At 38.2% G+C, this 62,755-nt stretch overlaps 3 protein-coding genes across 3 annotated transcripts; 1 reads left to right on the top strand and 2 right to left on the bottom strand.

The window, feature by feature from the left end:
• Nucleotides 1–5,887: 5,887 nt before the first annotated feature.
• LOC131998390 (uncharacterized) lies at nt 5,888–8,403 on the bottom strand. The gene is made up of 2 exons (XM_059370676.1): nt 8,011–8,403; nt 5,888–5,943 (listed from the first exon to the last, which is right to left on the bottom strand). The coding sequence occupies exons 1-2, from the start codon at nt 8,315–8,317 to the stop codon at nt 5,912–5,914; spliced, it is 339 nt and encodes a 112-aa protein (XP_059226659.1). The 5' UTR covers nt 8,318–8,403; the 3' UTR covers nt 5,888–5,911.
• A 7,571-nt stretch (nt 8,404–15,974) lies between these two features.
• Nucleotides 15,975–46,236, top strand: LOC131998389 (uncharacterized). The gene is made up of 4 exons (XM_059370675.1): nt 15,975–15,998; nt 16,112–16,435; nt 30,737–30,821; nt 46,148–46,236. The coding sequence occupies exons 1-4, from the start codon at nt 15,975–15,977 to the stop codon at nt 46,234–46,236; spliced, it is 522 nt and encodes a 173-aa protein (XP_059226658.1).
• A 5,880-nt stretch (nt 46,237–52,116) lies between these two features.
• Nucleotides 52,117–52,808, bottom strand: LOC106093023 (uncharacterized). Its single transcript, XM_059370673.1, has 3 exons — nt 52,734–52,808; nt 52,344–52,658; nt 52,117–52,278 (listed from the first exon to the last, which is right to left on the bottom strand). The coding sequence occupies exons 1-3, from the start codon at nt 52,806–52,808 to the stop codon at nt 52,117–52,119; spliced, it is 552 nt and encodes a 183-aa protein (XP_059226656.1).
• Between the last annotated feature and the right edge of the window lie 9,947 nt (nt 52,809–62,755).

The following is a 62,755-nucleotide window of genomic DNA, read 5'->3' as shown; positions in this document are numbered from 1 at the left end:
ATAAGCAGGTTAAGTTCAAAGATGGGCTATATCGGACTATATCTTGATATAAAGGGTGATTTTTTTGAGGTTAGGATTTTCATGCATTAGTATTTGACAGATCACGTGGGATTTCAGACATGGTGTCAAAGAGAAAGATGCTCAGTATGCTTTGACATTTCATCATGAATAGACTTACTAACGAGCAACGCTTGCAAATCATTGAATTTTATTACCAAAATCAGTGTTCGGTTCGAAATGTGTTCATTCACTGTTCAGCGATGAGGCTCATTTCTGGTTGAATGGCTACGTAAATAAGCAAAATTGCCGCATTTGGAGTGAAGAGCAACCAGAAGCCGTTCAAGAACTGCCCATGCATCCCGAAAAATGCACTGTTTGGTGTGGTTTGTACGCTGGTGGAATCATTGGACCGTATTTTTTCAAAGATGCTGTTGGACGCAACGTTACGGTGAATGAACACATTTCGAACCGAACACTGATTTTGGTAATAAAATTCAGTGATTTGCAAGCGTTGCTCGTTAGTAAGTCTATTCATGATGAAATGTCAAAGCATACTGAGCATCTTTCCCTTTGACACCATGTCTGAAATCCCACGTGATCTGTCAAATACTAATGCATGAAAATCCTAACCTCAAAAAAATCACCCTTTAGCTCCCATATTGACCGATCCGCCAATTTAGGGTCTTAGACCAATTAAAGCCACATTTAATATCCGATTTTGTCGAAATTAAGGACAGTGAGTTGTGTTAGGCCCTTCGACATTCTTCGTTAATTTGGCCCGGATCGATCCAGATTTGGAAATAGCTGCCATATATAGACCGATCCTCCGATTTAGGGTCTTAAGCCCATAAAAGCCACATTTGTTATCCGATTTTGCTAAACTTAGGAACAGTGAGTTGTCTTAGGTCCTTCAACATATTTCTTCAATTTGGCCTTAATCGGGCCAGGTTTGGATATAGCTGTCATATAGACCGATCCCTCGACTTAAGGTTTTGGGCCCACTAAAGGCGCATTTATTGTCCGATGTCGTCGAAATTTGGGACAGTGAGTTAAGTTAAGACCCTTGACATACTTCTGCAATATGGCATAGATCGGTCCAGATTTGGATATAGCTGCCATATAGACCGATCTCTCGGTTTAAGGTTTTGGGGCCATAAAAGGCGCATTTATTGTCCGATTTCGCCGAAATTTGGGACAGTGAGTTGTGTTAGGCCCTTCGACACCCTTCTTCAATTTGGCTTAGATCGGTTCAGATTTGGATATAGCTGCCATATAGACCGATCTCTCCATGTAATGTTTGGACCCATAAAAGGCGCATTTATTGTCCGATGTTGTCCGATGTTACCGAAATTTTTTCAAGGAACATTTTTTAAAAAATAAAAATCTTTTTTAATTCCTAAGCCACAATGTATTTACAACAACAACAAAAATATGCTTTAAATATTTTATAACCATTTAACGAAGAATGGTGGATTTAATTACATTTAGTAAAAATAGCACCTGCTTATCGCGATAAATTTATTTTTATACCCTCCACCATAAGATGGGGGGTATACAAATTTCGTCATTCTGTTTGTAACTACTCGAAATATTCGTCTGAGACCCCATAAAGTATATATATTCTTGATCGTCGTGAAATTTTATGTCGATCTAGCCATGTCCGTCCGTCTGTCCGTCCGTCCGTCCGTCCGTCTGTCTGTCGAAAGCACGCTAACTTCCGAAGGAGTAAAGCTAGCCGCTTGAAATTTTGCACAAATACTTCTTATTAGTGTAGGTCGGTTGGTATTGTAAATGGGCCATATCGGTCCATGTTTTGATATAGCTGCCATATAAACCGATCTTGGGTCTTGATTTCTTGAGCCTCTAGAGTGCGCAATTCTTATCCGATTGGGATGAAATTTTGCACGACGTGTTTTGTTATGATATCCAACAACTGTGCCAAGTATGGTTCAAATCGGTTTATAACCTGATATAGCTGCCATATAAACCGATCTTGGGTCTTGACTTCTTGAGCCTCTAGAGTGCGCAATTCTTATCCGATTGGAATGAAATTTTGCACGACGTGTTTTGTTATGACATCCAACAACTGTGCCAAGTATGGTTCAAATCGGTCCATAACCTGATATAGCTGCCATATAAACCGATCTTGGTTCTTGACTTCTTGAGCCTCTAGAGTGCGCAACTCTTATCCGATTGGAATGAAATTTTGCACGACGTGTTTTGTTACGACATCCAACAACTGTGCCAAGTATGGTTCAAATCGGTCCATTACCTGATATAGCTGTCATATAAACCGATCTTGGATCTTGACTTCTTGAGCCTCTAGAGGGCGCAATTCTTATCCAATTTGAATGAATTTTGGCACGTAGTATTTTGTTATGATATCCAACAACTGTGCCAAATATGGTTCAAATCGGTTCATAACCTGATATAGCTGCCATATAAACCGATCTGGGATCTTGACTTCTTGAGCCTCTAGAGGTCGCAATTATTATCCGATTTGCCTGAAATTTTGTAGGACGGATTCTCTCATGACCATTAACATACGTGTTTATTATGGTCTGAATCGGTTTATAGCCTGATATAGTTCCCATATAAATCGATCTCTCTATTTAACTTCTTGAGCCCACAAAGGGCGCAATTCTTATTCGAATTGGCTGACATTTTACACAGGTCTCCAACATATAATTTAATTGTGGTGCAAACCGGACCATATCTTGATATCGCTCTAATAGCAGAGCAAATCTTTTCTTATATCCTTTTTATACCCTCCACCATAAGATGGGGGGTATACTAATTTCGTCATTCTGTTTGTAACTACCCGAAATATTCGTCTGAGACCCCAAAAAGTATATATATTCTTGATCGTCGCGACATTTTATGTCGATCTAGCCATGTCCGTCCGTCCGTCTGTCTGTCGAAAGCACGCTAACTTCCGAAGGAGTAAAGCTAGCCGCTTGAAATTTTGCACAAATACTTCTTATTAGTGTAGGTCGGTTGATATTGTAAATGGGCCATATCGGTCCATGTTTTGATATAGCTGCCATATAAACCGATCTTGGGTCTTGAATTCTTGAGCCTCTAGCGTGCGCAATTCTTATCCTATCAGAATGAAATTTTGCACGACGTGTTTTGTTATGATATCCAACAACTGTGCGAAGTATGGTTCAAATCGGTCCATAACCGGATATAGCTGCCATATAAACCGATCTTGGGTCTTGACCTCTTGAGCCTCTAGAGTGCGCAATTCTTATCCGATTGAAATGAAATTTTGCACAACGTGTTTTGTTATTATATCCAACAAGTGTGATAAGTATGGTTCAAATCGGTTGATAACATGATATAGCTACCATATAAACCGATCTTGGGTCTTGACTTCTTGAGCCTCTAGAGGTCGCAATTCTTATCCGATTGGAATGAAATTTTGAACGACGTGTTTTGTTATGATACCCAACAACTGTGCTAAGTATGGTTTAAATCGGTTCATAACCTGATATAGCTGCCATATAAACCGATCTTGGGTCTTGACTTCTTGAGCCTCTAGAGGGCACAATTCTTATCCGATTTGAATAAGTTTTTGCACGAAGTATTTCGTCATGATATCCCACAACTGCGTCAAGTATGGTTGAAATCGGTCCAGAACCTGATATAGCTGTCATATAAATAGATCTGGGGATTTGACTTCTTGAGCTTCTAGAGAGCGCAATTCCTATCCGATTTGGTTGAAATTTCGCAAGACGTTTCTATTGTTACTTTCAACAACTATGTCAAACAAAGTACAAGTCGGTTCATAACCTGATATAGCTGCCATATAAACCGATCTGGAATATTGACTTCATGAGCCTGTAGAGGTCGCAATTATTATCCGATTTGCCTAACATTTTGTACGACGGATCCTCTCATGACCATCAACAAACGTGTTTATTATGTTCTGAATCGGTCTTTAGTCCGATACAGATCCCATATAAATCGTTCTCTCTATTTTACTTCGTGAGCCCCAATGGACGCAATTCTTATACGAATTGGCTGAAATTTTACACAGGTCTCCAACACATAGTTTAATTGTGGTCAGAACCGGACCATATCTTGATATCGTTTTAATAGCAGAGCAACTCTTTTCTTATATCCTTTTTAGCCTAAGAAGAGATGCCGGGAAAAGAACTCGACAATTGCGATCGATGGTGGAGGGTATATAAGATTCGGCCCGGCCGAACTTAGCACGCTTTTACTTGTTTAAATATAGAGTCAAATGCAACAAAACACTTTTTTTTTTTTTTTTTTTTTTTTTTAAAGTATTCTTTATTTGCAATCTATTTACAAAGAAATAATAAGCAAAGTTTTATGAATTTATAACAATGACAGAAATATTAAGTTCTATTGAACTTAAAACAAAGATATATTATTCTTTTAACAGAATAAACTCATTTTAGTTTATAATAATATGATAGTTTACATCATTAACTTAAGATATGAGAATAACAAAAATTTAATTATTTTCTAAATGGGAGATCAAGAATATGCAGTCTTTTAAGTCTTTTAGTTTCATCGCTATCATCTAAAAGTGTTATAGCTAATACATTTGGATGGTTGCTGAGTCTACTTAGGTAATTTGTACTGTATTTTCTGATTTCTTCATGTACTGTTGGAATATTAAGATCCTTATGTATATTTAAATTAGTCATAAACCAGGGTGCGTTAACAAGTGATCTAAGTGTTTTTGATTGATATTTCTGCAAGATTTCAATATTTGAATTACTTGCTGTTCCCCAAAGCTGTATTCCAAAGGTCCAGATTGGCTTTAAAATCGTTTTGTAGATCAAAATCTTGTTTTCTAAACTGAGTTTTGAATTCGGTCCAAGCAACCAATATAGTCTTTTAGTTTTTATATTCAACTGTTTCCTTTTGGCTTTTATATGTGTTTGCCAATTTAGGCGTCTATCTATATGTATGCCTAAATACTTGACGCTGTTCGCAGTGGGTATAGCAACACCATTTAGCAGTAGATTAGGACAATCTCCCATCCTTAGGCTATAAGTTACATGAGTAGATTTTTCGGCATTAACTTTTATGTTCCATTTTGTCAACCAATTTTGGATTTCGTAAAGTTCCCTTTGCACTATGTCCGAAGCTTCTGTACGCGATTTACTCGATGCTAAAATAGCAGTGTCATCGGCGTATGTGGCAATTGTTACATGATTGCTAGATGGCATATCAGATGTAAATATTGTGTATAATATTGGCCCCAACACGCTACCTTGTGCTACACCAGACCTTATTGCACCAAAGACGGAATCTTCGTCGTTAATGTTAACATAAAATTTCCTCTCTTGGAGGTATGATTTTAGAAGTAAGTAAAATGGGGCCGGGAGCAATTGTTTCAGCTTATATAAAAGGCCATCATGCCATACACGATCAAATGCCTGTTTTACATCTAAGAAAACTGCAGAGCAATATTCTTTGTTTTCTAGAGTTTCTCTTACTTTTTTAATGATCCTGTGGCATTGTTCAGGAGTGCCATGACTTTGTCGAAATCCGAATTGATGTTCCGGTAGTATTCTAACTGATTCAACTATCGGTTGGAGCCTTGTTTGAAATAACTTTTCAAATAGCTTCGACAGTATAGGCAACAAGCTTATAGGTCGGTATGAGCTTACCTCGTTTTCGGGTTTGTTGGGCTTCAAAATCATTATTATTTTTGCGTATTTCCATTGGGTAGGGAAATATGATAGTCGCAATATTGCATTAAATAATATAGTTATGTAAATTATAGCTCTTTTAGGGAGAGATTTTAATGTTTTTCCATCAATATTGTCGTATCCAGGTGACTTTTTGCGGTTAAGCTTCTTTATCTCATTCTCGACTTCTTTAGAACGAAAAGGCTTTATTGGTTTGTACATCTGGCATGCAATATCTAGATACTCGGTGATTGCATCACTGTCAGAACTGGAACAAAAAGAGAAGGGCGTAAAAGTTTCTTCCAAAAAATGTTTAAATGCTTCCGCTTTACTCTTATCCGTTCTACACCAGGTTCCAGACCAATTTTTGATTGGTACGTTCCTCTTTTGTGGTCTTTTAAGGTATTTTGTGGCTACCCACAAATTATGGTCATTGTCACCAGCTGGGTGCAGCTTGCTTAAATAATTTCCCACGGATTCATTCTTTGCATCCTTAATACACCGGTTCAGGTTTCTAACAGAACGATTAAATGTAGTTTTATGGAAAGGTATTCTAGACTTCTGCCATCTTCTTCTCAAACGCCTTTTTTGTCTTATGAGATTTCTTATTTCAGTGGAAATTTTCAGATTAGAAACAAAAGTTGTATGCTCAGGTGTAGCCCTGAATGCAGCCTCGTGTATTAGCCTATTAAATGATTCTATTGACTGGTCTATTTCTTCACCATTCCTTATTTGGGTATTAAGATATAAGTTGGTTTCAATCCATGATTGAAACACCTCGATATCCGAGCTGTTGGTTAACAATTTCGAGTTTTTACTCCTCAATGAAGGTAACGTTTTATAGTTGGCAATGAGTGGGCTGTGATCCGAACTTAGGTCATCAGAACTTTTAATATCAAAAGATGTGCCAGAAATGCCATTATAAACGACAAAGTCGAGTAGATCCGGGGTCTTTCTCGGATCGCTTGGCCAGTATGTTGGGGCTCCAGTTGACAAAGTTGAATAGTTGTTCTTAACAACACACTTATACAGTTCCTTGCCCTTAGGATTAGTCAAACGAGAACCCCACCACGGGTGTTTGGCATTGTAATCTCCTCCGACTATAAATCTGTTGCCCAACTTTCTAAAAAACTTTTCAAAATCTTCGCATTTCAAGCTGAACCGTGGAGGAAAATATATGGCGTATATTTCCACGTCGATGTTGTTGCATTTAATTTTTACACCTGCAGCCTGAAGAAATTTTTCGTGAAGTGGTTCAGAAATTTCGTATTTAATACTACTCCGAATCAAAATGGCAGCACCTCCATGGGCCTTGTCATCTGGGTGATTAGAGCCTATTAGGTCATATCCACGCACTCGAAAAAAGGATCTACTCGTTAAATGAGTTTCAGAAATTAAAAAAATGTCAACATGGTTTAGTTTCAGAAATAATTCGATTTCGTTTAAATGATTGGTAACGCCGTTGGCGTTCCATATGGATATGATTAGATCTAATTGCATAATTTATTCATGATCATTGACATCATGTTGATGAGGGTATTTGTCAACTCAATTTGTTTGTTAAGCATGGCTTCAATCTTTTGCAATAGATTATTTGGACTTGGTTCCACCCCTCTGGTTACCTCTGAGTAGGACATATTTGGCAAATTATTTTGGTTTCGAAAATCATATTGATGGCTGCGAGCGTCAAAGTTTGGTTGCGAACTCCCTTTTTTATTCACTGCATTCGTTTTTTTTTCTCAGCATATTTTGATATACGAGACATCCCTTATAGTTGGCTGTATGGGTTTGTAAACAGTTTACACACCTTGGGGGAACTTCATGAGTTTTAGTACATTCAGTTGTTGAATGACCTAACCCACATTTCACACATCTGAAAGACTTTTTGCAATAAGACTTAGTGTGGCCGAATTCCTGGCAGCGAAAACATTGCACTATGTCGTCAAAATGCTTTGGGGGTTCAATCTGAATTATCGCATTATCAAATGATTTTAAATTATAAATCTCATGGTTATTTGGACTGGGATCCAAATCTACAAAAAACATTGGTAGCGGTAATTTCGTTTGACGGCTGATAATGTTCCTGACACTGCGCACCTGGTGTCCTAAAGAAAGCAACATAGCTTTGATATCAGAGGTCGAAGTTGAATGATGTAGACCCTTGATTACAACTTTATAAGCCCTTTCATTTTTAAGTTGGTACGTATGGAATGCTTTTTTAGAACTTTCCAAAAATTTATAATTTTTCGATACGAATCTACGTTTTTTGTAATTAGTCTAACTTGACCGTCTCTTAGTGATTTAAAAGAAAAATTATTGCTACTTATAATCTTACTTATACTAGCAACCATTTTTGCTATATCTGCCACATCAGGAATAAAGATTGGAGGCGGCTTCGGTTCCTCAGGCTGGGTAGTAGCATTATCATCGTCATCATCATTGTCAGGTTCCATATTATTTGCAAGACTTACAAAACGGTTGGTTGATGTTGAAGGCACATCATCAGCATTAAAACGTTTGGCATGTTGCTTTACTGAAGTTGGAGACCCTGTATGTTTTCGTTTTGATGTTACACGTTGCCAGTCATCGTCTTCATCATCAATGCTGCTGTTGTTGTTGTTCTGTACATCACTCGTCGACATACTGAGTGCAAGCAGTGCACTCAGCACGCAGACTTGTTTTGTCTATGTAGCGATGGGTGTGTATTGTTTATATGCAGATTGGGTGCACTTGCACTTAGTGTATATTTGTCACAGGTGAATATTTTGGGTGTCACACACGTTGTTGGTACGAATTTAATTCAAAAACAAAAGAAAGTTGTCTAGCGCAGAATACGTGTTGTGTCTATCACTGACAAAACATGAATGCAACAAAACACTAAAATGGATTCCAGAAATCTCACTCCTAAAAATTTTGACAAACAAGCAAATTTCCCCCAAAACATGACTTTATATCACGAGATAAATTGTTCTTACCTAGTTTTAGTCATCCACTTTGCGCCAATTCCAATTTCATTAGGATACTTCTTTCCAAGCTCGAGCTGGAATTTTTCTAAGACAGCTGCATTCTTAAGTATTTTTCTACCTTTTCGTATTTAATGGGTTAACGGCATTTTCTTTAAAGACCAAGTCAGCCATATTTACATTTTATAATAATTATTTCAAATGAAACCATTTATTTTTCTCCTTAGAATTTTAGAATACAGTATTTAGGGCAATTGATACGGTGCTCATAGGGAGTAAGGATCGAAATCTATCAGTCAATAGCAAGCAGCATTAATTCTAGTAGAAATTTATTTACAGTTCTGTAGGCTTTGACCGTAGAGTTGGACACAGTGAAATATTTTTGAAATAAATTTAAAAATTTACATTGTAAATTATTGATTTTCTTCCAAAAAAAATTTTTTTTTGCTATGAAAAGATTACAATTAAAGGAACATAACTCACCTTTAGTAGGGAAATGTGTTAAAATATTGTGAGTCGGCAGAGTTTTGTCTATGAGAACAAGTTTTATATTACACTTGCGGTCGCTAGGTCATTTGACATCAATTATTTATTTCATCTTCTAAGCAAAAATTAGTGGGCACAAAGCGATAAAAGTTTCTAACTGCAATAACGTGGAAATCTCTTCGTATTTCTAGTTCTATAACTTTTTCTTATTTTATCTCCAATAAATTGGGAAAACTTTAGGACTTATAAAGCTACGATGCAAAATATATATTATTGTATTAAATTATGCAAATTATATATTATTATCATATTATAGCCATAAATATCAATAGTTGGATGCAATTTAAACTGTGCGTTCCTTCAAAGTCGGATTTGCGATCGACTTTAATACAGTTCGAAGAAGAAGAAGGTGGATTAATGAAAGTGATCTCACGCGAACAGCTGAAAACAGCCAGCCAGTTTAACGGTATTAAAATGACAGTTCTGTGTTCACGCAAACTAGGTCAAGTTTCATTGGCTGTGTCGAGAACAATGCCAATTTTGAAATGACATCTTGATGACGAGATGTCGGAATTCACCATATGATTTGTGGTTGACGAAAATGAGACCACCTTTAATTGTTACGCCATGGGAGAATAAATAAGTCGTATCCTTTTAAGCAAAACGTAGATGGCTCGTAAAAATTTGTCAAAATTTATTTTTTTTTTAAATAATTAACATTTATTGTTCCTTAATTTTTAAATTTATTTGCGTAAAATTTTATGGAAATAAAAGTCATTTAAAACCAACTGACTGACACAAACAATAGCATGTGGAAATCATAAAGCTAAATAGTTTGAGATCTAATTAAAATGAGAAAAGAAAAAATTTCATCTAAATACTGAATCTGATTTGCCAAAACTATCACTGTAAAACAAAATCCTGGCTACGTCCCTTAGCTGCCATATAGACCGATCTCTCGATTTATGGTTCTGGCTTCATAAAAGGAGCATTTATTGTCCGATGTCGCCGAAATTTGCGATAGTGACTTATGTTAGGCTTTTCGACATCCGTGTACTATATGGTTCAGATCGGTCTATATTTGGATATATTGTAGCTACCAAAAAGTCCAATATATTTTCTACAAAATTGATAATTACACCACTCAATGTCCGAATTTGGTCCAAATCGGACCATATTTCGATATAACTGCTATGGGGCATACATTTTTAGTTTTTCACCGGATTATGATGAAAGTTGTTTATATATTGGGTTGGCAAAAAGTAATTGCGGATTTTTTAAAAGAAAGCAAATGCATTTTTAATAAAACTAAGAATGAACTTTAATCAAATATACTTTTTTTCTAAAGCAAGCTAAAATTAACAGCTGATAACTGACAGAAGAAAGAATGCAATTACAGAGTCACACGCTGTGAAAAAATTTGTCAACGCCGACTATATGAAAAATCCGCAATTACTTTTTGGGCAACCCGATATTTACCCGAGGTGGTGGGTATCTAAAGTTCGGCCCGGCCGAACTTAACGCTTTTTAACTTGTTTCTAATTGAAAGGATGAAACTTTTTTGCTCAGGGCTGGTTTACACTAAATAATCTTTTCTAAAAACAACATATTTATAAATTTTTTCTGATGACAAAATCTTAATGAAAATTTTTCAAAGACAACATAATAATGAAAATTTTCTAAACACAAAGCTTAAATATATTTTTTCTGAACACAGAATGAAATTAAATTTTATCTAAAGACAAAACTGCAATGATATTATTACTAAAGACAAAATTTTAATGAAACTTCAGTGAAAATATCTTGAAAGGCTAAATTTTACCTATTTTACCTCTAAACAATTTTTCATAAAACAAAATTAAACAAGTAAAAGCGTGCTAAGTTCGGCCGGGCCGAATCTTATATACCCTCCACCATGGATCGCATTTGTCGAGTTGTTTTCCCGGCATCTCTTCTTAGGCTAAAAACGATATAAGAAAAGAGTTGCTCTGCTATTAAAACGATATCAAGATATGGTCCGGTTCGGACCACAATTAAATTATATGTTGGAGACCTGTGTAAAATTTCAGCCAATTCGTATAAGAATTGCGCCCATTGGGGCTCACGAAGTAAAATAGAGAGAACGATTTATATGGGATCTGTATCGGGCTATAGACCGATTCAGAACATAATAAACACGTTTGTTGATGGTCATGAGGGGATCCGTCGTACAAAATTTCAGGCATATCGGATAATAATTGCTACCTCTAGGGGTCAAGAAGTCAAGATCCCAGATCGGTTTATATGACAGCTATATCAGGTTATGAACCGATTTGAACCTTATTTGACACAGTTGTTGAAAGTAAAAATAAAATACGTCATGCAAAATTTCAGCCAAATCGGATAGGAATTGCGCCCTCTAGAAGCTCAAGAAGTCAAATCCCTAGATCTGTTTTTATGACAGCTATATCAGGTTATGGACCGATTTCAACCATACTTGGCACAGTTGTTGGATATCATGACGAAATACTTCGTGCAAAAACTCATTCAAATCGGATAAGAATTGCGCCCTTTAGAGGCTCAAGAAGTCAAGACCCATGATCGGATTATACGGCAGCTATATCAGGTTATGGACCGACTTAAACCATACTTAGCACAGTTGTTGGATATCATAACAAAACAGGTCGTGCAAAATTTCATTCTGATAGGATAAGAATTGCGCACTCTAGAGGCTCAAGAATTCAAGACCCCGTCTGTGTGTTGAAATCACGCTACATTCTTTAAAAATAGAGATATTGAGCTGAAATTTTGCACAGATTCTTTTTTTGTCCATAATCAGGTTAAGTTCGAAGATGGGCTATATCGGACTATATCTTGATATAGCCGCCATATAGACCGATCGGCCGATTTAGGGTCTTAGGTCTATAAAAGCCACATTTATTATCCGATTTTGTTGAAATATAAGACAGTGAGTTGTGTTAGGCCCTTCGACATCCTTCGTCAATTTGACACAGATCGGTCCAGATTTGATGCGTTGAGATTGCGTTGTGTTAGACTGTTCGACATATTTCTGCAACTTAGCTCTAATCGGTGCAGATTTGGTTATAGCTGCCATGTAGACCGATCTCTCGATTCAAAGTCTTGGCCCCATAAAATGCGCATTTATAATCCGATGTCACTGAAATTTGACACAGTGACTTATGTTAGGCTTTTTGACATCTGTGTCGTATATGTTTCAGATAGGTTTATTTTTAGATATAGCTACTAAAAAGACCTATATTTTGTTATACACAATTGAACAATGACTTGTACTTATTAGTATTTGGTCCAAATCGGAACATATTTCGATATAACTGCTATGGGACATAAGGTACATGGAAGGTGGTTTACATATATACCCGAGGTGGTGGGTATCCAAAGTTCGGCCAGGCCGAACTTAACGCCTTTTTACTTGTTTTCGATTCCCTTCCACTGTGAAACGCCTCAGTCATGACAGGTCACTGTCTGATCGAAAAACATGATGACAGACAGAAGGTAGCCAGTAACGACTTTTTTCGAAGCTGTAAGGAAGCTGTGTGCGTGTCTCGCACTGGCAGTCGGAAGGAGTTCCACTTTAGGTTCTCATTTTTCTTGAGAACTTGTCTGATTTAGCGGATGTGAATATTTGCAAATTGTTAGGCTTTCTATGGTTGGTTGAACGGTAGGAATTAGAAGGCATCTTCCTTCTTCTGTTCCTTGGGTATCAAAATAGATGAAAACGTCTAAGTGAGTCTCATGATTGACTGCCACTTAAACCTAACCTTACACAATTTGGCGTGAGGTGTTTTATTTGATATCCGAATTTTTGCAATATTTCTTAGAACCTGTCCAAATCTCGATATTGCTCCCATATATCTTTCATCCGCCTTGGCCTTTTAAAGCTGTAGAAGCCATCTTTTTGGTCCGATCTTAACAAAATTTGGCGTGAGGTGTTTTATTTGATATCCAAATATGTGTACGACATTTCATAACAAGTAAGAAGGCGTTAAGTTCGGCCGGGCCGAACTTTAGATACCCACCACCTCGGTTATATATGTAAACCACATTTCATCAAAATTCGCTGAAAATTTTGTACCTTATATCCCATATCAGTTATATCCAAATATGTTCCGATTTGGACCAAATACTAATAACTAGCTATATCTAAAAAAACCGATCTCAACTATATACGACACGGATGTCGCATAGACTAACTTAAGTCACTGTGCAAATTTCAGTGAAATCGGATTATAGATGTGCCTTTTATGGGGCCAAGACTTTAAATCGAGATATCGGTCTACATGGCAGCTATATCCAAATCTGGACCGATTTGGGCCAAGTTGCATAAAAATTTGAAGAGCTTGGCACAAAGCACTATCCCAAATTTCGGCGAAATCGGACAATAAATGCCTTTTTTTAAGGGCCCAAAACCTTAAATCGAGAGATCGGTCTATATGGCAGCTATATTCAAATCTTGACCGATCTGGGCAAAATTGAAGAAGGACGTCGAAGAGTCTAACCAAACTCACTGTCTCAAATTTCAGCGACATCGGACAATAAATGCGTCTTTTATGGCCCCAAAACTTAAAACCTAGATATCGGTCTATATGGCAGCTATATCCAAATCTAAACCGATCTGTGCGATATTGTAGAAGTATGTCTAGGGGCATAACTTAACTCACTGTCCCAAATTTCGGCGACATCGGACAATAAATTAGCATTTTATGGGCACAAAACCCTAAATCAAGAAATCGGTCTAAATGGCAGCTATATCTAAATCTGGACCGATCTAAGCCAAATTGAAAAAAGATGTCGAAGGGCCTAGACCGATCTGTGCGATATTGCAGAAGTATGTCAAGGGGCATAACTTAACTCACTGTCCCAAATTTCGGCGACATCGGACAATAAATGAGCATTTTATGGGCACAAAACCCTAAATCAAGAAATCGGTCTATATGGCAGCTATATCTAAATCTGGACCGATCTGAGCCAAATTGAAGAAAGATGTCGAAGGGCATAACACAACTCACTGTCCCTAATTTCGGCGAAATCGGATAATTAATGTGGCTTTTTTGGGCCTTAGACCCTAAATCGGAGGATCGGTCTATATGGCAGCTATATCCAAATCTGAACCGATCTGGGCCAAATTGACGAAGGATGTCGAAGGGCCTAACACAACTCACTGCCCCAAATTTCAGGAAAATCGGATAATAAATGTGGCTTTTATGGGCCTAAGACCCTAAATCGGCGGATCGGTCTATATGGGGGCTATATCAAGATATAATCCGATATAGCCCATCTTCGAACTTAACCTGCTTATGGACAAAAAAAGAATCTATGCAAAATTTCAGCTCAAAATCTCTATTTTTAAAGACTATAGCGTGATTTCAACAGACAGACGGACGGACATGTCTAGATCGTCTTAGAGTTTTACGCTGATCAAGAATATATATACTTTATAGGGTCGGAAATGGATATTTCGATATGTTGCAAATGACAAAATGAATATACCCCCATCCTTCGGTGGTGGGTATAAAAATCGGTTCAGATCAAGTTGTAGTTCCGTATATATCGCGCATCCGAAATGGTTTTTTAAGGCTGTAGAGGCCATTATTTTAGTCCGATATTTAGTAGCTCCCATATACATATGTCTTTCATTTGGTGTGGCCGTTTAAAGCTGTAGTAGCCACAATTTAGGTCCTATCTTAAAAAAAATTTGCAAGGTTCTATCCACTATTTCAATAGCTATGCACAATTAATATTTGAGGTGGAATCGTCTCAACTCATTCAAGCATATGAACCGTGCACATATTTTCTAGTTACAGTAGGTATACTGGAAAACTTTTCTAGCAACGACATAAAAAATTTTGTTGCTCGATATTCAGATGAATTTCTTGATAAAATTTCTATGATTGTCCTATATAATCAAGATGGCGATGATATGAAAGTTTGCAAATTTTAAAATATGTCAATATAATTAGCCTTAATGAGAAACATTTTCTGTCTACCCTTGCCACTTCTTTGAATGGAAACAATATTAAATTTTAATGAGGTTGCTCACATTAAAATCGCTTTATAATTACCATTCATATAGAACAAATCAAAATTAACACACAACCATAGAGCAATATAATAACATTGATATACAAAAATAAATTATTAGAAGTTTTGCATATATCCATTGGATGGGTAAAAGTGTTAGTTTGCGAAATATTGTAAATCAAAAAGAAATTTAAAATGACAAAAAATTTTGCAAAATTTTTGTTATTTGTAATGTATTTAAATCAGTTTAAATATATTTTTGCAGCACGACCAAAGGTATGTTTTGTTAATGAAAAGAACCTTTCCTTTTTCAGAATCTAAAATGGTTTCGATTTTTTGAAATGCATTCTACTATTTCCAATATAAATACCCACCACCAGAGGATGGGGGATTGCAAATGAGCCATATCGGTTCAAATTTATTTATATTTGCTATATAAAGCAATCTACCGATTTCATTTTGAGGGCCTTTAAAAGCCCCAATTATTGTCCGATTGAGCTGAACTGTTCTGTTATGACTTCCAAAAATCGTTCTAAATGTGGTTTGAATCGGTCTATAACTTTGATATATATAAAACGATCTGACAATTTGAATTCTTGAGCCTCTAGGAGCCATAATTGTTGTACGATTGAACTAAAATTTGGCACGTAGTTTTCTGATACGACTCTTAACAATCGAGCCAAGTATAGTCCGAATCGGTCTATAACCTCATATAGCTTCCATAAAAACCGAACTAACAACTTGATTTCTTGAGCCCCTAGAAGACCCAATTGTTGTCCGATTGAGCCGAAATTTCGCACATAGTTTCGTTATGACTCCCAGCAATCCGTATCAAGTATGTTCTAAATGGGTTTGTAATTAAAAATTTTTGCAGAATCCATGGTGGTGGGTTCCCAAGATTTGGCCCGGCCGAACTTAGCACGTTTTTAATTGTTTTCTTTACTACAGTCCAGAATTCTACTTTTCCAATCGGCCGAAACCGCTGTCAATGAAGAATATGCCAGCAAATATGACTTTAATATATCCTCAGATCATAGTTCATTTAATTGTGAAATGGTTTTCATCCAGGACATAATTGATTCGTATTGCATGAAACTGGTTATTGATTTCAAGTCACCCAAGATGAATAACTTTCGCAGCTTATTTAACTATGACGTCAATATTTGCGAAATTTTGGGCGTGAAAGGAAATCCAGGGCTAAATCTATTGTCAACTTGGATGCAAAATACTTACAAGCATAACACTATGCCAAGTTCATGTCCAATTCGGCAGGTAAGTTAAACAAAACTCACATAGACTAAACCAGTAAGGAAAGGCAAAAGTCGGGTGGTGCGCTCTTTAAAATACCCTACACATACCCAATAAGTACAAAGTGGCAGGTATATCTAGTTCTGAACCAATTTTGATGGACCTCGGCGTATGTTTTCGGATGGGTTATTAAACATCCATTGTGCTCTTCTCTCAAATACCATTTATTTAAACTCATTTTGCAATTGGTCTGAGGAGAGTTTACAGGATGAGGCGTCCCCCAAACACATGGCCCCAAGATTGGTTATCAAATTCGTTTTCTAATCTCAAATATCTTTCATTTGAGCCACATATTGGCATGGTCGAAAAATGTTTACACTAAGGGGGTGTTTTGGAGAATGGGTGATGCCCAAAATACAGAGTCCTACATTTGGGTACCAAATTCGTATTCTTATCCCACATACTTTTATTTGAGCACCATAATGTGATGGTCAGTCAAATATTGCTGTTGGGTAATTTGGTAAAGGGGTAGACCTGCAGAAAATTGGTCCTGAAAGTGGGTATCAATTCTTGCTCTACCCCCCAATTCCTTTCATTTAAGCCCCACAATGACATGATCGGTAAATATGCCCGATTTAGGGGTGTTTTTGGGAGTGGGGTGGTCCCCCAAACACTAAGCCCGGAAAATATATCAGCAACGTGCTCTATTCTCATATATTTGAACCCTATATTGCCATTGAATATCAAATTCGTTTTCAAATTTCAAATATGACTCACTTAAACCCCTTATGGAAAAAGCCAGCAAATATGTCCGCTTTGGGGTATGGGCCCTAAAAACTATGAAAATCGAGCTCCACTGTTTTGACAACCCAAATTGTCTTGGTGAGCAAATACGTCCTACTTGAGGTTTGTTATGGTGGTGGGACGTCCCCTAGACAGTTGGTCCCGAATGTTGATGTCAGATTCATGGTCTACTCCCAAATACCCTTCATTTGAGCTCTATTTTTCCATAGTCGGCAACTGCCACTCAGTGACTTGGCTTTGAAAATATATATCAGATTCGTTTTCTACTCTAAAATACCTCTTATTTGAACCTCATATTGCAATATCAGCAAATACTTCCTATTTGGATGGTGTAATGAGGGTGGGGTGGCCCCATAGACACTTTTCCTGAACATTGATATCAGATTTGTGCTTTACTTTTAAAGACCTTTCATTTGAGTCCCATATTGCTATGGTCGTAACTTTGACTTCTTTGGGGTATGTTTTCGGGGATGGTCGGTCCCCCAAACACTTGGTCCCACATCTGGATATCAGATTTGTTTTCTAAACTCAAATACCTTTTATTTAAGCCCCATATTGCCATGGTCAGTAAATATGTCCTGTTTGGGGGGTGTTTTGGAGAAAATTTGTTCCAAATTTGGACAACAGATTCGTATTTTACTCGCAAATACCTTTCATTTGAGTCCCATATTGCCATGGTATATAAATATGACCGATTTAGGGGTGTTTTAGGGATTAGGGTGGTACCCCAAACACTTGGTCCGACAATTGGATATCAGATACGTTTTCTAATCTGCAGTACCTTTCATTTGAGTCCCATATTGGCGTGATTGGTGTATTGGTTGATTAATTGGATTTGGGGTGTAATTTGATTACCAAATTTATGTTTGTGGGTGTAACATATAAATGCACTAAGTTATAATACACTGTACCACAGTGGAGGCGTAGCGCACAAAAACTCATCATAATACAATAAACAAGTAAAAAGGCATTAAGTTCGGCCGGGCCGAACTTTGGATACCCACCACCTCGGGTATATATGTAAGCCGCCTTTCATCAAAATTCGGTGAAAAAATTCATAACTTATGTCCCATATCAGTTATATTAAAATATGTTCCGATTTGGACCAAATACTATAATAAGTATAGTAGTTATATCTAAAAATAAACCGATCTGAACCATATACGACACGGATGTCGAAAAGCCTAACAGAAGACTTTGTAAAATTTCTGTGATATCGGATTATAAATGCGAATTTTATGGGGCCAAGACTTTAAATCGCGATATCGGTCTACATGACAGCTATATCCAAATCTAAACCGATTTGGGCCAAGTTGCATAAAAACGTCGAAGAGCCTAACTTAAAGCACTGTCCCAAATTTAAGCGAAATCGGACAATAAATGCCTCTTTTATGGGCCCAAAACCTTAAATCGAGAGATCGGTCTATATGGCTGCTATATTCAAATCTAGACCGATCTGGTCAAAATTGAAGAAGGACGTCAAAGAGCCTAACTAAACTCACTGTCTCAAATTTCAGCGACATCGGACAATAAATGCGTCTTTTATGGCCCCAAAACCTAAAACCTTGATATCGATCTATATCGATATTGCAAAAGAATGTCTAGGGGCTTAATTTAACTCACTGTCTCGAATTTCAACGACATCGGAGCATTTTATGGGCCCAAAACCATAAATCAGGAAATCGGTCTATATGGCAGCTATATCCAAATCTGAACCGATCTGGGCCAAGTTAAAGACAGATGTCGAAGGGTCTAAGACAACTCACTGTCCCAAACTTCAGCAAAATCGGATAATAAATGTGGCTTTTGTGGGCCTAAGACCCGAAATCCGAGGATCGGTCTATATGGCAGCTATATCCAAATCTGAACCGATCTAGGCAAAATTAACGAAGGAAGTCGAAGGGCCTAACACAACTCCCTGTCCCAAATTTCAGCAAAATCGGATAATATATGTGGCTTTTATGGGCTTAAGACCCTAAATCGGAGGATCGGTCTATATGGCAGCTATATCCAAATCTAAACCGATCTGGGCCAAATTGACGAAGGAGGTCGATGGGCCTAACACAACTCACTGTCTCGAATTTCATCAAAATCGGATAATAAATATGGCTTTTGTGGGCCTAAGACCCGAAATCGGAGGATCGGTCTATATGGCAGCTATATCCAAATCTGCACCGATCTAGGCAAAATTAACGAAGGAAGTCGAAGGGCCTAACACAACTCACTGTCCCAAATTTCAGCAAAATCGTATAATATATGTGGCTTTTGTGGGTTTAAGACCCTAAATCGGAGGATCGGTCTAAATGGCAGCTATATCCAAATCTGAACCGATATGATCCAAATTAACGAAGGATGTCGATGGGCCTAACACAATTCACTGTCCCGAATTTCATCAAAATCGGATAATAAATTTGGCTTTTGTGTGCCTAAGACCCGAAATCGGAGGATCGGTCTATATGGCAGCTATATCCAAATCTGAACCGATCTAGGCAAAATTAACGAAGGAAGTCAAAGGGCCTAACACAACTCCCTGTCCCAAATTTCAGCAAAATCGGATAATATATGTGGCTTTTATGGGCTTAAGACCCTAAATCGGAGGATCGGTCTATATGACAGCTATATCCAAATCTGTACCGATCTGGTCCAAATCAACGAAGGATGTCGAAGGGCCTAACACAACTCACTGTCCCAAATTTCAGCATAATAGGATAATAAATTTGGCTTTTATGGGCCTAAGACCCTAAATCGGCGGATCGGTCTATATGGGGGCTATATCAAGATATAGTCCGATATAACCCATCTTCGAACTTAACCTGCTTATGGACAAAAAAAAGAATCTGTGCAAAATTTCAGCTCAATATCTCTATTTTTAAAGACTGTAGCGTGATTTCAACAGACAGGCTGACAGACGGACAGACGGACGGACACGTCTAGATCGTCTTAGATTTTTACGCTGATCAAGAATATATATACTTTATAGGGTCGGGAATGGATATTTCGATGTGTTGCAAACGGAATGACAAAATGAATATACCCCCATCCTTCGGTGGTGGGTATAAAAATGCATCATATATGGACCCATAACAGCTTTATCCAAATATAGTCCGATCTCCACCGTATTCAAGAAGGCAATGAAAATGTCTAACTCATTTCATTGTATTAATGAACAGGTTTTTCGAGAAACCTAACACTACTCGCTATACCAAATTTCAGCGAAATTGGTCATTAAATGCGACTATTGTGAACACAAATGCAAAAATGTTAAATTACCCCATGAACATTCCATTAAGGAACAGGGGCAAACTTCTCACATATCAATTAGTGCAGTCCGATAAAAGTGTAAGCTCAATGATAAGGGGCCTCCTCTTTATAGCCGAGTCCGAACGGCGTGATAGTCTTGCCAGGATTCGAACCCAGGCATTCAGCGCCATAAGCGGACATGCTAACCTCTGCGCTACGGTTGCCTTCTATTGACCTATTGTGAACACAAAACCTTACATTAAGAGATAGGTTTATATGGCAGCTATATCGAAATATAGACCGATCTCAGACCATGCCCAGTACGAATGTCTTACGCAACTTATTGTGCCTAATTCCAGCAAAATCGGTTCATAAATGCACCTTTTATGGATCCAAAAACCTAAATCGAAAGATCGGTACATATGGCAGCTATATCCAAATCTGAAGCTATCTGGGCCATATAGGAGCCTTAAATCACACGCTATTCCAAATTTTAACGAAATCGGACAGTAAATGCGCCTAATTAGGGCCCAATATCTTAAATCAAGAGATCGGTCTATTTGGCAGCTATATCCAAATCCGAACCAATCTGGGCGGTATTGAACAATCATGTCGAGAGGCTTCACACAACCCATTGTCCCACACATTCTTCGGTGGTAGACTGACCATTTCAATGTAGTCTAATTATTATACCCACTACCATAGGAAAAGGGGTTTATTAATTAATTCATTCCGTTTGCAACACATAGAAATATGCAATATCGTAAAATTCTAAGCGATTTAACGATGTCCGTGAGTCTGTCCGTCCATCCGTCTGTTGAAATCACTCTATAGCCTTCAAAAATTAGGATATTGCGCTGAAATTGGGCATAGATACGTTTTTTGCTGCACGCAGGTTAAGTTCTGGAACGGCAAAATTGGACTATATGTGGATATAGCTACCATATAGACCGATCTGCCGATAAAGGGTCTAAAGCCCATAAAAGCTTTATTTATTACCCGATTTCGCTGATTTTTAAAAGAGTGAGTTATTTTAGGCCTCCCTACATTCGGCCTAAATAGGGTTCATATTGGACCATACTTCGATATAGCTGCCATAGACCTATCTGCCGATTAAAGGTCTGAAGCCCACAAAAGCTGCAACTCTTATCCGATTTGGCTGACCCAAATATGGTTTAGATCGGACTATATTGAAATATAGCTGCCATATAGACCGATCTTCAGATTAAGGGTTTAAAGCCCATAAAGCTATATTTATTTACCGATTTCGTTGAAGTTTTAAATAGTGCGATGTTTTAAGCCACCCGACAACCGATCCAAATATGATCCAGAGCAGACTATATAGATACAGCTGCCATATAGACCGATGTTGCAATTTAGGGTCTTAATCCCATAAAAAGCCAATCGGCTGATTTCCTGAAACTGTTGCTTGTATAAGAGTTCTCGGGATCTGTATAAAAATATGATCCAGATTTGTATATAACTAGGGATATGGTAGCGGAGTTTTCATTAGCTCGAGAAATCAAGACCCAAGATCGTATGGTAACACAATATATCAACACATGGTCGGTCCATGTTTGGCCCATTAACAATCCCAACCCACCTACATTAGTAGAAAGTATTTGTGCAAAATTTCGAGTGCCTAGCTTTACTTCTTCGAAAGTTGGCGTGCTTTCGACAGACAGACAGATAGATAGACGGACGGACATGGCTAAATTGTCTCAGAATATTAAGCCCTTCTAGGAAATATATACCTTGTTTGGTCTCAGATCAATATTTCCGTGCGTTACAAATGGAATGACTAAATTAGTATATATCCACCACCCTATGGTGAATGGTATGACAACTAACAAGTAAAAGTGTGCTAAGTTCGGCGTGGCCGTATCTTATATACCCTCCACCATGGAGCGCATTTGTCAGTTCTTTTCCCGGCATCACTTCTTAGGCAAAAAATGATATAAGAAAAGATTTGTTCTGCTATTAGAGCGATATCAAGATATGATCCGGTTTAGACCACAATTAAATTATATGTTGGATACCTGTGTAAAATGTCAGCCAATTCGAATAAGAATTGCGCCCTTTGGGGGCTCAACAAGTAAAATAGAGAGATCGATTTATATGGGAGCTGTATCGGGCTATAGACCGATCCAGACCATAATAAACACGTATGTTGATGGTCATGAGAGGATCCGTCGTACAAAATTTCAGGGAAATCGGATACGAATTGCGCTCTCTAGAGGCTCAAGAAGTCAAGACCCAAGATCGGTTTATATGGCAGCCACATCAGGTTATGGACCGACTTGAACCATACTTGGCACAGTTGTTGGATATCATAACAAAATACGTGGTGCAAAATTTCATTCTAATCGGATAAGAATTGCGCACTCTAGAGGCTCAAGAAGTCAAGACTCAAGATCGGTTTATATGGCAGCTATATCAGGTTATGGACCGATTTGAACCATACTTGGCACAGTTATTGGATATCATAACAAAACACGTCGTGCAAAATTTTATCCCAATCGGATAAGAATTGCGCACTCTAGAGGCTCAAGAAGTCAAGACCCAAGATCTGTTTATATGGCAGCTATATCAAAACATGGACCGATATGGCCCATTTACAATACCAACCGACCTACACTAATAAGAAGTATTTGTGCAAAATTTCAGGCGGCTAGCATTACTCCTTCGGAAGTTAGCGTGCTTTCGACAGACAGACGGACGGACGGACGACAGACGGACGGACATGGCTAGATCGACATAAAATGTCGCGACGATCAAGAATATATATACTTTATGGGGTCTCGAGTAGTTACAAACAGAATGACGAAATTAGTATACCCCCCATCCTATGGTGGAGGGTATAAAAACTGGCTAAGTTCGGGCGTGCGGAACTTTGGATACTCACCATCATAGATAACTTAACCATCCTATTTTATAACAACTACACTAACATATCCATAGTAATACGCAAATGAGGGCTGGTCTGGATCATATTTGATTCAGGTCCCGAGAAGTCTTATGCAATTCACAGTTTCAGCAAAATTGGGCAACAAATCCGGTTTTATGAGATTAAGACCCTAAATTGCATGATTGGTCTATATGTCAGCTATTTGTAAAAAAAGTCTGATGTGGACCATACATTGGTCGGGCGACGGGAGGCTTAATATAAGTCACTGTGTCAAATTGTAGCGAAATCGGGTTATAAATGCAGCATTTATGGACTTAAGTCGCTTAGTCGGCAGATCGGTCTATATGGCAGCTATATCTGAATAAAGACCGATCTGAACCATATTTGAGTCGAACATCGGGAGGCTTTAATCAACTCACTATTTTAAACTTCATCGTTATCCGATAATAATTGCTACATTTATGGTCTTAAGACTCAAATCGGCAGATCGGTCTATATGGCAGCTATATCTTAATATCGTATGGTCTGAACCATATTTGGGTCGGATGTTGTGAGTCTTAATACAACTGACTGTTTCAAATTTCAACGAAATCGGATAATAAATGTAGATTTTACAGGTTTCAGACCCATAATAAAGTCCGATTTTTATCATATTCGAGTCGGATGTCGGGTGGCCAAAAAACAACTCACTGATTTAAATTCCAGCGAAATCGGGCTATAAATTCAGCTTTTATGGGTTTCAGACCTTAACTCGGCAGATCTGTCGATATGGCAGCCATATCCAAATATGGTCCGATTTTGCCGTTCAAGAACTTACCCTGCGTGCAGAAAAAAACGTATCTGTGCCAAATTTCAGCTTAATATCTCAATTTTGGGAGGCTGTAGAGTGATTGCAACAGACGATTGGACAGGCGGACGGACAGACAGGCGGACAGACACACGGAGATTGTCAGAACGCCTTACAATTTTACGACATTTTAAGTCGATCTAGCCATGTCCGTCTGCATGCCGACGGCACGCAAACTTTCGAAAGAGTAAAGCTAGACGCCTGAAATTTTGCACAAATATATGTTATTAGTGTAGGTGACTTAAGATGATATATGGGCCAAATCGGTCCATGTTTTGATATAGCTGCCTTATAAACTGATCTTGGGTCTTGACTTCTTGAGCATCTAGAGGTCGCAATTCTTTTCCGATTTGGCACAAAGTGTTTTGTTATGACTTCCAACAACTGTGCTAGGCAAGGTTTAAATCGGCCCATAACCTGATATAGCTGCCATATAAACCGTTCTTGGATAATGACTTCTTAAGCCTCTAGAGGGCGCAATTCTCGTCCGATTTTGCTAAAATTTTGTACGGCTTCTACCATGACCTTCAACATGCGTATTCAATATGGCCTTAATCGATCAATAGACTGATACAGCTTCCTTATAAACCGATCTCCCGATTATGCTTATTGAATGGACTTAAATATTACCCAATGTCTTCTTCTATGGTCTTCAACATTCAATTCACTTATGATCCGAATCGGACTATAACTTGATATATCTCCAATAGCATAGCAATTCTTATGCATTATTTCTTGTTTGCCTATAAAGATATACCGCGCAAAGAACTCGACGAATGCGATGCATGGTAGAAGGTATATAAGATTCGGCCCGGCCGAACTTAGCACGCTCTTACTTGATATACAATATATACGAGTATCTTTTTAATGTTTTGCCGCTTTTTTCAAAACATTCAAAAAATGTTGTCTTCCTCTTCTTCTGTTCAAACTCAGTTTGCTTGAATGAACATTCTACACCGTAGACTTGGTACGGTGTAAGAAATGCAGCCTATTTGCACTTTCTGTAAGCAACAACATACAAACGAACTCTGCAGTCGGTGGTGGAGTCATATATTTTTGGACAAACCAATATAAAATTTCGATTTCAATGGGACATGTGGGAAAAATGCTACACTTTTTTGCACAATCGAGATCACCATAAATGAATATACCCTATGGGGGTGGGTATCATAAAAGTTGTCAAGGAAATAATGATGTTACATATTTTAGAAAAAAATGCAATTTATTATTTTTATACCCTCCACCATAGGATGGGGGTATACTATTTTCGTCATTCTGTTTGTAACTACTCGAAATATTCGTCTGAGACCCCATAAAGTATATATATTCTTGATTGTCGCGACATTTTATGTCGATCTAGCCATGTCCGTCCGTCCGTCTGTCCGTCCGTCCGTCCGTCTGTCTGTCGAAAGCACGCTAACTTCCGAAGGAATAAAGCTAGCCGCTTGAAATTTTGCGCAAATACTTTTTATTAGTGTAGGTCGGTTGGAATTGTAAATGGGCAATATCGGTCCATGTTTTGATATAGCTGCCGATCTTGGGTCTTAACTTCTTGAGCCTTTAGAGTGCGCAATTCTCATCCGATTTGACTGAAATTTTGCACATAGTGTTTTAGTATCACTTCTAACAACTGTGTTAAGTATGGTTCAAATCGGTCCATAACCTGGTATAGCTGTCATATAAACCGATTTTGGATCTTGACTTCTTGAACCTCTAGAGGGCGCAATTCTCATCCAATTTGACTGAAATTTTGCACATAGTGTTCTAGTATCACTTCTAACAACTGTGTTAAGTATGATTGAAATCGGTCCATAACCTGATATAGCTGCCATATAAACCGATCTTGGGTCTTGACTTCTTGAGCCTCTAGTGTGCGCAATTCTTATCCGATTGGAATGAAATTTTGCACGACGTGTTTTGCTACGATATCCAATTACTGTGCCAAGTTTGGTTTATATCGTTCCATAACCTGATATAGCTGCCATATAAAACGATTTTGGGTCTTGACTTCTTGAGCCTGATATAGCTGCCATATAAACCGATCTGGGATCTTGACTTCTTGAGCCTCTAGAGGTCGTAATTCTTACCCGATTGGAATGAAATTTTGTACGACGGATGCTCTCATGACCATCAATATACGTGTTTATTATGGTCTGAATCGGTCTATAGCCCGATACAGCTCCCATATAAATCGATCTCTCTATTTTACTTCTTGAGCCCCCAAAGGCCGCACTTCTTATTCGAATTGGGTGACATTTTACACAGGTTTAAAATTTTGCCTTATGAAGCGAACTACTTCTGGTAGGAATGAGCAATGATCAAGTATAGTCCAACTCGGTCCATAACTTGATATTGATTCCATTTAAAATTATTTCGGATATTGACTTCTTGAGCCACTAGAGAGCTCAATTATTAACCGATTTGGCTGAAATTTTGTATTAAGAATTTTGTTTTAGCTTTCAACAACTGTGCAAAGCGTGGTCTAAATCCATTCATAACCTGGTATAGCTCCCATATAACAACAATTGTTTCATGTGTGGTTCAAAAGGGTTTATTACCTGATACAGTTCCCATATAAACCAAAATTGGATCTTGACTTAGTAAGCCGTTAAAGGGGGCAATTATTACCCGATTTGGCTGAAATTTTGCATATAGTGTTTTGTTATGACTTCCAAATCGGTCCAAATCGCTTCATTTCCTGATATAACTCCCATATAACCGATATACCGATTATAATTCTTGATCCTCTAGAGGGCGCAATTATTATCCTATTTGGCTAAAATTTTGCGCAAAGACTTCCATTTAGATCTCCAAGTGCGAAACCCAATCGGTTTACAACTTGGTAAAGCTCCAATGGCGTAGTATTTCTTATCCATTTTCCTTTGTTTGCCTGTAAAGAGATATCGGAAAAGGAACTTGACAAATGCGATCCATGGTGAAGGTTTTATAAGATTTTACTTGTTTTCTGATATGTAGGTACACATGCCTGTTATATATGTTGGTAATACCAGCCGCATTGGATTGTCAGAATGGGGATGTATTCATTTTGTGTTTTCGTTTGCAATACATCGAAATATCCATTCCAGACTCTATGAAGTATATATATTCTTAATCGTCGTAATAAACTAAGACGATCTAGCCATGTCCATCCGTTTGTCCGCCTGTCTGTGCGTCCGTCCGTATGTCCGCCTGTCTGTTGAAATCAGGCCACAGTCTTTAAAAATAGAGATATTGAGCTGATATTGAAGTTGGAAGATGGGCTTTATCGGACTATATCTTGATATAGCCCCCATATTGACCCATCTGCCGATTTAAGGGGTTAGGCCTATAAAATCCATATTTATTATCCGATTTTGCTGAAATTTGAGACAGTGGGTTGTATGAGGCCACTTGACATCCTTCTTCAATTTTACCCAGATCGGTCCATATTTGCCATACAGACTGATCTCTCGATTTAAATTCTTGAGCCAATAAAAGGAGCATTTATTGTCCGAAGTCAAAGAAATATTGATCATTGAATTATCCTTCGATATCCTTCTTGAAGGTGGCCTAGATCGGTCTATATTTAAATACAACTGCCATATAGACCGATCTTTCGATTAAAATCGTTGAGGCCATAAAAGGCGCATTTATAATCCGATTTCTCTTAAACTTAGCACAGAGACCTATGTAAGGCTCTTCGACGTCCATGGCCTATAGGGTTCCGATTAGTCTATATTTGGATATAGCTGCCATATAGACCGATCTCCCGATATAAAGTCTTGAGCACATAACAGACGCATTTATTATCAGGTTTCGCTTAAATTTGGCACAAGAACCTATGTTAGGATTTTCGACGTGCGTATCCTACATGGTTCCGATTGGTTTATGCTTGGATATAGCTGCCATATATACCAATCTGCCAATTGTCCGGGTCCATAAACGCAGCGTTAATTACCCCTTTTCGCTGGAATTTGGCACAGTGAGCTATCTTTGGCCCTTCGACATCCTCGTTTAGTATGGCCCCAATGAATCTGTATTTGGATATAGCTGCCACAAAGACCAATCTCCCTATTTAAAGCCTTTAGCCCATAAAAGGCACATTTGTTATACGATTGCGCAGAAATTTGTCATAGTAATGGCACAAGAACCTTTGTTGGGCCATACATGACATACGTGTCATGTATGATTTCGATCGGTCTATATTTGGATGTATCTACCATAAACACCAATTATCTATTTTACTAACTTGATCAGTGAATTGTATTTTTTATACCACTCCGTGCAGAGTTTGGTCCAAATGGGACTATACATAGATATTGCTTCTATGGGTTCATACATGATGCATTTTTCACCGAATTATGATGAAAGGTGACAAGCTAACATATATACCCGATGTGAGGGGTATCCAAAGTTAAGCCCGCTCGAACTTAATGCCTTTTTATTTGTTTTTTTTATACCATACCAGAATGGGGGTATACTAATCTAGTCATTTCGTTTGTAGCACCTCGAAATATTCGGCTAAAACCCCATAAAGTATATATTGGGTTGCCAATATATGAAAAATCCGCAATTACTTTTTGGGCAACCCAATATATTCTTGATCGTCTCGTCTTTCTGAGTCAATTTAGCCATGTCCGTCCGTCTGACGAAATCACGATAGAGGTCGAATGCGTAAAGCTAGCCGCTTGAGAATTTGCACAGATAATTAATACCAATGTAGATCGTTGGGGATTTAATATAAACCCATCCCATATAAACCGATCTCTCGATTTGACACCTTGAGCCCCTGGAAGCCTCAATTTTTTCCGATTTGACTGCAATTTTGCACGTAGTGTTCCATTATGACCTTCAACAACTGCGCCGAGTACGGTCCAAATTGGTTTATAACCTGATATAGTTCCCTTATAAACCGATCTAACGATTAGACTTCCTGAGCCCGTTATGACTTCCGACAAGTTTGTTAAGTACGGTTAAAATCGGTCAGTAACCTGATATAGCTCCCATATAAAAAGATCTTGAGCCCTTACAAGCCGGAAATTTTTTCCAATTTGGCTGAATATTGCATGAATTGTTTTGTTATGATATCCAACAACTGTGCCAAGTATGGATAAGAATTGCGCTCTCTAGAGGCCCAAGAAGTCAAGACCCAAGATCGGTTTATATGGCGGCTACATCAGGTTATGGACCGATTTGACCCATACTTGGCACAGTTGTTGGATATCACAACAAAACACGTGGTGCAAAATTTCATTCTAATCGGATAAGAATTGCGCACTCTAGAGCCTCAAGAAGTCAAGGCCCAAGATCGGTTTATATGACAGCTATACCAGGTAATGGTCCGAATTGAACCATACTTAGCACAGCTGTTAGAAGTGATACTAAAACACTATGTGCAAAATTTCAGTCTTGTCGGATGAGAATTGCGCCCTCTAGAGGCTCAAGAAGTCAAGACACAATATCGGTTTATATAGCAGCTATATCAGGTTATATACCGATTTGAACCATTCTTGGCACAGTTGTTGGATATCATAACAAAACACGTAGTGCAAAATCATTCAAATCGGATAAGAATTGCGCACTCAAGAGGCTCAAGAAGTCAAGACCCAAGATCCGTTTATATGGCAGGTATATCAGGTTATGAACCGATGTGAACAATACTTGGCACAGTTGTTGGATATCGTAACAAAACACTTCGTGCAAAATTTCATTCCAATCGGATAAGAATTGCGCCTTCTAGAGGCTCAAGAAGTCAAGACCCAAGATCGGTTTATATGGCAGTTATATAAGGTTATATCCCGATTTGAACCATACTTGGCACAGTTGTTGGATATAATAACGAAACACGTCGTGCAAAATTTCATTCCAATCGGATAAGAGTTGCGCACTCTAGAGGCTCAGGAAGTCAAGACCCAAGATCGGTTTATATGGCAGCTATATCAGGCTATGGACCGATTTGAACCATACTTGGCACAGTTGTTGGATATCATAACAAAACACGTCGTGCAAAATTTTATCCCAATCGGATAAGAATTGCGCAATCTAGAGGCTCAAGAAGTCAAGACCCAAGATCGGTTTATATGGCAGCTATATCAAAACATGGACCGATATGGCCCATTAACAATACCAACCGACCTACGCTAATAAGAAGTATTTGTGCAAAATTTCAAGCGGCTAGCTTTACTCCTTCGGAAGTTAGCGTGCTTTCGACAGACAGACGGTCGGACGGACAGACGAACGGACGGACGGACGGACGGACAGACGGACGGACATGGCTAGATCGACATAAAATTTCACGACGATCAAGAATATATATACTTTATAGGGTCTCAGACGAATATTTTGAGTAGTTACAATCAGAATGACGAAATTAGTATACCCCCCATCTTATGGTGGAGGGTATAAAAATTATGACCTACAACTTAATTTATTTGTATAAAATTTTATCAGAACCCATGGTGGTGGGTTCCCAAAATTCGGCCCGACCTAACTTAGCACGCTTTTATTGTTTATGACTCATTCAATTGTCGACATTTTTTTCTTTTAGGGCTCCTATGGCTTGCAAGATTTCAAAGTGGATAAAAACAGCATTCCAGCTTTTGCCATGAATGGCATGTATCGCATAAAAGTTGGTAATTTCATAAAAGGCTCTACTGAAAATACCAATCTGTTAAATTTAACTTTAATTGTTGAAGTAAATGAAAAAAAACTTAAGTTTGCTTGAGATAAAAAGAAATTAAAATCAAAGTTGTCTAAATCGTCAATGGATTGTGTTCTGAAGTTAAAGTTTGTAAAAATTTTTATAATTCATAAGAAAAAAATGTTTTTGATTCAAATGCAAATTGTTTTAATTTTATGTATGAGTTCAAATAAGTTCATCTTTTATGTTGATCGGCTTCTGATTAGTCTTTCTCAATGTATTTGATATAATGGGCAACTAGTAACATCTGATACGCGATTAATTTTTTTCACGTTACACAGTGGGTTAGAATCGAAAAAAACTATAAAAGAATCGTCCGTTTGAGAAGGTATAGGAAGTATTATTCAAATTTTGTACGGTTACAGCTTAAGTGTTAACGAGATTATATGAAAATATCCAAGGCATTTATGGCCCAAGAGCCTTCTGACATGCCCCTCGGTTGGTTTGTTTACTTCGACATTTAGAAAATTTCTTCAGAGTGTCAAATCTTCAATTGTGATCCGATTTCGAATATGAATTTTTGTCTCGCTTTTTTATATCCCACAAAAGTTCCATGAAAATGCACCATTTACGAACTAAACAAAGGCAGTTATATCCAATTATGGTGTAATCTGAACCATAGTCGTCACAGATGTAAAGGTGTCTACCACAACTCAATTCTCTCATTGCTCAAAAAGTTTAATCGGAATATCAGCCAATAAGAGATATGACATTATCTGAATATAGCACGATCTAGACCATACCCGGCATGGATTTCGAGGTGTCTAACGCATATATGTAAAGTCGGTTAAAAATGCGCCTTTTATAGGCCCAACATATTAAACAAGGAGATCAGTTGATATGACAGCTATATCCAAATCGCAATCACAATATGGTACCGATCGGTTGCGCATGTTGAGAGAAAATACATACCAGTCGCATTTCCCAAGTTCAGCGAAATTGAACAGCATACGTGCTTGTTATGGGCTTAAAACCAAATACCGGAGTTAATACAACTCAATATTCCAAATTTTATAGAAATCGGTAAAAAATTGTGCCCGTTATTTGCTCAAGAGCCTAAGTGGCAGCTAAAGCTGTATAAAGTCCGATCGAGAACATATTTTACAGAAATGTTTAAAAAGTTAATACAACACGTTGAACCAAATTTCAGCATAATAGGAAACAAGTAAAAAGGCGTTAAGTTCGGCCGGGCCGAACTTTGGATACCCACCACCTCGGGTATATATGTAAACCACCTTTCATCAAAATTCGGTAAAAATTTTATACCTTATACTCATATACCTCATACCGATCTGAACTATATACGACACGGATGTCGAAAAGCCGAACATAAGTCACTGTGTCAAATTTTAGTGAAATCGGATTATAAATGCGCCTTTTATGGGGCCACGACTTTAAATCGAAATATCGGTCTACATGGCAGCTATATCCTAATCTGGACCGATTTGAGCCAAGTTGCATAAACATGTCGAAGAGCCTAACACTAAGCACTGTCCCAAATTTCGGCGAAATCGGACAATAAATGCCTCTTTTATGGGCCCTAAACCTTAAATCCAGAGATCGGTCTATATGGCAGCTATATTCAAATCTGGACCGATCTGGGCAAAATTAAAGAAGGACGTCAAAGAACTTAACCATACTCACTGTCTCAAATTTCAGCGACATCGGACAATAAATGCGTCTTTTATGGCCCCAAAACCTAAAACCAAGATATCGGTCTATATGGCAGCTATATCAAAATCTGGACCGATCTGTGCGATATTGCAGAATAAATGAGCATTTTATGGCCCCAAAACCTAAAACCTAGATATCGGTCTATATGACAGCTATATCCAAATCTGGACCGATCTAGGCCAAATTGGCGAAGGATGTCGAAGGGCCTAACACAACTCACTGTCCCGAATTTCAGCAAAATCGGATAATAAATGTGGCTTTTATGGGCCTAAGACCCTAAATCGGAAGATCGGTCTATATGGCAGCTATATCCAAATCTGGACCGATCTAGGCCAAATTGGCGAAGGATATCGAAGGGCCTAACACAACTCACTGTCCCGAATTTCAGCAAAATCGGATAATAAATGTGGCTTTTATGGGCCTAAGACCCTAAATCGGCGGCTCGGTCTATATGGGGGCTATATCAAGATATAGTCCGATATAGCCCATCTTCGAACTTAACCTGCTTATGAACAAAAAAAGAATCTGTGCAAAGTTTCAGCTCAATATCTCTATTTTTAAAGACTGTAGCGTGATTTCAACAGACAGACGGACAGACGGACAAACGGACGGACATGTCTAGATCGTCTTAGATTTTTACGCTGATCAAGAATATATATACTTTATAGGGTCGGAAATGGATATTTCGATGTGTTGCAAACGGAATGACAAAATGAATATACCCCCATCCTTCGGTGGTGGGTATAAAAATAGACGTCTATGGAAGATCGGTCTATATGGCAACTATATTCAAACATCACCCTATTTATTCAAGTTACAGGAAATTCGCGACATAAATACGGCTGTTATGGGCTTTAGACCCCTAATCCGCAGATCGTTCCAAGTTTCGACTAAATAGGACAATTACTGTGCCTGTTATGGACTAACAATCCTATTTCGGCAAATCGGTCTAAATGGCAGCTATATCCAAATATGATCCGTTCATGAACTGAACCTATGTACGGATGAAGTTGAAATTGATATAACATGTCAACTCAATGATTCAACGATATCCGAGTGTGTGTTAGTCCGCCTGGCCGTCTGTTACACACGAACATCCATAAGTCTTAGAATTTTATGGCAATCTATTATATATACGTACGTATACGTACGTACGTACGTACGTATCTTCTTTATATAAAACAAGTAAAAGCGTGCTAAGTTCGGCCGGGCCGAATCTTATATACCCTCCACCATGGATCGCATTTGTCGAGTTCTTTTCCCGGCATCTCTTCTTAGGCAAAAAAGGATATAAAAAAAGAGTTTCTCTGATATTAAAACGATATCAAGATATGGTCCGGTTCGAACCACAATTAAATTATATGTTGGAGACCTGTGTAAAATTTCAGCCAATTCGTATAAGAATTGCGCCCATTGGGGCTCACGAAGTAAAATAGAGAGAACGATTTATATGGGATCTGTATCGGGCTATAGACCGATTCAGACCATAATAAACACGTTTGTTGATGGTCATGAGAGGATCCGTCGTACAAAATTTCAGGCATATCGGATAATAATTGCGACCTCTAGGGGTCAAGAAGTCAAGATCCCAGATCGGTTTATATGGCAGCTATATCAGGTTATGAACCGATTTGAACCTTATTTGACACAGTTGTTGAAAATAAAAATAAAATACGTCATGCAAAATTTCAGCCAAATCGGATAGGAATTGCGCCCTCTAGAAGCTCAAGAAGTCAAATCCCCAGATGTGTTTATATGACAGCTATATCAGGTTATGAACCGATTTCAACCATACTTGGCACAGTTGTTGGATATCATAACGAAATACTTCGTGCAAAAATTTATTCAAATCAGATAAGAATTGTGCCCTCTAGAGGCTCAAGAAGTCAAGACCCAAGATCGGTTTATATGGGAGCTATATCAGGTTATGGACCGATTTAAACCATACTTGGCACAGTTGTTGGGTTTCATAACAAAACACGTCGTGCCAATTTTCATTCCGATCGGATAAGAATTGCGCACGCTAGAGGCTCAAGAAGTCAAGACCCAAGATCGGTTTATATGGCAGCTATATCAGGTTATAAACCGATTTGAACTATACTTGGCGCAGTTGTTGGATATCATAACAAAACACGTCGTGCAAAAATTTCATTCTGATCGGATAAGAATTGCGCACTCTAAAGGCTCAAGAAGTCAAGACCCAAGATCGGTTTATATGGCAGCTATATCAAAACATGGACCGATAAGACCCATTTACAATACCAACCGACCTACACTAATAAGAAGTATTTGTGCAAAATTTCAAGCGGCTAGCTTTACTCCTTCGGAAGTTAGCGTGCTTTCGACAGACAGACGGACGGACGGACAGACGGACGGACATGGCTAGATCGACATAAAATGTCACGACGATCAAGAATATATATACTTTATGGGGTCTCAGACGAATATTTCGAGTAGTTACAAACAGAATGACGAAATTAGTATACCCCCCATCTTATGGTGGAGGGTATAAAAACCAGTAAACCAGTCTACCTAACACATTAAATAAATAGAACCTATGTATAAATCTTGTCAGAATTTAATTTAGTATATTTAGTGAAATGAAAACCCAGGATACAATGCAAGGACTTACGGAGACACCGGAACCTTTGAATAATGACGTTGATCGAAGGTTTATAATTACGGAATTTATGGGGAAAGAATCCTTGAGGAGCTTCAAACCATTAAGTCACCCGGAACTGATGGAATATTTCCGCCGTTACTATAAAAGGAGGCCGACTATCTGGCGCCTCATCTGGCCACTATTTTTGCAGCGTGCCTAGGACTTGAATATACTCCGAAAGCATGGCAGGATGCAAGGCTTGCTATTTATACCCAAGCCTGGCAAGCATGTTATGCGACACCAATGGCCTACATACCCATAAGCCTTACATCCTTTCTACTCAAAACCATGGAATGTATGGACACCATGATAAAGAGTGGGACATCCAGCGATCTGCTCAGAAACAAACAGCATGCCTATGTCAAGGGAAGGTCGGTGGAGCCTGCCTGCACGAGGTTGTGCATTAAATAGAAGAATCCTTCGCGGTATGCATTGACATCGAGGGGGCTTATAACAATGTGCGGACCGACACACTGATCCAATCCTTAGACCAGTACCTACCTCACCCACTCCCTTAACTCGGACTGCGTCGACCCGAAAGGCTTCGGGTTAACCAAGTTTATTGACGGCAGTCCTCTGGCCTTCACCGCAAAATCGTCTGACCTTTCATTTCCTCTCACACCGTTATGGCCCGGCACCCAAACGATGCGGATTTTCCTATCCGCATCATAGGTATCCGATCGGAAACCTCTTCCCTTCCTTTCAGGTTTCCTACCGTCGCCTCGATTATACCGCGATGGTATGAGCTCCTCCTATGGCAAGACAACATTTTCTATGAACCTGTTGTATTGTCCAAATGTTGCACTTTTTCGCCATAGCAGTCTACCAAACTACTGAGGCGTATGTAATTATTGGTCTAATCACTCTCCTGCAGAGCCAGTGGACTATCTTCGGATTCAGTCCCCATTTCGAGCCTACGGCCCGTCTACATAGTGCCCAACATCTGAGAGTCTTCTCAGTCGCTCCTGAATAGACTGAAATATTACACAATGACTTATACAATGCTCAGCATAAAATTCATTTATGGTCCGAATCGGACTATAACTTGATATATCTCCAATAACATAACAGTTCTTATTCATTGTTTGCCTAAAAGGAGATACCGCGCAAAAAAGTCGACAAAAGCTATCCATGCTGGAGGGTATATAAGATCCGGCTCCGCCGAACTTAGCACGCTCTTACTTGCTTTTTATAAAAAATATTACCAAAACAAATGTCAATACAAAAAATGTTTCGAAAGTTCCCGTTCTATAGAAAATGTTCGAATATAGTGACTGGTCTAAATTATAACCTATGACATGATTTGTAATTTGGTATTTCTGTTTTAAAATCACCTCGTGGATACCAATTGGTGGTTTACTGCTCGTATGATCTTATTTGTAGTCCAAAGCTGCTGGTGGGTTTTGGGTAGAAGCATGTACCCTCCCCCATCCACTTGACCACAAATTTGGATGTTAGGTTCCGACTATATTCAAACATTTTCAATTTATCTCTACATGCCGCAATCGGTAAATAAGCTGATTTGGGGGTTTTAATGGGTGGACCGCCTCTTAAATACTTGGACCCAAATTTAAATGTTTCGTACAGTACTAGCGAATACCTTTTATTTGACTACCATATTGTAATGATCGCTCAATATGGCTTTTATGGGGGTTTTGGGGTTGGGGCAGAACTGCACTTACTTCGACCCAAAATGTAATATAAATTTCGAACTCCATTTCCATATACCTTTCATTTGAGTCCCATATTGACATGATAGGTCAATATACCTGTTTGGCGGGTACCTGTTTGTGGGGTGCCCACCCCAACTCTTTCGGCCCTATTTTAATACCCACCACCGAAGTATGGGGGCATATCCATTTTGTCATACCGGTTGCAACACATCGAAATATCCATTTCCGATCCTATAAAGTATGTTTATTCTTGATCACCGTTAAAATCTAAAACGGTCTACCCATGTGCGCTGTCTGTTGAAATCAAACCACAGTCTTTAAAAATAGAAATATTGAGCTGCAACTTTATACAGATTCTTTATAGGCAGGTTATGTTCGATGATGGCCTACATCGAACTATATCTTGATATAGCCCCTATATAGACAGATCCGCCGATTTAGTGTCTTAGGCCCATAAAAACCAGATTTATTACCTAAATTTGGTGATATTTGCGGCAGTGACATCGACATCCTTCTTCAATTTGGCTCCGATTGGTCCAGATTTCGATATAGTTGACATATAGACCGATCTCTCGATTAAAGGTTTTGGACCCATAAAAGGCGCATTTATTGTCCAATGTCACTGAAATTTGGGATACTGAGTTAAGTTAGGCCCTCGACATCTTTCTGCAGTATGGCAAAGATCGGTCCAGATTTGGATATAGCTGCCATATAGACCGATCTCTTGATTTAATGTCTTGGGCCCATAAAACGCGCATTTATTGTCGAATTTCTCCGAAATTAAGGACATTGAGTTGTGTTAGGCCTTCAACATTCTTTGGGATAGTGTTTTTGCTCCTTTTAGACCCTATTTGTATTGTACTCCCGAACACCCTAAATTGAAGTCCCATATTGTTCCGGTCGGTCCACTTCTGATTTTGGAAACAAAACAAACAAACACAAATTGATTTTTATACCCTCCACCATACGATGGGGGGTATACTAATTTCGTCATTCTGATTGTAACTACTCGAAATATTCGTCTGAGACCCCATAAAGTATATATATTCTTGATCGTCGCGAAATTTTATGTCGATTTTGCCATGTCCGTCCATCTGTCCGTCCGTCCGTCCGTCTGTCTGTCGAAAGCACGCTAACTTCCGAAGGAGTAGAACTAGCCGCTTGAAATTTTGCACAAATACTTCTTATTAGTGTAGGTCGGTTGGTATTGTAAATGGGCCATATCGGTCCATGTTTTGATATAGCTGCCATATAAACCGATCTTGGGTCTTGAATTCTTGAGCCTCCAGAGTGCGCAATTCTTATCCGATTGGAATGAAATTTTGCACGACGTGTTTTGGTATGATATCCAACAACTGTGCCAAGTATAGTTCAAATCAGTCCATAACCTGATATAGCTGCCATATAAACCGATCTTGGGTCTTGACTTCTTGAACCTCTAGAAGGCGCAAATCTTGTCCGATTGGAATGAAATTTTGCACGACGTATTTTGTTATGATATCCAATAAATGTGCCAAGTATGGTTTAAATCGGTTCATAATCTGGTATAGCTGTCATATAAACCGATCTGGGATCTTGACTTCTTGAGCCTCTAGAGGTCGCAATTCTTATCCGATTTAACTGAAATTTTGCACGTAGTGTTTTGGTATCACTTTCAACAACTGTGCCGAGTATGATTCAAATCGGTTCATAATCTGGTATAGCTGTCATATAAACCGATCTGGGGTCTTGACTTCTTGAGCCAATTTTGGGCGCAATTCTTATCCTATTTGGCTGAAATTTTGCACGAGGTGTTTTGTTGTAACTTCCAATAACTGTGCTAAGTATGGCGTAAATCGATGTAGAACCTGATATAGCTGCCATATAAACCGATCTGGGATCTTGACTTCTTGAACCTCTAGAGGGCGCAATTCTCATCCGATTTGGCGGAAATTTTGTACAATGGCTTCTCTCATGACCTTCAACATACGTGTCTAATATGGTCTGAATCGATCAATAGTTTGATACAGCTCTTATATAAACCTATCTCCCGATTTTGCTTCTTGAGCCCCTACAAGGCGCAATTCTTGTCCGAATGAAGTGAAATATTACACAATGACTTCTACAATGTCAATCAGCATTCATTTATGGTCCGAATCGGACTATAACTTGATGTAGCTCCAATAGGATAACTGTTCTTATTCAATATTCTATGCTTGTCTAAAAAGAGATACCGCGCATAGAACTCGACAAGTGCGATCAATGGTGGAGGGTATATAAGATTCGGCCCGGCCGAACTTAGCACGCTCTTACTTGTTATATATAAGGCTAGCTGGACAGGGCCCGTTCCACATCGCCTTCCTTCACTCTTTTATTTTACCTGAGCCCTAGGGCTTTATCAAGTTATAGTCTGTTTCGGACCATAAATGAATTGAATGCTGAACATTGCAAAAGTGATTGTATAATATTTCAGTCCATTCGGATAAGAATTGCGCCTTGTAGGGGTTCAAGAAGCAAAATCGGGAGATCGGTTTATATGGCAGCTATATCAAAATCTGGCCCGATCTGAGCCAAATTGACGAAGGATGTCGAAGGGCCTAACACAATCCACTGTCCCAAATTTTAGCGAAATCGGATAATAAATTTTTATGGGCCTTTTTTATGGGCCTAAGACCCTAAATTGGCGGATCAATCTATATGGGGGCTATATCAAGGTATAGTCCGATATAGCCCATCTTCGAACTTAACCTGCTTATGGACAAAAAAAAGAATGTGTGCAAAGTTTCTGCTCAATATCTCTATTTTTAAAGACTGTAGCGTGATTTCAACAGACAGGCGGACATGTCTAGATCATTTTAGATTTTTACGCTGATCAAGAATATATATACTTTATAGGGTCGGAAATGGATATTTCGATGTGTTGCAAACGGAATAACAAAATGAATATACCCCCATCCTTCGGTGGTAGGTATAAAAATCAGGTGACTCACTAAAATACCGAACGTTTATCACATCTGTTTTCGTTGAATGTTGCAGATCGAATGGAAAGATTTATTTCGTTCAATAATAACACCGGTATACCAGTTATAAATACATTACTTAACAATATTATTCGACGAACATCATTCATAAAAATAACAGGTCCTTTTTGCATTTTGACTTTTTCTGTCATTAAAAAATAATTGGGTTTAATTCTTTTTCTACCAGTGCCTAATATTACGACATAATTGGGATTATTACACAGTAATACTGGACTAAATGTTAACAAGTAAAAACGCATTAAGTTCGGCCGGGCCGAACTTTGGATACCACCACTTCGTGTATATATGTAAACCCCCTTTCGTCACAATCCTGTGAAAATTGGATTTCTTATGCACCAAATTCACTGTTCAATTTTGTAGAACAAAATATTGGTCGTTTTGGCAGCTATATTCAAATATATGTTAATAGGGGCTGGACTTGATCATATTTTATTTAGGTCCCGAGTACTCATATACAAGTAACATTTTTAGACAATAAATCTGCTCTTTATGGGATTAAGACCCTAAATTGGTAGATCGCCTGCATGACAGCTATATCTATATAGTCTGACTAGCTGACCCGGGCCCGCTCCGCTGCGCCCTCTTTTACTTAACATGGAACAAAAGTTTCCTTGGAATATTTATTCTCGACAATTAAAGAGCTTTTAGTGAAATATCTTGATACGAAAATAATATATCGCTTGGATAAAAAGTTAAACAATATAAGTGCCTTTATCTGAATCCCATTTGATCTTTATTGGTCTACGAATTTAAGTTTGGAATGTAAGGTATAATCCGATATTTTCAAGTTGTCTGTGTTAGGGGTGTTTTCGGGGTGAGGTTGTCCCCAAGATACTTGGTTCTGAAAAAATATCAGCATCGTGGTCTTCTTTCAAATACCATTTATTTAAACCCCATATTGCCATTGGCTTAAGAGGAGTATACAGGATGAGGCGTCCCCCAAACACATGACCCCAAAATAGGTTATCAAATTCGTTTTCTAATTTCAAATACCTTTCATTTGAGCCACATATTGGCATGGTCAAAAATTTTTACACGTTGAGGGGTGTTTTGGGGAAGGGGTAATGCCCTAAATATATGGTCCTTAATTTGGATATCAAATTCGTATTCTACTCCCAGATAACTTTTTGAGCCCCATATTGCGATGGTCACTAAAAAATTGCTGTTTGTGGGGTATTTTGGGAAAGGGGTAGATCCCCAGAAAATTGGTCCTGAAAGTGGGTATCAATTCTTGCTGTAAGCCCCAATACCTTTCATTTAAACTCAACATTGACATGGTCGGTAAATATGCCCGATTTAGGGATGTTTTGTGGATTAGGATGGTCCCCCAAACACTAAGCCCGCACAATATATCAGCAACGTGCTATATTCTCAGATGTCTATATATCATTTATTTGAACCCCATATTGCCATTGTCCTCAAAATTGGATATCAAATTCGTTTTCAAATCTTATGTAAACTCTTTATTGCAAAAGTCAGCAAATATTTCCGGTTTGGAGTATTGGCGCTAAAAATTATAAATATTTAGCACCACTCTCTTTAGGACCCAAATTGTCTTGGTGAGAAAATACGTCCTATTTGGGGGTTGTTATGGTGGTGGGACGTCTGCTAGACAGTTGGCCCCTAATGTTGATATCAGATACGGGGTCTACTCCCACATACCATATTTCCATAGTCGGCAAAAATGACCGGTTTGGGCGATGTTTTGGGGGATGGGCGGCCACTCAGTGAGTTGGCCTTGAAAGTATATATCGGATTCGTGTTCCACTTTAAAAACCCTTTTATTTGAGCCTCATATTGCAATAGTCAGAAAATACTTCCTATTTGGGTGGTGTTGTGGGGGTGGCATAGCCCCATAGACACTTTTTCCGAATATTGATATCAAAGTCGTGCTTTACTCCCAAAGACCTTTCATTTAAGCCCCATATTGCTATGGTCGTAAATTTGTCCCCTTTGGGGATGTTTTTGGTGAGAGGCGGCCCCCCAAACACTTGGTTCCATATTTGGATTTTAGATTCGTATTCTACATTTAAATACCTTTTATTGAAGCCCCATATTCCGATGGTCAGTAGATACGTCCAGTTTGGAGTGTGTTTTTGGGAAGTGGTGGACCCCCAGAAACGTGGTCCCACATTTGGATATCAGATTCGTATTCTACTCGCAAATACCTTTCATTTGAGTCCCATATTGCCATGGTCGGTAAAAATGTCTGAATTAGTGGTGTTTTGGGGCTTGGGGTGGTTCCCCTAGCACTTGGACCGACAACTGGATATCTAATACGTTTTCTTATCCTAAATACCTATCATTTGAGTCCCATATTGTCGTGATTGGTCAAAATATATGTTTGGTAGGTTCTAGGGTGGGGCGGCCCCCCTAGGTATCCCATCCGAAATGTGGATACCAAATACTCTTCAGATATCAAAAAATGTAGTACCCTATTTTCACCACGGGATCATTATGCACCATCTGTGAAAATTTCAAGAAAATCGGTTCAGCCGTTTCTGAGTCTATAAGGAACACACTAGCATACAAACAAACAAACACAAATAGATTTTTATACCCTCCACCATAGGATGGGGGGTATACTAATTTCATCATTCTGTTTGTAACTACTCGAAATATTCGTCTGAGACCCCATAAAGTATATATATTCTTGATCGTCGTGAAATTTTATGTCGATCTAGCCATGTCCGTCCGTCCGTCCGTCCGTCTGTCTGTCGAAAGCACGCTAACTTTCGAAGGAGTAAAGCTAGCCGCTTGAAATTTTGCACAAATACTTCTTATTAGTGTAGGTCGGTTGGTATTGTAAATGGGCCATATCGGTCCATGTTTTGATATAGCTGCCATATAAACCGATCTTGGGTCTTAACTTCTTGAGCCTGTAGAGTGCGCAATTCTTATTCGATTGGAATTAAATTTTGCATGACGTGTTTTGCTATGATATCCAACAACTGTGCCAAGTATGGTTCAAATCGGTTCATAACCTGATATAGCTGCCATATAAACCGATCTTGGGTCTTGACTTCTTGAGCCTCTAGAGTGCGCAATTCTTATCCGATTGAAATGAAATTTTGCACGACGTGTTTTGTTATGATATCCAACAACTGTGCCAAGTATGGTTCAAATCGGTCCATAACCTGATATAGCCGTCATATAAACCGATCTGGGATCTTGACTTTTTGAGCCTGTAGAGGTCGCAATTATTATCCGATTTGCCCGAAATTTTGTATGACGGATTCTCTCATTACCATCAACATATGTGTTTATTATGGTCAGAATCGGTCTATAGCCCGAAACAGCTCCCATATAAATCGATGTCTCTATTTTACTTCTTGAGCCCCCAAAGGGCACAATTCTTATTCGAATTGGCTGACATTTTACACAGGACTCCAACATATAATTTAATTGTGGTCATAACCAGACCGTATCTTGATATCGCTCTACTATCGGAGCAAATCTTTTCGTATATTCTTTTTTTTTTTTGCCTAAGAAGAGATGCCGGGAAAAGAACTCGACAAATGCGCTCCATGGTGGAGGGTATATAAGATTCGGCCCGGCCGAACTTAGCACGCTTTTACTTGTTATATATTTTTTTTTTTTTTTTTTTTTTTTTGTAATTTTTATTAATGCGATCTATCTAACATTGATATTTAACATTATTCTGGTGTTTTAAATTTCTTTTAGATGGTATTAACCCAGTGGTCAATCCATTTAACATATACATACATAAATTTCAGTTTGAGGAACAATATTTATACAAAGATTTTATTTATGCGATTAGATCTTGTGGTGCTTTTCGTTTTAGCCTTGTAAAAGTTTCCCGATTTGACATTAAGTTGGCCGCTAGGGGGTTTGGATGGTCGTCAATTCTTAATTTATATGACATTAATTGCGATGAAATCTCTTCCTTTACTGTTTTTATGTTTAGATCCTTATGTAGGCGTTCGTTGGTAACGTATGTTGTGGCATTTGTAATTATTCTTAGTACTTTAGATTGAAACTGTTGCAGTAATTTTATATTGGTATTTGAGGCGGTCCCCCATAATTGGATGCCATATGTCCAGATTGGTTTTAATATGCATTTGTATATGAGGATTTTGTTTTCCAAAGAGAGTTTCGAGCGGTATCCAATTAGGTATTTCATTTTTCTCAGTTGAATATCGAGAGCCTTTCTTTTAGTTTGGATGTGTTTCTTCCATTTAAGTTTTCTATCTAGATAAATTCCAAGATATAGGGCTTCATCTTTCTGTGGGATCTCAATTTGGTTCAATTGAACAGGGGGACATGTGGCATGTTTCAATGTATATGTAACTTGGGTAGATTTTGACTCATTGGCTTTTATACGCCATTCACGTAGCCATACCGATAACGTGTTTAAGTACTTTTGGAGGGCATTACTCGCTTTTTGTGCATCTTTACTGACAGCTAATACCGCTGTATCATCAGCGAAAGTCCCGATCACAGCATTCTGTGATCGTGGAAGGTCAGCTGTAAATAAGAGATATAGCAGTGGACCAAGTACACTACCTTGTGGTACACCGGCACGAATATTCTTGATGGTACTTGCTTCACCGGCTTCTTGAACATAAAAATGCCGATCGTTAATATACGATTTAATAAACAGATAAAAATTGATTGGTAACAGCTTTTTTATTTTGTAAAGTAAGCCCTCGTGCCATACCTTATCAAATGCTTGCGATATATCCAGGAATGCAGCTGTACAAAATTCTTTGGATTCAAACGCGTTGTGTATTGTTTCAACCAGACGATGGATTTGTTCTATTGTGCCGTGATTTTTCCTGAACCCAAATTGATGGTCAGGGATAAGTTCTTTTTGATTTACAATTGGCGTTAATCGCTTTAAAAATAGAATTTCAAGAACTTTGGAAAGTACAGACAGCAGACTAATTGGACGATAAGACTTTACTTGGTCTGTGGGTTTGCCAGGTTTTTGAATCATTGTTATTTGCGCAACCTTCCATTGCGGGGGTACAAAGCATCGAGTCAAGCATGCGTTGTATATGTAGGTCAATAAATTTAAAGCATTTGCAGGAAGTTCTTTTAAGATAGTTGGTGTAATCAAATCATAACCAGGTGCTTTATTTGCTTTAAGGGTGTTGATAACTTTAATAACTTCAGCCTTCGAAAATTTTTTAATGGGCAGATCAAGTTGGTGGGTTTCATCTAGGATTTTTTTAATATTTTCTGGTACAACTTCATTTGTATTTGGGGTAAATACATCAAATAAGTGGTTTGCAAATGTAGTTGCTTTTTCTAAGTTACTCTTTGTCCAAGAACTATCGGGTTTTCTTATTGGGTGATTTATTTTTGGGTATCTCTTGATAGATTTGGTCACTTTCCACAGGGAATAATCTGTAGACTTGTTTGGACCAAGACCCTGAATATTTTTTTCAAAATTTTCATTTTGTATATTCTGTAGAAGAAGTTTGAGTTCGGCTGTTGCTTTGTTTAGTTTCCTCTTATCATCAGGAGATCGCGTTCTTTGCCACGTTTTCTTCGCTTTCCGTTTAATGAAAAGTTTTTTCAAGACGTTTGTTGGAGTAGTGTGATTTATGGAGAAACTTTTCTGAGGTGTTGCATTCCATGACGCTAGTTGAATATTGCGGACTAGATGTTCCACTGCATCTACTAAATCTTCGTCTGTTTTAAGAGGAATGTTCTCACTTAGATTCGTACTTAAAAGATACCGAAAATAGTGCCAATTGGTTTTCTTATTGTGTAATGTACATTTTTGGTCCTGTATTATATATTTGCAATGCACGGTAAGGAGAACCGGTGAATGGTCGGAAGAGAGTTCACAGATCGATGTGCAATTTTGTGATCCTTCGGGGATACCCTTTGAGACACAAAAATCAATTAGATCTGGGGTTTTATTTACATCAGTGGGCCAATATGTTGGGGTACCAGAGGATTTAACGTTCAAGTTCAGTTCTTTGATGGCGTAAAACAGTTGTTTTCCCTTTGGAGATGTAAGTCGGGAGCCCCATAGAGGATGTTTAGCATTGTAGTCACCACAAGCTAAGAATTTGTTTCCAAGTGATCTGAAGAAACTAATGTATAAATCTTTTTTAATGTTATGTTTCGGTGGGCAGTAAATTGAGGAGATGGTTAATGGTCCAAGCCAGTCTTCTACTATAATGTTAGTTGCTTGTATCTCTTGCGCGCAATAATGTGTTCCTTGGTGATGTTTTATGGTTTTTCTTATTAGGATCCCCGATCCTCCTCTTGCTTTGCTGTCAGGGTGATTTACATGATAAAAATCATATTGTGGAATTAAAAGATGAGATTTTTGTGTAAAGTGTGTCTCACAAATTAGCATTACATCTATCTGTCTTGTTCTTAGGAATTCCTTTACTTCTAATATATGGTTTGACAAGCCATTTGCATTCCAGAAAACTATGTTGAGTTGACTCATATGGTAATCTGTGAAAGTTGAGCAGTAACATTCAAAATAAGGCTGGTCATTTGCTGCATTAGAGCATTGAGGCTGGTAAGCATTTCCTTAATGTTGGAGACATTAGGGTTACATATAGGTTGTTGTTGTAGTGTTGGCTGGCTTTGTGGGTGTTGGGAGTGAGATTGAAGAGTAGGGTTCTGGTTTATAATATTTTGGACGTTTGTGGAGTTGGTGACAGCATTGGAGTATGAAGCTGGAGCTGTTAGATTTGATTGTTCTGTGATTGCTTGGGAAGTTATGGCTTGTCTTTCTCTATTTGTTCTTTGAGTTGGAAAGTGTTTTTGAAAAAGTTGTTTATAAATGTTGCAACCTTTATAGTTTGCTGGGTGGTTTCCTTCACATAGGGCACATTTCACTTCGCTAGCCCAATTTTTACGTACACAAGACTTTGAGTCATGACTACCAGCACATTTGATACAAACAGATTTTTTTCTGCAATAAGTTTTAGTATGGCCATATTGTTGACAGTTTGCGCATTGTGGTATGGTTTTCTTTGGACGAGGTGCTTCAAATTTAACAATAGTATTCATAAGTCTTGTGACAGAAAAAATATTTTTATTGTTTGGTTTCGTGGATAACGTTATTTCGAATAATGGTAGTGGTTTTTTAGAATATCTATTCTTAATATTCCATACATTGGTGGCTTCGTGACCTTCTTTCAGAAGCTCATCCTTCAGTTCTTCCACATCTACAGTTGGATGAATATTTTTGAGAATCACTTTGAACCCTCTTTCATTTTTCGGTTTGTAGGTATGGAATTCTGTATCCTTTTTTTGAAGTTCTTCAACAATTACTTTATATGTTTCATGGGTCTTTGACATTATTTTTATCTGATCATTACGAAGAGACTTGATTTCGTATTGATTTGGTACGCATTGGGAAAGAAGCGACATCAATGGCTGAATATTTCCAACCTTATCCACAAAGATTGGTGGTGGTTTGGAATGTTCAAGTAAATTTGAATTAGCATCAGTTTGTAAATTTGAACTCATTGCCTGGCTATCCAGAATTGCAAATTGATTTTCAGAAGCTGGATTACTTTTTCCAAGCCAGTATTCGTTTACTGTAGCTTGCTTTTTGTTGGCATTAGATTGGTTTGGACTTTCTCTATGTCGTTTATTCTTTTGGACTGTTTGCCATTCACCTGTTGGATTTGGGGTTGTTACAATGCTTTCGGCAATATTTTGTTGGTGGTTCTCAAAACGGCCAACTTCATTTGCAAGTTCTTCTTCGTCTGTTTGAAACGACTCAGAACATTGGTTTTGATTAATATGCCCTTTCAGGGTTTCGACATCTTTTTGAAGTTGAAAGCACAATCTTTCATATTTTTGGCTTCTCGCTGACAGCTCGGCGTTTGCCTTTTCTAATTGCTGGAGCTTGCTTACTCTCAGCGAACCAATACTGTTTCTTGGGGTTATGTCCTCGCTCATATTCATAGTTAACGGCTATCAGTGGGTATTTAGTGTCGATAATGCAGTATATGCGCTTTGTGTAAACACGCCATATACGCGCGACATTACCAACAGCTGATATCGTCAGACTACTTTTTTATGCGACCAAGCTATGTAAAGGTAGTAGGCAACCCACAATCACTATTTGGCAGAAACGACCAGCTGGTGTTGTTAAATTTGTAAAAAGTGATTTAACAACACACAAACAAGCTGTCTCTGTCGTTTATTCCAGTCAAAAATTATTGTTTCGATGGAGTTTGATGAAAAATTCAATTTAATTTAATCGATTTTAAAACTCACTCAGAGTCCGAGACGTTTTTCTTCCTATGGCAAGATGTTCCGGATGAAGATATCTCCTACCCAACACCCTACCAGCATCCAAAAAGCGCCTAGATTAGGAGGATTGGTTTGTATTTCTGCAGCAGACAAAAAACGCGACCGTATCATGGAATGACTCTTACTTGACTTCAGAAGAGTCATTCTTATATATAAAAATCAATTTGTGTTTGTTTGTTTGTGTGTTCCTCCTCCGTACCCTAATTTTCAGAAACGCCAGATCTCGTAGATGTCTGGTGTGATTTAAGCGAAATTTTGTGTGCTCTCATATAGTCCCCGTAAAATAAAAATTTGGTATACAAATTTCGGATGGGTTACCTAGGGGGGCTGTCCCACCCTAAAAACTACCAAACATATATTTAGAGCAATCACGGCAATATGGCACTCAAATGAAAGATATTTAGGATAAAAAAACGTATTAGATATCCAATTGTCGGTCCAAGTGCTAGGGGAACCACCCCAAGCCCCAAAACACCACTAATTCAGACATTTTTACCGACCATGGCAATATGGGATTCAAATGAAAGGTATTTGCGAGTAGAATACGAATCTGATATCCAAATGTGGGACCACGTTTCTGGGGGTCCACCCATTTCCGAAAACTCCCCCCAAGCAGGACTTATGTGCTTACCATGGGAATATGGGGCTTAAATGAAAGGTCTTTGGGAGTAAAGCACGAATTCGGTATCAATATTCGTGAAAAGTGTCTACAACACCACCCGAATAGTAAGTATTTGCTGACAATTGCAATATGAGGTTAAAATAAGAGGGTTTTTAAAGTAGAATACGAAACCGATATATATTTTCAAGCCGAACTCACAGAGGCCGCCCCAAAACAAAACACCCCCAAAACACCCTCCAAACCGGTCATGTTTGTCGACTATGGAAATATGGGGTTCAAATTAAAGGTATGTGGGAGTAGACCCAGTATCTGATATAAACATTAGGGGCCAACTGTCTAGCGGACGTCCCACCATCATAACAACCCTTAAGTATGACATATTTGCTCACCATGACAATTTGGGTCTTAAAGAGAGTGGAACTAAATATTCATAACTTTAAGGGCCAATACCCCAAACCGGACATATTTGCTGACTTTTGCAATAAGGAGTTTAAATGAGATTAAGAAACGAATTTGATATCCAATTTTGAGGACAATGGCAATATGGGGTTCAAATAAATGATATATAAATATATGAGAATAGAGCACGTTGCTGATATATTTTTTAGGCTTAGTGTTTGGGGGACCACCCCAATCCCCAAAAAACCCCTAAATCGGGCATATTCACCGACCAGTGTGGGGCTCAAATGAAAGGTATTGAGGAGTAGAGCATGATATCCATGATTGATATCCATTTTTCGAAACTAATTTGGGCTTGACTTCTTGAGCCTCTACAGGAAGAAATTCTTATTCGATTTGGCTGAAATATAGCATGATGTGTTTTGGTATGACTTCCAACAACTGTATTAAGAATGGTTCAAATCGGTCAATAACCTGATTTAGCTGCCATATAAACCGATCTGGGGTCTTGACTTCTTGAGCCACTAGAAGGCGCAAATATTATCCGATTTAGCTGAAATTTTGTACAACGGGTTCTCTCATGACCTTTAACATACGTGTCGAATATGGCATGAATCGGTTTATAGCCTAATACAGCTTCCCTATGAACCGATCTCTATATTTTACTTCTTCAGCATCTAAGGTGCGCAATTCTTACTAGATTTGGCTGAAATTTTATACAATGACTTCTACTATGGTCTCCAATATTCAGTTCAATTATGGTCCGAAATGAACCATTACTTGATATTGTTCCAATAATATAGCAATTTTTTTTTTTTTTTGTCCTTTGTTTGCCTAAAAAGAGATGCCTTGGCAAGAGCTCGACAAATGCGATCAATGGTGGAGGGTATATAAGATTCGGCCAGGCCGAACTTAGCACGCTTTTACTTGTTATATAAGAGAAAAAGAAGATACTAGAAGATTTGGATTTGGATATAGCTGCCATATAGATCGATCTCTCGATTTAAGGTCTTGGGCCCACAAAAGGTGCCTCAGATACCAAGGAGTAAATTTGTATATCAGATTTTTACTCCACCTTTAAATACCTTTCATATTATATTCATATTGTCTCAATTGGTAAATAAGCCGTGCATGGTGGGGAGGCCCCTCTGTCACAAAGGAATACATTTTTTTAAGATTTGTGCTCTTCTTTTATATACCGTTCATTTGATACCTATATTGCTCAAAGCGGTGAAAGAGTCCTGGTGGGGGGTTTTTTAGGGTTGGCTGATAGTAAGAAATAGCAGGCAATGAACCTGATACATGGTGGAGGATACATAAGATTCGGCCCGGCCGAACTTAGCTCACTATTAATTGTTTCACACAGTCTTCCTTTTTATACCCTTCACCACAACTGTGGTAGAGGATATTATAATTTTGTGTTTGTTTGCAACGCATAGAAGGAGAGAGCTACCTCATGGATAAACCCATCGGCTTAGACTTCCTGATTCGATTTAGGTATATCCGTCTGTCAGTCCATGTATTCTTGTGATCAAGATAAGGGTTGAATTTGATGTCCGATTGTAATGAAATTTTGCACAAGTCATTTTTGTTCCAAGGACACAAACTATTGTTTTCGAAAAAAACGAATCAAATTTAGTTATAGCTCTCATATATAACTTTTATCCGAGATTGTTTGTTAAGGCCAATCATTATAAAGTTTTGCATGAGATGTTTCTTTTGACGTCCTTATGCGTCCACAAAATTTCACCAAAATTAGACCAGATTTAGATATAGATCCCATATGTAACTTTCATCCGACATACGTGTGCAAAAGTTCATCAAAATCGTGTCGGATTTGGATAAGGCTCCCATATAAAGTTTTCATCCGATATGGAATTTTAAGGCCGTAGTACCCACAATTTTGGTTCAATCTTAACAAAATCTCGCAAGAGATTTTATTTGACGTTCCAACGCGTTTGTAAAGTTTCAAAAAATCGTTTCAGATTTAGATGTAGCTCCCGTTTATATCTATCACCCAATATGGCATTATTATAGAAACTATAATTTTGGCCTTATCTTTACAAAATTTAGCGTGAGGTGTTTTATTTGCCGTCCCAGTATGTGTTCAAAATTTCATTAAAGTCGGTATTGATTTCGATATAGCTCGCATATATATCTTTCATCCGATATGAGCCTTGGGTATAGTAGGGTGTAGTAGCCATAAATTAGGTCATATTGCTATAAAATCTTACATTCGATATTTCAATAGGTATGGTGGTGTAGGGTATTACATAGTCGGCTCCGCCCGACTTTTGCTATCTTTACTGGTTTTGTCTTACCAGCATATCATATCAGCATATCAGCCTCAGAGTGAACTCACCTTTTGGAGTGGTCTACCCATCCAACCTAAAACAGCATAAACTTTGTTCGATTTTAGCTAATACTTCGACAATTAGGTGATTTGTTAACCGATCTGCACGAAATATGGCATTCTTTTATGACTCTTTTGATCACAAGAGAATTTCATAGAAATATATCAGGGTTTGAATTGCTTGAACTTTTTTCAATGTAAAGCAAAGTTATTGACTCTATGTTGAAGTCAGCAATTCAAACCCTGAAATATATACGTATCTCCAAATTAAAAAATTCTCCAAACTTTGCACGGATTTTGGTTAAAAGTTCAATTCGGTAGCATTTCAAATTAAGTAAATTTGTATTTCGACGACTTAGCCTGCATAACCAATGAGGTGTATGGAATCGAAATGTCGGCTTTGACTGACTTAAAATCGTCCTTATTTGTTTTCAATGGAAAGATCGTACATATTCATGTAGGAAAAAAATTTCAAGCAGTCGTATCATAAGAATGGCAAACCTTTCGGAATATTTCTTTAATAAAAACATCATTTGCGAAAAAAATTACTTTTTTTATGTTACTTCATTTTTATGGAAGCATATAAAGTAACATTTAATATCATTTCTTTATCTCTGCCTCTCTTATCATAGCCCAATACGCCAATGCGATAAAAGCCTTTAAGAATGAAATGGGGTATTGTGTCTTTATCAATTTTAAATTGCTTCCAGTGGTAGGTGCCCTGAGGTAAATTAAAAACAAAATTTGAAAAAATATTCCAATAGGACAAAAAACAGTTTTCCCTACCTCCTTCATGGGGCATTTCTTATCCATATTGCCTTGTCTAAAAATGATGTCTATCCAAGTACTGAGAAGGGGATTATTGGCTTTCTCCAGCACATCACATACATTGATATCGAATCCAACAATCCTATTAAAGTCTGCCTTCTTGGTCCCCTTAATGAACATATTGAATTCCAACCATAAAGGTCTGGTCATGGCTTTGATAACTGCAGCTTTAATGTCCAAAGTTGCGCTGTCATTATTAGCACGTATGTAAAACTCAGATATATATTCCTTATTGCAATCGTGAGAAATATTTTGGATTTGGAGGTTTTTGCGCTGGTTGGAAATAGTAAAAAGTTAAGAAAAAATAAAAAGAAAATATTAAAACTCATTTCGATATGAAGTTATTACTTTTTGAGCAACACCAAGTTTTGCCAAAACCAATATAATGACCATGAGGCCTAAAATCTTTGAAATTTCAGCCATTTTGTTTTAATGTGGAACAGAAACATTCTAAACACAAAATTTTATTTTTCATATTCTTTTATATAATTTTTGTTTTTACTTTCACAAAACTCGTGTAATATTCCAATACGAAAAAGATGACTTGACAATATTTATAATTATATAGTTGTGTTAATTAAGCATAACAAAAACAAAATTTTCTGCCAATAATTGTTGTTTTTTTTCGCTGGAACTCTTTCAATATCAAATTATCATCTAGATAGTCTTGCTAAGCTTCATTAAAAATCGATGTTTATTTTACAATAACCAAAAATACAAGGTTTAATGATCTCATTATATTTCAAAGATCAAAATTGAAAACAAATTAACTTGAAACAAACAATTTACCTTCAGACTAGTACATGCTTTTGAAAACAGGGGGAGAAAAATTCATTAATGGAAAAAACACCAATTAAAACACTAATCTACATCGTTTTGCACAATTTGCTTACTAATGATTGCATTTTGTCTTTTAAAAGGATCTTGGTATACAAAATTTTCATACACTTATAAATATAATGTTATTGAGTTGTACCATGCTGCGTATGATGTACTTTAATTGAATGGTTAATACTCATACGCAACATAGGACACTATAAATTCACATGCATATCAGTCCTAGGTAGGCATCAGAGAACAGTTTGAATGTCATTTACATTGCCTAAGAATCCATTCGTAAAATAATGCATATAGTCGTCACCACACATCATTTCAAAACAATAAGCATTCAACATTATTCATAGAAAGAGAATATGACGAAAGCTGTGCATTGTATTGGATGTCCTTTGTTTAACACACTCAAAGGCAATGAATGTGCAGCGAATGGTGTAAGTCTAAAATGACTTGATTGATTGAATAAAGCTTTCGAAGGGAATATTTTTAAATACCTCGTTAAATTCTGCTGTTCCTAATACTATAAAATTAAAGGAAAGGTATTGGGGAAGCTTTGCACTCAAAGGAACTCCAAACGAACATATAGGCCAATGTGAGATTTTAATAAAATAAATTTAGGAACGCGTTCGTAAATTTGTTTGTTCAATATAGACTCAACAAGTAAAAGCTTGCTAAGTTCGGCCGGGCCGAATCTTGGGAACCCATCACCATGGATTCTGCTACTAATATACACAAAGTAAATTTAGTTGAAAGGCAAATATTTATTCTACATTCCATTTTTCTGCCAAACCATCAAAAATTAAAGCTTCTACGAAACGAACAGGGATAATCGAGAGACCGGTTAATATGGGAGCTACATCAGGTTATAGACTGATTTAGACCGTACATGGCACATTTATTGGAAGTCATAACAAAACACTACATTCAAAATTTCAGCCAAATCGGACAAAAATTGCAGCTTGTAGGGGCCCAAGAAGTCAAATCAGCAGATCAGTTTATATGAGAACTATATCAGGTTATAGACCTATTTGGACCGTACTTGGCACAATTATTAGAAGTCATAGCAGAAAACTGCATGCAAAACTTCACCTAAATTGGAAAAAACTTGCGGCTTGCAAAGGCTAAAGAAGTTAAATAGGGAGATCGGTTATAAGGGAGCTATATCAGGTTATATACAGATTAAGACCATACCTAACACAACTATTGGAAGTCATAACAGAACCCTATGTGCAAATTTTCAGTTAAATCGCTCAAAAAATCAAAACCGGAGATCGGTTTATATGTTAGCAATATCAGATTATGCGCCGATGTAACCGTACATGGCACAGCTGTTGAAAGTCATAACAGAACACTACATGCAAAATTTTAGCAAGATGGGACGAAAACTGCGGCTTCCAGGGGCTCTAGAAGTCAATTCGGGAGATAGGTTTATATGGGAGCTCTATCTAAATCTGAACCGATATGGCCCATTTACAATACCAACCGACCTACACTAATAAGAAGTATTTCAAGCGGCTAGCTTTACTCCTTCGGAAGTTAGCGTGCTTTCGACAGACAGACGGACGGACGGACATGGCTAAATCGACATAAAATTTCACGACGATCAAGAATATATATACTTTATAGGGTCTCAAACGAATATTGCGAATAGTTACAATCAGAATGACGAAATAAGTATACCCCCCATCTTATGGTGGAGGGTATAAAAATCAATTTGTGTTTGCTTGTAGGTTTGTTTGTGTGTGTGGCAATATGGGGCTTCAATAAAAGGTATTTGAGTGTAAAATATGAATCTGATATACAGATGTGGGACCACGTGTTTGAGGGGCCGCCCTACCCCGAGAACATCTCCCAAAAAGGACAAAGTTACGACCATAGCAATATGGGGTTCAAATGAAAGGTCTTTGGAAGTAAAGCACAAATCTGATATCAAAGTTCGAGAAAAGGTGCCACCCCATCCCCATAACACCACCGAAATAGGAAGTATTTGCTGACCATTGCAATATGAGGCTCAAATAAGAAGTATTTTAGAGTAGGACTCGAATCTGATATATATTTTCAAAGCCAAGTCACTGAACGGGCACCCCATCCCCCAAAACACCTCCCAAACCGCTCATGTTTGCCGACTATGGAAATATGGGACTCAAATTAAAGGTATTTTGGTGTAGACCATGAATCTGATATCAACATTCGGGGCCAACTGTCTAGGTGACGTCCCACCACCATAAAAACCCCAAATAAGGCAGTGAATACTCAAGACAGTGGAGATAGATATTCATAGTTTTTAGGGCCCATACCCCAAACCGGACATATTTACTGGCTTTTTCAATAAGGGGTTTAAGTGAAAGGTATTTGAGATTAGAAAACGGATTTAATATTAAATTTTGAGCCCAATGGCAATATGTGGTTCATATATATGAAAATAGAGCGCGTTGCTGATATATTTTCAGGGCTTAGTGATTAGGTGACCACCCCACTCCCCAAAACACCCCTAAATCGGGCATATTTACCGACCAAGTCAATGTGAGACTTAAATGAAAGGAATTAGGGGTAGAGCAAGAAATGATACCCACTTTCGGGACCAATTTTCTGGGGGTCCACCCCTTTCCCAAAATACCCCACAAACAGCTATTTTTTTAGTGACCATCGCAATATGGGCCTCAAATAGAGGTATTTGGGAGTAGAATGCGAATTCGATATCCAAATGTAGGACCATGGAATTAGGCATCACTCCCTCCCCAAAACACCCCCCAAGGGCTAAAATTTTTCGATCCTGCCAATATGTGGCTCAAATGAAAGGCTTTTGAGATTAGAAAACAAATTTGATAACCAATTTTGGGACCATGTGTTTGGGTGACGTCTCATCCTGTAAACTCCTCTTAAGCCAATGGCAATATGGGGTTTCAATAAATGGTATTTAAGAGAAGAGCACGATGCTGATATTTTTTCAGGGCCAAGGGTCTTGGGGACCAGCTCATCCCGTCGAAAATAAATATTCCAAGGAAAATTTTGTTCCATATAAAGAAAAAGAAGGCGCAGCGGAGCGGGGCCGGTCCAGGTAGTATGACATAAAAAAACAAGTAAAAGCGTGCTAAGTTCGGCCGGGCCGAATCTTACATACCCTCCACCATGGATCGCATTTGCTGAGTTCTTCTCCCGGCATCTCTTCTTAGGCAAAAAAGGATATAAGAAAAGATTTGCTCTGCTATTATTACATTATTACATGTTGGAGACCTGTGTAAAATGTCAGCCAATTCGAATAAGAATTGCACCCTTTGGGGGCTCAAAAAGTAAAATAGAGAGATCGATTTATATGGGAGCTGTATCGGGCTATAGACCGATTAAGATCATAATATGCACCTATGTTGATGGTCATGAGAGGATCCGTAGTACATAATTTCAGGCAAATCGGGCAATAATTGCGACCTCTAGAGGCTCAAGAAGTCAAGATCCCAGATCGGTTTATATGGCAGCTATATCAGGTTATTAACCGATTTGAACCATACATGGCACAGTTGTTGGATATCATAACAAAACACGTCGTGCAAAATTTCATTCCAATCGGATAAGAATTGCGCACTCCAGAGGCTCAAGAAGTCAAGACCCAAGATCGGTTTATATGGCAGCTATATCAAAATATGGACCGATTTGAACCCGACTTGGCAAAGTTGTTGGATATCATAACAAAACACGTCGTGCAAAATTTTATTCCAATCGGATAAGAATTGCGCCCTCAAGAAGTCAAGACCCAAGATCGGTTTATATGGCAGCTATATCAGGTTATTGACCGATCTAAACCAGACTCGGCACAGTTGTTGGATATCATAACAACACACGTCGTGCAAAATTTCATTTCAATCGGATAAGAATTGCGCATTCTAGAGGCTCAAGAAGTTAAGGCCCAAGATCGGTTTATATGGCAGCTATATCAGGTTATGAACCGATTTGAACCATACTTGGCACAGTTGTTGGATATCATAACAAAACACGTCGTGCAAAATTTCATTCCAATCGGATAAGAATTGTGCCCTCTAGAGGCTCAATAAGTCAAGACCCAAGATCGGTTTATATGGCAGCTATATCAAAAGATGGCCGATTTGAACCCGACTTGGCAAAGTTGTTGGATATCATAACAAAACACGTCGTGCAAAATTCCATTCCAATCGGATAAGAATTGCGCCCTCAAGAAGTCAAGACCCAAGATCGGTTTATATGGCAGCTATATCAGGTTATTGACCGATCTAAACCAGACTCGGCACAGTTGTTGGATATCATAACAACACACGTCGTGCAAAATTTCATTTCAATCGGATAAGAATTGCGCATTCTAGAGGCTCAAGAAGTTAAGGCCCAAGATCGGTTTATATGGCAGCTATATCAGGTTATGAACCGATTTGAACCATACTTGGCAAAGTTGTTGGATATCATTACAAAACACGTCGTGCAAAATTTCATTCCAATCGGATAAGAATTGTGCCCTCTAGAGGCTCAATAAGTCAAGACCCAAGATCGGTTTATATGGCAGCTATATCAAAAGATGGCCCGATTTGAACCCGACTTGGCAAAGTTGTTGAATATCATAACAAAACACGTTGTGCAAAATTTCATTCCAATCGGATAAGAATTGCGCCCTCTAGAGGCTCAAGAAGTCAAGACCCAATTTTGCACAAATACTTCTAGCTTTACTCCTTCCGAAGTTAGCGTGCTTTCGACAGACAGACGGACGGACGGACGGACGGACAGACGGACGGACATGGCTAGATCGACATAAAATGTCGCGACGATCAAGAATATATATACTTTATGGGGTCTCAGACGAATATTTCGAGTAGTTACAAACAGAATGACGATATTAGTATACCCCCCATCTTATGGTGGAGGGTATAAAAATGATGTCTAAGTATTTGCGGGTCGCCCCACCAAAAGGCCCCCAAAACGAGAATATTACTCGATCATAGCTATAAAAACCTCAAATGAAAGGTGTTTTGGAGTTGATTACTAAAATGACAATTAACTTTGTGTCCAAGAATCTAGGTGGCGCTTTATCTCCAAAAATCGCCTCCAATAGATTATTTGACCAATTAAAACAATGTGTAATCAAATGATACATATTTCTGAGTTGAGTGCGTTATTTAAATAAATAGTGGCAGGTGAAGTGTGGTGCACAGGACACTGTGTGATTTAATTAATGTGTGGGGACACAAATAAATGTAGGCCGCCATACCCCAAAAATTATGACGTTCAGCGTGACGTAGGACAAAATGACAAAATGACAAAATTTCATATTTATAATATTCTACAAAGACAACATTTTGCTCAGGGCGGGGCCGTATTAAAATTATTTTTGTTAACACCAAAATTGTATTGAAATTCTAAATTTTAATAAAATTTTTCTAAAAACAAAATTTCAGCATAACATTCTCTAATGGCAAAACTTCAGCACGGGCCCGACCACCTTTGTAATTTATTTTTATACCCTCCACCATAGGATGGGGTGAATACTACAATAATTTCGTCATTCTGTTTGTAACTATTCGCAATATTCGTCTGAGACCCCACAAAGTATATATATCCGTGATCGTCGCGAAATTTTATGTCGAACTAGCCATGTCCGTCCGTCCGTTCGTCCGTCTGTCTGTCGAAAGCACGCTAACTTCCGAAGGAGTAGAGCTAGCCGCTTGAAATTTTGCACAAATACTTCTTATTAGTGTAGGTCGGTTGGTATTGCAAATGGGCCATATCGGTCCATGTTTTGATATAGCTGCCATATAAACCGATCTAGGGTCTTGACTTCTTGAGCCTCTAGAGTGCGCAATTCTTATCCGATTGGAAAGAAATTTTGCACGACGTGTTTTGGTACCGCTTCCAACAACTATGCTAAGTATGGTTCAAATCGGTTCATATTTTGATATAGCTGCCATATAACCGATCTGGAGTCTTGACTTCTTGAGCCTCTAGAGGGCGCTTGTCCGTAGTGTTTTGGAATTACTTTCAACAACTGTGCTAAGTATGATTCAAATCAGTTCATAATCTGGTATAGCTGTCATATAAACCGATCTTGAATCTTGACTTCTTGAGCCAATTGAGGGCGCAATTCTCATCCGATTTCGCTGAAATTTTGCATGAGGTGTTTTGTTTTGACTTCCAATAACTGTGCTAAGTATCGATGTAGAACCTGATATAGCTGCCATATAAACCGATCTGGGATCGGTCGGATGAGAATTGCGCCCTCTAGAGGTTCGAGAAGTCAAGATCTCGAACCTCTAGAGGGCGCAATTCTCATCCGATTTGGCTGAAATTTTGTACATGAGCTTCTCTCATGACCTTGAACATACGTGTCTAGTATGGTCTGAATCGATCAATAGCTTGATACAACTCCCTTATAAACCTATCTCCCGATTTTGCTTCTTGAGCCCCTACAAGGCGCAATTCTTATCCGAATGAACTGAAATATTACACAATGACTTCTACAATGTCAATCAGCATTCAATTATGGTCCGAATCGGACTATAACTTGATATAGCTCCAATAGAATAAAAGTTCTTATTCAATATTCTATGTTTGTCTAAAAAGAGATATCGCGCATAGAACTCGACAAATGCGATCAATGGTGGAGGGTATATAAGATTCGGCCCGGCCGAACATAGCACGCTCTTACTTGTTTTTATACCCTCCACCATAAGATGGGGGGGTATACTAATTTCGTCATTTTGTTTGTAACTACTCGAAATATTCGCCTGAGACCTGAGTAAAGCTAGCCGCTTGAAATTTTGCACAAATACTTCTTATTAGTGTAGGTCGGTTGGTATTGTAAATGGGCCATATCGGTCCATGTTTTGATATAGCTGCCACATAAACCGATCTTGGGTCTTAACTTCTTGAGCCTTTAGCGTGCGCAATTCTTATCCGATCAAAATGAAATTTTTGCACGACGTGTTTTGTTATGATATCCAAAAACTGTGCCAAGTATATAACCTGATATAGCTGCCATATAAACCGATCTTGGGTCTTGACTTCTTGAGCCTCTAGAGGGCACAATTCCTTTCCGATTTGAATGAATTTTTGCACGAGGTATTTCGTTATGATATTCAACAACTGTGCCAAGTATGGTTGAAATCGGTTTATAACCTGATATAGCTGCCATATAAACCGATCTTGGGTCTTGACTTCTCGAGCTTCTGGAGGGCGCAATTCCTATCCGATTTGGCTGAAATTTTGCATGACGTATTTTATTTTTACTTTCAACAACTGTGTCAAATAAGGTTCAAATCGGTTCATAACCTGATATAGCTGCCATATAAACCGATCTGGGATCTTGACTTCTTGACCCCTAGAGGTCGAAATTATTATCCGATATGCCTTAAATTTTGTACGACGGATCCTCTCATGACCATCAACAAACGTGTTTATTATGGTCTGAATCGGTCTATAGCCCTATACAGATCCCGTATAAATCGTTCTCTCTATTTTACTTCTTGAGCCCCCAATGGGCGCAATTCTTATACGAATTGGCTGAAATTTTACACAGGTCTCCAACATATAATTTAATTGTGGTCCGAACAGGACCATATCTTGATATCGTTTTAATAGCAGAGCAACTCTTTTCTTATATCCTTTTTTGCCTAAGAAGAGATGCCGGGAAAGGAACTCGACAAATGCGATTCGGCCCGGCCGAACTTAGCACGCTTTTACTTGTTAGATATAACTACTAAGAAGACCAATATTTTGTTATATACAATTGAACAATAACTTTTACTTATTAGTATCTGGTCCAAATCGGAACATAGTTGCTATGGGGCATAAGGTATGAATTTTGCACCGAATTTTGAGGAAAGGTGGTTCATATATATATCCGAGGTGGTGGGTATACAAAGTTCGGCCCGGCCGAACTTAATGCCTTTTTACTTGTTAATTTTTTTATTTCTATACATAAAAAATAAAATGAGAGGTCAATGTTTTTCGACACCTGAAGAAGCGGTTCATGTGTTCAGAATGCATGTTTGCATGTTATATAGATCTTAATGGAAAATATATTGATAAACAATAAATATCTCGTATAAGCTTTATATTAAAACAGGTAAAAGCGTGCTTGGTTCTACCGGGCCGAATTTTGGGAACCCACCATCATGAATTCTGCCAGGAATTTGTAACAAATAAATCAACTTGAAGGACTTCATTTTATTATACCCTCCACCATAAGATGGGGGGTATACTAATTTCGTCATTCTGTATGTAACTACTCGAAATATTCGTTTGAGACCCCATAAAGTATATATATTCTTGATCGTCGTGAAATTTTATGTCGATCTAGCCATGTCCGTCCGTCCGTCCGTCCGTCCGTCCGTCTGTCTGTCGAAAGCACGCTTACTTCCGAAGGAGTAAAGCTAGCCGCTTGAAATTTTGCACAAATACTTCCTATTAGTGTAGGTCGGTTGGAATTGTAAATGGGCCATATCGGTCCATGTTTTGATATAGCTGTCATATAAACCGATCTTGGGTCTTGACTTCTTGAGCCTCTAGAGGGCGCAATTCTTATCCGATTTGAATGAATTTTGGCAATACGTGTTTTGTTATGATATCCAATAACTGTGTGAAGTATGTTTTAAATCGGTCCATAACCTGATATAGCTGCCATATAAACCGATCTTGGGTCTTGACTTCTTGAGCCTCTAGAGGGTGCAATTCTTATCCTATTGGGATGAAATTTTGCACGACGTGTTTTGTTATAATATCCAACAACTGTGCTAAGTATGGTTCAAATCGGTCCATAACCTGATATAGCTGCCATATAAACCGATCTTGGGTCTTGATTTCTACAGCCTCTAGAGTGCGCAATTCTTATCCGATTGGAATGAAATTTCGCACGACGTGTTTTGTCATGATATCCAACAATTATGCCAAGAATGGTTAAAATCGGTCCATAACCTAATATAGCTGCCATATAAACCGATCTTGGGTCTTGACCTCTTGAGCCTCTAGAGGGCGCAATTCTTATCCGATTTGAATGAATTTTGGCACGACGTGTTTTGTTATGATATCCAACAACTGTACCAAGTATGGTTGAAATGGGTTCATAACCTGATATAGCTGTCATATAAACCGATCTGGGATCTTGACTTCTTGAGCCTCTAGAGGTCGCAATTATTATCCGATTTGCCTGAAATTTTGTACGACGCATTCTCTCATGATCATGACTCTCTCATTATGGTCTGAATTGGTATATAGCCCGATACAGCTCCCATATAAATCGATCTCTCTATTTTACTTCTTGAGCCCCCAAAGGGCGCAATTCTTATTCGAATTGGCTGACATTTTACACAGGTCTCCAACATATAATTTAATTGTGGTCCAAACCGGACCATATCTTGATATCGCTCTAATAGCAGAGGAAATCTTTTCTTATATCCTTTTTTCCCAAAGAAGAGATGCCCGGAAAAGAACTCGACAAATGCGATCCATGGTGGAGGGTATATAAGATTCGGCCCGGCCGAACTTAGCACGCTTTTACTTGTTATATATACCAAACTTCTGCCAAA

The sequence above is a fragment of the Stomoxys calcitrans genome, unplaced genomic scaffold (assembly GCF_963082655.1).
Source record: "Stomoxys calcitrans unplaced genomic scaffold, idStoCalc2.1 SCAFFOLD_119, whole genome shotgun sequence".
NCBI lineage: Eukaryota > Metazoa > Arthropoda > Insecta > Diptera > Muscidae > Stomoxys > Stomoxys calcitrans.
The sequence above is the reverse complement of the archived record's forward strand: the minus strand, read 5'-3'. Positions and strand labels throughout refer to the sequence as shown.

What these genes read in the sequence shown, in the direction of transcription:
- LOC131998389 (XM_059370675.1), top strand. Translation starts at nt 15,975, where the DNA reads ATGACTCCCAGCAATCCGTATCAA. An exon ending in CTCCCAGCAATCCGTATCAA is followed by an intron (nt 15,999 to 16,111) that starts GTATGTTCTAAA and finishes TCTTTACTACAG; the next exon opens with TCCAGAATTCTACTTTTCCA. An exon ending in GTTCATGTCCAATTCGGCAG is followed by an intron (nt 16,436 to 30,736) that starts GTAAGTTAAACA and finishes TTTTTCTTTTAG; the next exon opens with GGCTCCTATGGCTTGCAAGA.
- LOC106093023 (XM_059370673.1), bottom strand. Translation starts at nt 52,808, where the DNA reads ATGGCTGAAATTTCAAAGATTTTAGGCCTCATGGTCATTATATTGGTT. An exon ending in AACTTGGTGTTGCTCAAAAA is followed by an intron (nt 52,659 to 52,733) that starts GTAATAACTTCA and finishes ATTTCCAACCAG; the next exon opens with CGCAAAAACCTCCAAATCCA. An exon ending in AGAAATGCCCCATGAAGGAG is followed by an intron (nt 52,279 to 52,343) that starts GTAGGGAAAACT and finishes AATTTACCTCAG; the next exon opens with GGCACCTACCACTGGAAGCA.
- LOC131998390 (XM_059370676.1), bottom strand. Translation starts at nt 8,317, where the DNA reads ATGTCGACGAGTGATGTACAGAACAACAACAACAGCAGCATTGATGAT. An exon ending in AAAAATGGTTGCTAGTATAA is followed by an intron (nt 5,944 to 8,010) that starts GTAAGATTATAA and finishes TTTTTGTTCCAG; the next exon opens with TTCTGACAGTGATGCAATCA.